The sequence below is a fragment of the Henckelia pumila genome, chromosome 3 (assembly GCF_033568475.1).
Source record: "Henckelia pumila isolate YLH828 chromosome 3, ASM3356847v2, whole genome shotgun sequence".
Lineage (NCBI taxonomy): Eukaryota > Viridiplantae > Streptophyta > Magnoliopsida > Lamiales > Gesneriaceae > Henckelia > Henckelia pumila.
The window spans coordinates 195,254,495-195,326,583 of NC_133122.1; the positions used below are offsets into that span (position 1 = coordinate 195,254,495).

The 72,089-nt window shown below is 37.5% G+C and overlaps 2 protein-coding genes, 2 long non-coding RNA genes, 2 other non-coding genes and 1 pseudogene across 7 annotated transcripts; 3 read left to right on the plus strand and 4 right to left on the minus strand.

Moving 5' to 3' along the window:
* Positions 1–3,817: 3,817 nt before the first annotated feature.
* Positions 3,818–3,924, minus strand: LOC140894036 (small nucleolar RNA R71). Its single transcript, XR_012153590.1, has one exon. It is a non-coding gene; the product is annotated as a small nucleolar RNA R71 (small nucleolar RNA).
* A 17,435-nt stretch (positions 3,925–21,359) lies between these two features.
* LOC140894037 (small nucleolar RNA R71) lies at positions 21,360–21,466 on the minus strand. The gene has a single exon (XR_012153591.1). It is a non-coding gene; the product is annotated as a small nucleolar RNA R71 (small nucleolar RNA).
* Positions 21,467–21,596: 130 nt separating this feature from the next.
* Positions 21,597–26,085, plus strand: LOC140890281 (uncharacterized; annotated as a pseudogene).
* Positions 26,086–30,899: 4,814 nt separating this feature from the next.
* LOC140886251 (uncharacterized) lies at positions 30,900–42,118 on the plus strand. The gene is made up of 4 exons (XR_012151490.1): positions 30,900–31,050; positions 31,419–31,481; positions 31,571–31,613; positions 41,837–42,118. It is a non-coding gene; the product is annotated as an uncharacterized lncRNA (long non-coding RNA).
* A 4,711-nt stretch (positions 42,119–46,829) lies between these two features.
* Positions 46,830–47,845, plus strand: LOC140886124 (uncharacterized). 2 transcript variants are annotated; one of them, XR_012151435.1, is made up of 3 exons: positions 46,830–46,901; positions 46,991–47,033; positions 47,576–47,845. It is a non-coding gene; the product is annotated as an uncharacterized lncRNA (long non-coding RNA). The 2 variants fall into 2 exon arrangements; XR_012151434.1 differs by lacking the exon at positions 46,830–46,901 and having other exon boundaries at positions 46,926–47,033.
* An 11,928-nt stretch (positions 47,846–59,773) lies between these two features.
* LOC140890907 (subtilisin-like protease SBT5.4) lies at positions 59,774–63,673 on the minus strand. Its single transcript, XM_073299062.1, has 11 exons — positions 63,431–63,673; positions 63,183–63,292; positions 63,006–63,103; positions 62,753–62,917; positions 62,503–62,614; positions 61,574–62,108; positions 61,411–61,505; positions 61,075–61,320; positions 60,876–60,990; positions 60,564–60,777; positions 59,774–60,457 (listed from the first exon to the last, which is right to left on the minus strand). The coding sequence occupies exons 1-11, from the start codon at positions 63,515–63,517 to the stop codon at positions 59,919–59,921; spliced, it is 2,316 nt and encodes a 771-aa protein (XP_073155163.1). The 5' UTR covers positions 63,518–63,673; the 3' UTR covers positions 59,774–59,918.
* A 5,105-nt stretch (positions 63,674–68,778) lies between these two features.
* Positions 68,779–69,232, minus strand: LOC140890282 (heavy metal-associated isoprenylated plant protein 47-like). The gene is made up of 2 exons (XM_073298043.1): positions 69,115–69,232; positions 68,779–68,997 (listed from the first exon to the last, which is right to left on the minus strand). The coding sequence occupies exons 1-2, from the start codon at positions 69,230–69,232 to the stop codon at positions 68,855–68,857; spliced, it is 261 nt and encodes an 86-aa protein (XP_073154144.1). The 3' UTR covers positions 68,779–68,854.
* Positions 69,233–72,089: the final 2,857 nt, after the last annotated feature.

Below are 72,089 nucleotides of genomic sequence, written 5' to 3' on the forward strand. Positions count from 1 at the left end.
TTGTGTAGGTGAAAAAAGTTGAAGCGGTGAGAGTTTAAGAGATACCCCTGAAGAAGAGCATTGAGTGATTAAGATGGTGTCGAGTACTGACGCACGGTGCCCAAGGTACGTGTCTTTTTTTTAATTTAATCTTGTACATTGAGGACAATGCACATTTTAAGTTTGGGGGTGTTTCAAAATTTTGAAAATTTTGAAAATTTTTAATGAGTTAGTTTGAGTTGAATACATGATGTGTAATTGTGTTGGCCTATGATGAAATTAATTTTGTGTTAAAAATTTCAGTGTTAGCTAAATTTAATCTTGAGTTCTCACAAAATTGCACGAATGCCTTGATTGTTGATACTCAAGAGATTAGAGAAGCTTTGTGATTTTGTGAGTGAATTGGATGATTTGATTCTTAACTTTGGTGATTTATACTTGAAACCGAGGTAGACTTCTATGAGATAGAAATGATTTAGGCAATAATTTAAGAACAACTCCATCCGGGTCATTGATGAGGAATTGAAATCCTAATTCCCTTGTCCTTGGCTAAGTATGTGGAATAAATGGGGTTGCAAATTTAGAAAAATTGAAAAAATTTATATTTTTGAAAAAAATTTACAATTCCATCCGGGCATGAAAAGGGATTAAAATCCTAATCACCAATCCATGGCTAAGTAGACGGAAAAAATGGGGTTGATGCTCTATCCGGGCTATAGACGAGAGGATTGAAATTCAAATCCTATCTTTAGTTATAGCTAAGTCTGCGGGTAAATTATTGGTGCTAAATAAAATAAAATTGGGTGCAAAATCCGGTGATTTTATGAACAAACGATGATATACATGAAAATTCCTTTTGATCTTAGCGAGTAGAAGTTGAACTTGGTGGAGAGTGTTTTGAAACCAGAGAGCGGAGTTGGTAATTCTATGAAACAAACTTGTTGCATTAGTGTATCGAAAGCGAGGAGGATAGACAAAATTGGTAAATCACACACACATGAGAAATCTTGAGAAAATTATACTACATGTTTATTGAATCTTGAAATGTAAGAATTCGGAGGCCAATTATATTGCTCGTTATTGTTTTGCTCGGGACTAGCAAAAGTCAAAGTTTGGGGTAATTTGATAAGTGCATTTTATGCACTTAATTTATATATGATTTGACTTGACTTTTGTGTTGTATCAAGTATATATTATGCGTGTTAGTTGTTGTTTTTGTGAGATGCAAGGATTGGAGAAAAAGTAGCGAGAAAAAGCGGATGAACGAATTTTGGAGCAAAAACTTCAGAAAATTACTGGATATTATTGAGACATCTAAATCCAATCCCCACCGTTCATAATATATTTTAAGATGTTTTGTAGCTGTCAAAATTTCCGCTTGATCCGACGGTTAGATTGCGAGATATGATTTTTTGAAAATTGTCGCGAGTTGAAGAATTGCACATGCGAGAGGCATGCACGCCCGTGCTGTCCTGGACGTGAAAAAAAGTTCAAATTCAAAGCTCATGCGCGCCCGCTCCTTTCTACTGCGTGCCCGCGCCGTCGCGGAAGTCAGAATTTTGTGTTTTTCGGGAAAGAAACTTGTGGACTTTCGTGAGCTTTTATTTATTGGATTTGAAGCACATATAAAAAGGATTCTTTTGCACACGAGAGAGGGAAGCAGCCGCACAACACAAGAGAAATCAAGAGAGCTTAAACGTGAGATTTGGAGGAGAAAATTTGATGAAAACGTGAAGAACATCAATCAACAAAGACGAAGATCGATCGACCGGATTTGGAAGACCGACTACGGATTTGTTTTCTTTCTTTTTTATAAGAGTCATTTTTCCATGTTTTATTGTTTGTTTTATTAGTGTTTTGCATTCGTTCTTTGTCGTCTTGTTAATGTTTTTCTAATTTTGTTTGCATTTAGTGTAGTTTTATGTGTTTTGTTTACTCCTATTGATTTATTGTTAAATTGGCAGGAAAGAGAAAAAAATCATAATTTCGGGCTTCACAAGGGGGTGCGCTCGGTTTGCTGAAAAGAGCAGACCGAGCGCTGGCATTACTTTTCCAAGCAGAGAGTTGGAGGATTTTGAGCGCTCGGTCTGCCGAAAAGAGCAGAACGAGCACTGGAATCATTTAGACGGGCAGAAGGTTAAAGAATTTAGGGCGCTCGATCGATAAAAATCAGCAGACCGAGCGCCCACGTGAGATTTTGGAAATTCTTATTTCGGGAGATTTTTATGGAAAGGACTCTGAGGGAAATATATATAGAAAATTTTCAGATGTTTTTAGGGTTGGAAAAACGCAGCAAATCAAGGGGAGACGGCTCGGAAGATCGAAAGTTTCTTCTTCTCGTTGGGAGTTCTTCTTATTCGCGATTTCTGAAATTTTATGTTAAAAACTTTATTATTTTGAATTTTATTATGAGTTGTAGTAGCTAAACTTTATTTTGTTGGAATTTAGGGAATCCTAACCCCGCAACATGTTTTTGTGATTGAATCTTTGGACGAATTGATTGAGTTTTTATGCGAGTATTTGATTTTATCATGGTTTATTATTCTATGTTGAGGAGTAGCTAACTTTAATATATATTCGTAGATTGTGAATTGCTGTCGAGAGATATATTCATGATTAGGACGAGTGATAAAATCCATGGACTTAAAATATGCATAGAGATATGATATTTAGTACATGTTGATAACCATAGACCACCAGGTTGAAAGTTGTAGAAATTCAATGAACGCAAAGCAATCAGTAATGATAAATAATCAAAGATATTTGATTGTTTCATTAACTTGAATTAGATTGACATCAAGTCGAGAGAGAGTGTCAATATTTAAGGAGTTCTTGTCAAATTTATGAGTGTAAAGTAATTTCAATCATCCAAATTCAATTTGGGGGAAGGTGAACCGAGATTCCAACAAAATTTCCTCATATTATATTTTTCTGCGCTAAGCATTGCTGTGGTTTATTTTATTTTCATTTAAGTATTTTTAAATTGAATTCTTTACTTTATAATTTTAGAATAATCAGAAAATCAAATTTTCGTTACTTTGGGGTATAGAAATTAAATAATTGAATTATTGTGACGTAGTCCCTGAGGACGATACTCGTAGTTAGTACATTTTTCTATAACTTGAGTCGTGCACTTGCGATAATATTGAGCATAAAAGAGAGATAATTATACTTAATATAAGTGTTAGTATTTGCCCGATCAAGTTTTTGGTGCCGTTGTCAGGGACTATTGATTACTTAGATTTTTCTTATTTAATTTTCTCAACTTCAATTTTAATCACTATTTTCATCTGTGAACTGCAGGATTCTCTTGCAGTGCATTCAACATTCACCCGAAGGAGAACTCGTGCCTTTTGATCCTGAAATTGAAAGAACCTTTCGTAGAAGAAGAAGGCAACAAAAAGAAGCAATGGCAGACCAAGAACGGCTATGTGGATTTGGAGAAGATGAGAATAATGCACCACCTATCTACATATCCATGATGGATAGCGCTTTGCCATCAATTGAAAATGCCAGACCAAGCATCATCAGGCTAACCATAGCAGCAAACCTGTTTGAAATTAAGCCTGCTATCATTCAAATGGTGCAAAACACAGTCCAATTTGGTGGGATGACAATCGATGACCCATATGCTCACCTGAAAAATTTTCTAGAAATCTGTGACACTTTTAAGATGCAGAGAGTTTTTGATGACGCTATTCGTTTGTGTTTATTCCCTTTTTTTTTAAGAGATAAAGTTAAAGCATGTCTAACAAATCTACCTGCAGATTCCATCACTACTTGGGATGATCTCACAAAGGCATTCTTGACCAAATATTTTCCACCGTCCAAATCAATGAAACTCAGAGCTGACATTACAACATTTGCTCAAGGCGAACAGGAAACACTCTATGAAGCATGGGAGCGTTATAAAGATCTACTGAGGAGATGCCCACATCACCAACTACCAGACGGTCTTGTGGTACAAAATTTTTATTATGGTCTTCCTCACTCGAATAGCACCATGTTAGATGCATCTGCAGGTGGAAATTTGTTACGAAAATCACCAGAGGACGGATATGAGTGAATTGAGGAGATGGCATCCGGTAGCTATCATCCTCAATCTGAGAGGAACGCAGCCAGGAGACCTGCAGGAATGCATCAAGTTGATGTATTCACCTCAGTAGCAGCTCAGCTTGAAGTCATGAATAAGAGGATTGAAGAGCTAACTCTAGGGAAGTCTGTGATGCGTATTCAAGAAGTGTGGTGTGAGAAATGTGGTGCTGAACACTTCACAAAAGAATGTCAGACAGACAATCCTTCATATCAGCCAAAGGGAGGAATGGTGAACCATGTGGGAAATCAGAACCGCCCTAGGAATGATCCATTCTCGAACACATATAATCCAAGGTGGAAACAACATCCGAACGTTTCGTGGGGAAGACAGAATAATAGGTCATATGGGAATCAGAAGTATGGAAGACAGCCTCAAGAATAGAAATCAAGCATGGAACAGATGATGCAGAAGTTCATATCATCCACTGAGACCCGAATGCAGAATCAGGATGCATCGATTAAGAACTTGGAAAATTAAATAGGGCAGTTAGCTAAAGCATTGTCCAGCAGAAAGATGGGTACTTTGCCAAGTGACACGGAAAAAAAATCCAAAAGAGCAGGTCAAAGCAGTTGAATTGAGAAGTGGGAAGATAATTGAGGGTGAGAAACAAGGCGAGAAAGAATCAAAACCAGCTACACCAAGGAAAACTGCAGGTAAGTCTTCTGATTCTACACAACCACCCACATCACAGTCAAATATTGTTATTCCACCACCTTTTCCTGCAGCTCTCAAGAAGGCCAAGGTGTCATAACACCTGTGACAACACCTTCTGCAAAATCTCTAGAAACGAAAGTTGAACAGCTCACTGATGAGAATGAGGATGAGGACAGTGAAGTAATTGAAGTTGGTAATAATGTACCTAATAAAATTCAAAAGTATCATCCAACTTCACAGGTCATTGAAGATGTACATGGAGACATGCAAACCCGAAGGAAAGAGAAGGTAGATTACAGGAAAAATGGCTGGAATAATCTGCATGAGCTCTACGTATTCTCAGGTAAGATTTTCATGCTTTGTGTCAAACATTGAACCCAAAAAGGTTGAAGAAGCCTTGAAAGATGAATTTTGGGTCAATGCTATGCATGAGGAGTTAGAAAAGTTTGTTAAGAATGATGTTTAGAATCTGGTTTCGTGTCCTAATCATGGTAATGTACGACTATTTTAATTACAAGTACTGAATATTTTCATATTACTCCTCGTGGGATCGACATTTTACTCATTCTTTACTAAAACTTGACAACCGTGCACTTGCGAGTGTAAAATTCGCAACAAGTTTTTGGCGCCGTTGCTGGGGAGTAAATTTTTTATTTTTATTTTAGTCTTTTTACCAATTAGTCTAGATTTTAATTTAGAGTTTTTATTTATTTTAATTTTTAGTTACTGATTGATTTTATTCTTCTTGATTGAAGTTCTGCGACGATCTCAAAGCTCTAATTTTATACTCTTTGATCTGGAGATCAAACGTACTGCAAGAGAACTGAGACGACTGAGACGAGAATAAGAATTAAAAAGAATGGCTGAAGAGAACGTACAACAACCTCCCTTAGTGCCTATCAGAGATCACTTCCGTCCGACGATCCAGGCTCATTATTCTGGAATCGCTCGAGGGACGATAAATGCCAAAAACTTTGAATTGAAGCCGGTGTTGATTAACATGGTTCAGCAGAACCGATTCAATGGGAGCGCCACGGCTGATCCTCATATTCACCTGCGGACTTTTTTAAAAATTACTGACATGGTAAAAATAAATGGAGTTCCTGAGGATATAATACGCTTACGTTTGTTTCCATTTTCTCTCAGGTGCCAGGTGCGAAGTTGGTTACAATCATTACCGTTCGGCAACATAACTACATGGGAGGACATGGCAGTCAAATTTCTTGCGAAGTATTTTCCACCTGCCAAATACACCCAGCTGAAGATCGAGATCAGTACCTTCCGGCAGATGGACTCTGAACAACTATATGAAGCTTGGAAAAGGTACAAAGATTTATTGAGACGTTGTCCTAACCACAATTTTTCAGATTGGGAGCAAATTGAGTGGTTCTACAATGGACAGAATGCGCCTATGAGAATTTTTGTGGACTCTACTGCTGGAGGTACCATCTTTGCTAAGGACCCTATACAGGCCTATGACATGCTGGATCAGATGACTATCAATAGTTTTTAATGGTCGTCTGAACGTATGGGAGTCAAAAAAAATATATCGGAGCATATGCAGTTGATCCTCTCACCTCTATATCGGCTCAGTTATCTACTTTGACGACACAAGTGGCTGCATTAAACAAGGTGAATGTCGCAGATTCAGCAGGTGTGTCGGTCGCCATCGAGAAATCTCATCCTCCTGGACAAGCTCAGTACATCAACCAAAGACGTTATGGAGGTTATCGAGGTAACCCTGTTCCTAATTCTTCTCACCTTGAATTGTGTAACCATGAAAATTTTTCTTATGCAAATAAGGGAGAAGGGAAGCCTTCTTTGGAGGATGTGGTTAGTACTTTTGTGCAGGAATATGGTAAGAGGATGGCTAGAACTAAGTCTCGTCTCGATAGCTTGGAGACACATATGGTAAATATGGGTGCCATGATGAAATCGATGGAAAGGTAGATTGGGCAGCTGGAAAATGCACTGAAAGATAATAATCGAGGTTAGTTCCCAAGTAATACCGAAGTGAATCCCATTGAACATTGCAAGGCCTGTAAGAGTGGGTGCCCAGTGAGCCAACTGTGTGGCTATGGGCTTTGTTGACTCTTTGTATAAACAATCTTTTGTTTAATATTATTTACACTTTTATGGCAATGACTTTATATTACTTCATATTGTTATATTGTGATATACTATTGTTGTTTTGATAAAGACCTTGAATATACTATAGTGTATGTAAGATGTGGTAGAACATGGAGATGTCTATCATGAAATACATCTTATAGTCACTGTATATTCTAAAACCGTTCCTAGTCGATTGAGCCGTCCGATAATAAGGATAAGGATCGCTCGAGTTTGAGACTAGCATTTGCGATGCGGAGTACCACGTTTCATTGGTAGGGAACATGGAGATGTTCGAAGCATGCAAATGGATATTCATAGGATGAATAGTCGAACTACCCTATCCGGACTTTCCAAGTGGTTATCACTTATCGAGTGGATAAAGTCCGCGGTTTTGGTTGTACACCATTAGTCCTTACGACTTGAAACATCATGGAGACTCTATATGCTAGTACTGTGCTTTGACTCGTTTACCGACTCTGAGGGGGTCATCAGGTGTCGAGATTGGGTACAGTTACGACACATATAGGAGTCAATGCATTGTTGTCAAGGATTCACCACATACTTGCGAGTGTGGATATCCTATGCGATCTGAGGAGATATTAGTGTGACAAATCTCTGGCCAGAGTACTTGATGTGATTTAAGAAATGGTTTCTTAGTAGCACATGCGATGTCACTAATTTGATCTTCAAGATGCATTGCATAGTTATCGAATCTTGAGCGACTCTCGATATACCAATGGTTGTTGATTCGATCGGGATATTTGGATGAAGGGACCGTACTGTACGTTAACCAAAATCTACTGGTTCTTGTAGGCACTATCAGTGATACCTAGGGAATCATGGGGCGATGTTGCTAGGCGCTTTACCATGATTCGTTGGGCAAGTCGGAAAGTGTTGTTCCGAGTCACAAGGAGTTGTGAGCCCACGGCTAGCTGTATCCCTGAACCATTGAGGGTCACACAGTGTAATGGAGTTTTAATCCCCGTTGAGATAGTTAAATTTAAAGAGTTAAATTTAATGAACTAAGGAGTTGGACTTCTTAAATAAGAGTAAGGGAGTAGGATTTCCTAAAATGACATAGGGATGGACATTTTTGGAAACCACTGAATTCGGATTCAGGAAAATTTATTTTGACTTTAAAACGTGCAGAAATGGTTTCTGTGCACATTGGTGAAATCGTTTCATCAATCGGAGTCACGATGAATTTTATATTAATTTCTGAACGAGCGGGCTTTGCTTGTCGGGCCCCAGCTTATGACTAATGGGCCCTAAGGTGTTAGTGGCCTGCATTATAAATAAGTTATTTCAGTACAGAAATTACACACAACAGGTCATAAATTTTGAGAGCAAATTTCGAAAACCCTAGACCCTCTCAAAGTCGATCGGCCGTCCCCTCCCTTTGCTCTGCCCGAGAAAATTCCGGTCTGTGATTTTGAATCGCAGTAAGGAATAACGAATCAAATTCGTGTATTCTCTTCGCAGAAAACTTCTGATAGATTTTCTAGTGCAATCTATCAGAGGGATTAAACCTCTGTTCGTGGACCTGATTGAAGGCGTTCATCGGTTCCAGGGAGAGACAACAAGAGCAGAATTGTTCTGTTGGTGTCCATTAATCTCGTTGCGAGATTTGAGGTAAAATTTATTTAATTGTTATTTAAATTTTACACACACACGTAATTCAATCGTTGTATGGTTGATACCCACACCATGGAATCGTTCCATGAGAAAAATTTTAAACTTCCGCTGCACCGGGTATCAATCGTAATTGGTCTGGGAACTCGCCAGTTTTCCAACAGTGGTATCAGAGCCAGGTTGCTCAGATCAATCGATTGAATTAATCAATTGTACAAAATTTTTGAGTCTCGGTTTTTGAAACAAAATAAATATTTTTAATAAAAAAAAAATTTTTTTTTCCGGGGGCGAAACCCGGGCAGCGATTGGATCGCTGCCCGGAAGGGGCAGCGATGGTCGCTGCCCCCAGGGGCGGCGCACGGCGCCGCTCAAAGGGGGCGCACGGCGCCGCCCAGGGCGGCGCACGGCGCTGCCCAGGGCAGCGCTGTGCACTGCCCAGCGCAGCGCTGGGCGCTGCGCAGGGCAGCGCTCGGCGCCGCCCAGGGCAGCAAGCGTTGCTGCCCTAAGGGGGCAGCCGGGCTGCCCCGGCCCGCGCCCCGGGTGCGGGCCAACCCGGGAGTGTCCCGGGTGGCCCGCGGGAAAAATTAATATTTTATTAAAAATTAATTTTAATATGTTAAAATTTTATTTTTGGTCCGGTCAAAAATTGTTTTTGATTGGTTCACGAGATTTCGGATCGAATTGTTCGAGTCCGTAAATTTTAAAATTGATTTTGGATAAATTTGAATTTTTGGAAAATTTTAATATTTTATCCGTAAATTGAATTTTGAAATCAATTATTTTGGTACAATTGATGATAAGATATGATCTTATGATATATTGAGTAAAATATGATTTTATTTGTAAAATTGGATTTTATAGATAAAATATGATTTTATTTGATATGGAGATAAAATATGATTTTATATGTGAAATGTGATTTTATATATAAAATATGATTTTATCTTGTTTAAATTTGAATTGCCACAGCATGTTATCCAATAAATTAATTTTGAATTAAATGTTATTGGATAAGGATGATCGATTGCCATGACCAATTTTGTAGGTGTATGTTAGGAATTTACATTTTGTCTTTATTGTTGTTGGTTTTATTAATGGGCCTGGTTTATGGCCCGATATGAATGTCATATGTAATAAAAGTGGGCTTGGTTTATAGCCCGTTCCCACCCCTAAAAATGTATCCCCTACTTGTCATTGTTATTTATTGTAAATACATTAGATTTAGTGGGAGATCAAGATTTGAAGATGGTGGGCCCAGCAGACAATGAAGACTGAAGAAATGTAAATTGGAAGCATATGTAATAGGATTGCATTTGCATACAGCATATTACCTAGGATTGGACTAAGACCCGTGATTGGCAACCACGGGTCAATTAGAAATGGAATCGATCATCCTATATAATATGTGATATTATGATTGTATGCATGTTTAGACATAAATTGCGTGAATCCGGCAATGCATGCAATAAATTAAATATGATGAGACAAATATTTTTATAAATAAAATCCCTCATTTTAAATATGATTTAAAATTTATATCAAGATAAATAAAGGAAATTTAAATATTGTTTAAATGTTCCTACCTTCCATCAACGGTCAATGTATGTGATGCTACCCGCGGATACGGTCCGGCTCATATTATTGGGGGGGCCGTCCGTCGGAAAGCTGTACATTGGATCGACAAATGTTGTAAGTTGGGTGGAACTCCCATGGGATCGGCTCATATTATTGGGGGATCCACATGGCGACCGTCCATCACAACTTAATATTGATGGGTCATCTTGACATGTCACTTTAAACGGCGTCATATTATTGGGCCCTTATTGGACATGAGGTAAACACATGGGGGTTGCTTTGGAAGCAATTGGGCTCTACCTTTTGAGAATTATGGTTGGCTGATATTATTCGGGACCATAAGTTTGTCAATTGGACTCCATGTTCTCACTAAGGAAAAAGTTTCCCGTTTTCACTAGAGGGTGGTGAAATCGTTAAAATAGTGGGAGTGAGATTCATAAAATTAAATTCGCCTATTTTATGTCTTAGTAAATTGTTAAACAATCATTGATATATGTCTGTTTTCCTTTTCAGTATTTCATACAATGAATTCGCGAAATCCTTTATTCTCGATCCTCGAACAAAACAAGCTGACTGGCGCCAACTATACGGAATGGTTCCGGAAGTTGAAGATTGTCTTAACTTCGGAGAAAATGCTCTACGTGTTAGAGAAAGCACCTCCGAAGGAAGCACCAGCTGACATAAGTCCGGAGGAATTGGCCAAACTTGATGCATGGTGTGACCATGACATCAAGACCAAATGCTATATGCAAGCCTCGATGTCTGATGAACTCCAGAGGCGATTTGAGGACACGGTGAATGCTGCTGACATTCACACGCAACTCAAGGAACTTTTTGGGGCTCAGTCGAGGGCTGAAAGGTTCTCTACTGTTAAGGAGTTGATGACGTGCCGCATGCGTGAAGGGACTTCGGTCCGTGATCATGGGGTACGAGTGATTTGGCTCATACAGAAGTTAGCGACCCTTGATTTGGTGTTGGAGCATGAACTCAATGTGGACTTGCTGCTTCTATCTCTTCCTTCTTCATTTGATGGATTCGTGATAAATTTTAATATGAACAAGATAGAGGCCACCCTTGAAGAGATGGTCAATATGCTCGTTACATATGAATCCACACTTAAGAAGGATAAGCCAGCTTTCTTGGTGGGCTCCTCATCTTCTGCAAAGAAGGGGCCAAGTATGAAGGGCAAGAAACGTTCTGCCCCACCCAAGAAAGTGGAACCCGAGAAGAAGCAAAAGACAAAGGCTTCAAACGATGGAAAATCCAAGGATGTTTGCCATTACTGCAAGAAGCCGGGTCATTGGAAGCGCAACTGCAAGGAGTATCTTGAGCAGTTGGGAACTGCAAAGGGTATGTTCTATATCGAAATAAACATGTCACTTAATACAACTTCTTGGGTATTGGATACCGGATGTGGATCTCACATTTGCAATGATTTGCAGGTGATGACAAGAAGTCGCAGGCTTAGAATGGGTGAGACCCAGCTGAGGCTCGGGAATGGTTCCAGAGTTGAAGCTACGGCCATTGGAGATGTTTGTTTGATATTGCAGAACGGTTTTAAATTATTGTTGAGAGATGTTTTATTTGTGCCAGATTTAATTAAAAACATTATTTCTATTTCTATGCTTGATAGAGATGGTTATTCTTGTAATTTTGTGAATGGGATTTGCAGTATTTACAAGAATGAATGTTTAATTGGAAATGGACAACTTGAAAACGATCTATATAATTTAAAACTAAAAGACGTTCCAGTGAATTGTATTGACAAACCGGCAACAACAAACAAAAGGAAAATCGATAGTCAAAACCCGGCAAACCTATGGCACGCTAGACTAGGTCATATTTCCTCAAGGAGGATGAACAAGCTAGTGGGAGAGGGCATGTTTGATATGTCTGATATTAACTCTCTACCTACTTGTGAATCCTGCCTAAAAGGGAAAATGACTAAATCTCCTTTTAAGGGGAAGCCTGAGCGTAGTCAAAATCTGTTGGATTTGATCCATACAGATGTTTGTGGCCCATTTAGAGTAGGGACTCAACATGGCCACACCTACTTCATTACCTTTACTGATGATTATTCTAGGTATGGGTATTTATATTTAATGAAATATAAGTCTGAAGCATTTGAAAAGTTCAAAGAATTCAAGGCTGAAGTAGAAAACAAGCTAGGTAAAAGTATTAAAGCACTTCGATCGGATCGAGGTGGAGAATACTTGAGTACCGAGTTTTTGGACTATCTAAAAGAGAATGGGATTCTCTCTCAGTGGACTCCTCCTATGACACCACAGCTTAATGGTGTATCGGAGCGTCGTAATCGAACTTTGTTGGACATGGTTCGATCCATGATGAGCTTCACTGAGCTTCCACCTTCGTTTTGGGGCTATGCGCTTGAAACGGCGGTATTGTTGTTGAATAACGTCCACACTAAAGCAGTGGACAAAACACCATACGAGTTATGGAATGGCAAAGCTCCTAAGTATTCGTACTTGAGGATTTGGGGATGTCCTGCTTACGTGAAGCGGACAGTGGGAGATAAGTTGGATAGTCGATCCAGCTTGTGTTATTTTGTGGGGTATCCGAAGAATTCAATCGGATATTATTTCTATTATCCTGCTGAAACAAAGGTGTTTGTTTCACGGAATGCCACCTTCTTGGAGAAGGAGTTCTTATTGGATAAGAAAGGCGAGATGATGGAACTCGAAGAAGTTCGAGAGGAACCCGAAATACAAAATAACGATCCCACACCTCAGGAACCATTGCTGGACACGCCTGCACCTAGAAGATCCGAGAGGACTTCTAGACCTCCAGTTCGATATGGTCTTCTTCTTGAAGAAGGTCAAGATGAACCCGACATTGGATGTGATCCAAAAAGCTTCAAGGAAGCAATTTCTGATGCGGATTCGAATTTATGGCTTGAAGCTATGCAGTCTGAATTGGATTCGATGCATACTAACCAAGTCTGGTCTTTAATGGATCCTCCCGATGGAATTGTTCCAATAGGGTGTAAATGGATCTACAAAAGAAAGCTTGGGCCTGATGGTAAGATATTGACTTACAAGGCGCGATTGGTGGCGAAAGGTTATACTCAAATGCAAGGAGTTGACTATGATGAAACCTTTTCACCAGTCGCAATGTTCAAGTCCATAAGAATCCTAATTGCCATAGCTGCATGGTATGACTATGAGATATGGCAGATGGATGTGAAGACTGCTTTTCTTAATGGAGACATTAAGGAAGAAATCTATATGAAGCAGCCTGAGGGGTTCACATCCATGGGAAGCGAGCATAAGGTATGCAAGCTTCAGAGATCAATTTATGGTCTAAAACAAGCATCAAGAAGTTGGAACCAGAAATTTGATGAAACAATAAAAGATTTTGGTTTCATCAAGAACCCGGAGGAACCGTGCGTGTACAAGAAAGTAGTTAAGGATGCTGTGACATTCTTAGTACTTTATGTTGATGACATCCTACTCATTGGGAATGATGTAGGGATGTTGCAGTCAACGAAGATATGGTTATCAGGTAGATTTTCGATGAAGGATTTGGGTGAGGCATCCTACATTCTAGGGATTCAGATCTATAGAGATAGATCTAAGAGAATGATAGGACTCACTCAATCAACCTACATCGATACCATATTGAAACGGTTTTCAATGGATGGGTCCAAGAGAGGACATCTACCCATGTGTCATGGAGTTTCTCTATCCAAGTCTATGTGTCCCAAGACTGATGCAGAGATAGAGAATATGACACATGTACCATATGCGTCAGCTATAGGTAGTATCATGTATGGGATGATATCTACCAGACCGGATGTAGCATTTGCTCTGAGTGTCACGAGCAGATATCAGTCTAATCCTGGTCAGATGCATTGGAAAGCCGTGAAGGACATTCTTAAGTACTTGCGAAGGACTAAGAATATGTTCATGGTTTATGGAGGACGAGAACTCAAACTGGAAGGCTATACCGACTCTAGCTTCCAAAGTGATGTGGATGACTCGAAGTCAACCTCTGGATTTGTGTTCATGCTCAATGGCGGTGCTGTCTCTTGGAAGAGTTCCAAGCAGGACACCACAGCGGATTCCACCACTGAGGCTGAATACATTGCAGCATCAGCTGCTGCTAAAGAGGCCGTTTGGATGAGGAATTTCGTCCAAGAGTTGGGCGTCATTCCTGAATTTGTTGGTCCAGTCCCGGTGTACTGCGACAACACGGGTGCCGTTGCTCAAGCAAAGGAACCAAGGTCTCATCAAAGATCCAAACACGTACTGAGGAAATACCACATAATCCGGGAGATTGTGGAAAGAGGAGACATCAGTGTCGAACGAGTGGCCTCTGCAGACAATATCGCTGATCCACTTACTAAGCCTTTGCCAGGACCATTGTTTGACAAACATCGCGAAGCAATGGGTCTACGTAGTATGACTAGTTGGCTATAGGGCAAGTGGGAGATTGTAAGAGTGGGTGCCCAGTGAGCCAACTGTGTGGCTATGGGCTTTGTTGACTCTTTGTATAAACAATCTTTTGTTTAATATTATTTACACTTTTATGGCAATGACTTTATATTACTTCATATTGTTATATTGTGATATACTATTGTTGTTTTGATAAAGACCTTGAATATACTATAGTGTATGTAAGATGTGGTAGAACATGGAGATGTCTATCATGAAATACATCTTATAGTCACTGTATATTCTAAAACCGTTCCTAGTCGATTGAGCCGTCCGATAATAAGGATAAGGATCGCTCGAGTTTGAGACTAGCATTTGCGATGCGGAGTACCACGTTTCATTGGTAGGGAACATGGAGATGTTCGAAGCATGCAAATGGATATTCATAGGATGAATAGTCGAACTACCCTATCCGGACTTTCCAAGTGGTTATCACTTATCGAGTGGATAAAGTCCGCGGTTTTGGTTGTACACCATTAGTCCTTACGACTTGAAACATCATGGAGACTCTATATGCTAGTACTGTGCTTTGACTCGTTTACCGACTCTGAGGGGGTCATCAGGTGTCGAGATTGGGTACAGTTACGACACATATAGGAGTCAATGCATTGTTGTCAAGGATTCACCACATACTTGCGAGTGTGGATATCCTATGCGATCTGAGGAGATATTAGTGTGACAAATCTCTGGCCAGAGTACTTGATGTGATTTAAGAAATGGTTTCTTAGTAGCACATGCGATGTCACTAATTTGATCTTCAAGATGCATTGCATAGTTATCGAATCTTGAGCGACTCTCGATATACCAATGGTTGTTGATTCGATCGGGATATTTGGATGAAGGGACCGTACTGTACGTTAACCAAAATCTACTGGTTCTTGTAGGCACTATCAGTGATACCTAGGGAATCATGGGGCGATGTTGCTAGGCGCTTTACCATGATTCGTTGGGCAAGTCGGAAAGTGTTGTTCCGAGTCACAAGGAGTTGTGAGCCCACGGCTAGCTGTATCCCTGAACCATTGAGGGTCACACAGTGTAATGGAGTTTTAATCCCCGTTGAGATAGTTAAATTTAAAGAGTTAAATTTAATGAACTAAGGAGTTGGACTTCTTAAATAAGAGTAAGGGAGTAGGATTTCCTAAAATGACATAGGGATGGACATTTTTGGAAACCACTGAATTCGGATTCAGGAAAATTTATTTTGACTTTAAAACGTGCAGAAATGGTTTCTGTGCACATTGGTGAAATCGTTTCATCAATCGGAGTCACGATGAATTTTATATTAATTTCTGAACGAGCGGGCTTTGCTTGTCGGGCCCCAGCTTATGACTAATGGGCCCTAAGGTGTTAGTGGCCTGCATTATAAATAAGTTATTTCAGTACAGAAATTACACACAACAGGTCATAAATTTTGAGAGCAAATTTCGAAAACCCTAGACCCTCTCAAAGTCGATCGGCCGTCCCCTCCCTTTGCTCTGCCCGAGAAAATTCCGGTCTGTGATTTTGAATCGCAGTAAGGAATAACGAATCAAATTCGTGTATTCTCTTCGCAGAAAACTTCTGATAGATTTTCTAGTGCAATCTATCAGAGGGATTAAACCTCTGTTCGTGGACCTGATTGAAGGCGTTCATCGGTTCCAGGGAGAGACAACAAGAGCAGAATTGTTCTGTTGGTGTCCATTAATCTCGTTGCGAGATTTGAGGTAAAATTTATTTAATTGTTATTTAAATTTTACACACACACGTAATTCAATCGTTGTATGGTTGATACCCACACCATGGAATCGTTCCATGAGAAAAATTTTAAACTTCCGCTGCACCGGGTATCAATCGTAATTGGTCTGGGAACTCGCCAGTTTTCCAACAAGGCCATCGAGTTGAGAAGTGGAAAAGAAGTTGGAGTCAATGAGTCGAAAGCTGAAGTTGAAGAGGAGAAGAATTTCGACGAAGCTGAAGTTGGTGATAGCAAGAGTGGTGAGAGTAAGCATATGGAATCAATAGGTGAATCTTAAGAGAAACCAATGTTTAAGCCAAAACTTCCATATCCACAGAGATTCAAGAAAAAAGCGTTAGATGAACAGTTTTCCAAGTTTCTTGATATTTTTAAGAGACTTCACATAAATTTTCCATTCGCTGATGCTTTGCTGCAAATGCCGAATTATACTAAATTCTTGAAGGAAGTAATGTCTAAGAAGCGGAAGTTGGAAGAATTTGAGACAGTGAATCTGAATGAGGAGTGCAGTGTTATCCTGCAAAAGAAGCTACCACAAAAATTAAAAGATCCAGGGAGTTTTACAATTCCTTGCATTATTGGTTCTTCTAATTTTAATAAAGCACTTTGTGATTTAGGAGCTAGCATTAACTTAATGTCTTTGCCTGTTTTCAGGAGCTTAGGACTTGGTGAGGTGAAGCCCGCAACAATCATGTTGCAACTAGCTGACAGATCTATCACATATCCGCTTGGAATCAATGAGTATGTTCTGGTAAAAATAGATAAATTTATTTTTCCTGCGAATTTTGTTGTGCTAGATATGGAGGAAGATGGAAATATGCCGTTGATTTTGGGGAGACCGTTCTTGGCTACTGCTGCGCCAAGATTGATGTAAATAAAGTAGAGCTGTCGATGGGAGTTGAAGGGGAGAAGGTAATTTTTAATGTATTTTAAGGACGCAAGAAATCCATCCATGGAGAGGGTGTGTATGATTTAGCAAGAAAAAATGATGGAAAGTTGTCGTAAAGTTGAGAGTGATGTAGAAGTACGAAGGGAGAATGATCCGCCGGTGGCCAAGAAGAAGAATAAAAAGAAAGCAAAGTTTAAGAAGATCGTTGAGTATGTTTGGAGGGTGAAGGAAAAAGGAAAATCCTCCAACAAAGAGTAACCGGGTTAGAACCGATGACAGTCGGGCTATGGACTATAAATTAAGTGCTTCTTGGGAGGCAACCCAAGTTATTATTTTTTTATTTATTTATTTCTTTAGTTGTTTCGTTTTTATTTTATCTTTTGTGCATGTAGAAACTAAACATCAATAATAATTTTGAGTTGTGTAGGTGAAAAAAGTTGAAGCGGTGAGAGTTTAAGAGATACCCCTGAAGAAGAGCATTGAGTGATTAAGATGGTGTCGAGTACTGACGCACGGTGCCCAAGGTACGTGTCTTTTTTTTAATTTAATCTTGTACATTGAGGACAATGCACATTTTAAGTTTGGGGGTGTTTCAAAATTTTGAAAATTTTGAAAATTTTTAATGAGTTAGTTTGAGTTGAATACATGATGTGTAATTGTGTTGGCCTATGATGAAATTAATTTTGTGTTAAAAATTTCAGTGTTAGCTAAATTTAATCTTGAGTTCTCACAAAATTGCACGAATGCCTTGATTGTTGATACTCAAGAGATTAGAGAAGCTTTGTGATTTTGTGAGTGAATTGGATGATTTGATTCTTAACTTTGGTGATTTATACTTGAAACCGAGGTAGACTTCTATGAGATAGAAATGATTTAGGCAATAATTTAAGAACAACTCCATCCGGGTCATTGATGAGGAATTGAAATCCTAATTCCCTTGTCCTTGGCTAAGTATGTGGAATAAATGGGGTTGCAAATTTAGAAAAATTGAAAAAATTTATATTTTTGAAAAAAATTTACAATTCCATCCGGGCATGAAAAGGGATTAAAATCCTAATCACCAATCCATGGCTAAGTAGACGGAAAAAATGGGGTTGATGCTCTATCCGGGCTATAGACGAGAGGATTGAAATTCAAATCCTATCTTTAGTTATAGCTAAGTCTGCGGGTAAATTATTGGTGCTAAATAAAATAAAATTGGGTGCAAAATCCGGTGATTTTATGAACAAACGATGATATACATGAAAATTCCTTTTGATCTTAGCGAGTAGAAGTTGAACTTGGTGGAGAGTGTTTTGAAACCAGAGAGCGGAGTTGGTAATTCTATGAAACAAACTTGTTGCATTAGTGTATCGAAAGCGAGGAGGATAGACAAAATTGGTAAATCACACACACATGAGAAATCTTGAGAAAATTATACTACATGTTTATTGAATCTTGAAATGTAAGAATTCGGAGGCCAATTATATTGCTCGTTATTGTTTTGCTCGGGACTAGCAAAAGTCAAAGTTTGGGGTAATTTGATAAGTGCATTTTATGCACTTAATTTATATATGATTTGACTTGACTTTTGTGTTGTATCAAGTATATATTATGCGTGTTAGTTGTTGTTTTTGTGAGATGCAAGGATTGGAGAAAAAGTAGCGAGAAAAAGCGGATGAACGAATTTTGGAGCAAAAACTTCAGAAAATTACTGGATATTATTGAGACATCTAAATCCAATCCCCACCGTTCATAATATATTTTAAGATGTTTTGTAGCTGTCAAAATTTCCGCTTGATCCGACGGTTAGATTGCGAGATATGATTTTTTGAAAATTGTCGCGAGTTGAAGAATTGCACATGCGAGAGGCATGCACGCCCGTGCTGTCCTGGACGTGAAAAAAAGTTCAAATTCAAAGCTCATGCGCGCCCGCTCCTTTCTACTGCGTGCCCGCGCCGTCGCGGAAGTCAGAATTTTGTGTTTTTCGGGAAAGAAACTTGTGGACTTTCGTGAGCTTTTATTTATTGGATTTGAAGCACATATAAAAAGGATTCTTTTGCACACGAGAGAGGGAAGCAGCCGCACAACACAAGAGAAATCAAGAGAGCTTAAACGTGAGATTTGGAGGAGAAAATTTGATGAAAACGTGAAGAACATCAATCAACAAAGACGAAGATCGATCGACCGGATTTGGAAGACCGACTACGGATTTGTTTTCTTTCTTTTTTATAAGAGTCATTTTTCCATGTTTTATTGTTTGTTTTATTAGTGTTTTGCATTCGTTCTTTGTCGTCTTGTTAATGTTTTTCTAATTTTGTTTGCATTTAGTGTAGTTTTATGTGTTTTGTTTACTCCTATTGATTTATGGTTAAATTGGCAGGAAAGAGAAAAAAATCATAATTTCGGGCTTCACAAGGGGGTGCGCTCGGTTTGCTGAAAAGAGCAGACCGAGCGCTGGCATTACTTTTCCAAGCAGAGAGTTGGAGGATTTTGAGCGCTCGGTCTGCCGAAAAGAGCAGAACGAGCACTGGAATCATTTAGACGGGCAGAAGGTTAAAGAATTTAGGGCGCTCGATCGATAAAAATCAGCAGACCGAGCGCCCGCGTGAGATTTTGGAAATTCTTATTTCGGGAGATTTTTATGGAAAGGACTCTGAGGGAAATATATATAGAAAATTTTCAGATGTTTTTAGGGTTGGAAAAACGCAGCAAATCAAGGGGAGACGGCTCGGAAGATCGAAAGTTTCTTCTTCTCGTTGGGAGTTCTTCTTATTCGCGATTTCTGAAATTTTATGTTAAAAACTTTATTATTTTGAATTTTATTATGAGTTGTAGTAGCTAAACTTTATTTTGTTGGAATTTAGGGAATCCTAACCCCGCAACATGTTTTTGTGATTGAATCTTTGGACGAATTGATTGAGTTTTTATGCGAGTATTTGATTTTATCATGGTTTATTATTCTATGTTGAGGAGTAGCTAACTTTAATATATATTCGTAGATTGTGAATTGCTGTCGAGAGATATATTCATGATTAGGACGAGTGATAAAATCCATGGACTTAAAATATGCATAGAGATATGATATTTAGTACATGTTGATAACCATAGACCACCAGGTTGAAAGTTGTAGAAATTCAATGAACGCAAAGCAATCAGTAATGATAAATAATCAAAGATATTTGATTGTTTCATTAACTTGAATTAGATTGACATCAAGTCGAGAGAGAGTGTCAATATTTAAGGAGTTCTTGTCAAATTTATGAGTGTAAAGTAATTTCAATCATCCAAATTCAATTTGGGGGAAGGTGAACCGAGATTCCAACAAAATTTCCTCATATTATATTTTTCTGCGCTAAGCATTGCTGTGGTTTATTTTATTTTCATTTAAGTATTTTTAAATTGAATTCTTTACTTTATAATTTTAGAATAATCAGAAAATCAAATTTTCGTTACTTTGGGGTATAGAAATTAAATAATTGAATTATTGTGACGTAGTCCCTGAGGACGATACTCGTAGTTAGTACATTTTTCTATAACTTGAGTCGTGCACTTGCGATAATATTGAGCATAAAAGAGAGATAATTATACTTAATATAAGTGTTAGTATTTGCCCGATCAAGTTTTTGGTGCCATTGTCAGGGACTATTGATTACTTAGATTTTTCTTATTTAATTTTCTCAACTTCAATTTTAATCACTATTTTCATCTGTGAACTGCAGGATTCTCTTGCAGTGCATTCAACATTCACCCGAAGGAGAACTCGTGCCTTTTGATCCTGAAATTGAAAGAACCTTTCGTAGAAGAAGAAGGCAACAAAAAGAAGCAATGGCAGACCAAGAACGGCTATGTGGATTTGGAGAAGATGAGAATAATGCACCACCTATCTACATATCCATGATGGATAGCGCTTTGCCATCAATCGAAAATGCCAGACCAAGCATCATCAGGCTAACCATAGCAGCAAACCTGTTTGAAATTAAGCCTGCTATCATTCAAATGGTGCAAAACACAGTCCAGTTTGGTGGGATGACAATCGATGACCCATATGCTCACCTGAAAAATTTTCTAGAAATCTGTGACACTTTTAAGATGCAGAGAGTTTTTGATGACGCTATTCGTTTGTGTTTATTCCCTTTTTTTTTAAGAGATAAAGTTAAAGCATGTCTAACAAATCTACCTGCAGATTCCATCACTACTTGGGATGATCTCACAAAGGCATTCTTGACAAAATATTTTCCACCGTCCAAATCAATGAAACTCAGAGCTGACATTACAACATTTGCTCAAGGCGAACAGGAAACACTCTATGAAGCATGGGAGCGTTATAAAGATCTACTGAGGAGATGCCCACATCACCAACTACCAGACGGTCTTGTGGTACAAAATTTTTATTATGGTCTTCCTCACTCGAATAGCACCATGTTAGATGCATCTGCAGGTGGAAATTTGTTACGAAAATCACCAGAGGACGGATATGAGTGAATTGAGGAGATGGCATCCGGTAGCTATCATCCTCAATCTGAGAGGAACGCAGCCAGGAGACCTGCAGGAATGCATCAAGTTGATGTATTCACCTCAGTAGCAGCTCAGCTTGAAGTCATGAATAAGAGGATTGAAGAGCTAACTCTAGGGAAGTCTGTGATGCGTATTCAAGAAGTGTGGTGTGAGAAATGTGGTGCTGAACACTTCACAAAAGAATGTCAGACAGACAATCCTTCATATCAGCCAAAGGGAGGAATGGTGAACCATGTGGGAAATCAGAACCGCCCTAGGAATGATCCATTCTCGAACACATATAATCCAAGGTGGAAACAACATCCGAACGTTTCGTGGGGAGGACAGAATAATAGGTCATATGGGAATCAGAAGTATGGAAGACAGCCTCAAGAATAGAAATCAAGCATGGAACAGATGATGCAGAAGTTCATATCATCCACTGAGACCCGAATGCAGAATCAGGATGCATCGATTAAGAACTTGGAAAATTAAATAGGGCAGTTAGCTAAAGCATTGTCCAGCAGAAAGATGGGTACTTTGCCAAGTGACACGGAAAAAAAATCCAAAAGAGCAGGTCAAAGCAGTTGAATTGAGAAGTGGGAAGATAATTGAGGGTGAGAAACAAGGCGAGAAAGAATCAAAACCAGCTACACCAAGGAAAACTGCAGGTAAGTCTTCTGATTCTACACAACCACCCACATCACAGTCAAATATTGTTATTCCACCACCTTTTCCTGCAGCTCTCAAGAAGGCCAAGCTAGATTCTCAATTTGCAAAATTCCTAGAAGTATTCAAGAAATTGAATATCAACATCCCCTTTCGCGGATGCATTGATGCAAATGCCCAGTTACGCGAAATTCTTGAAGGAAATTCTTTCCAACAAGAGAAAATTGGAGGATCATGTAATGATCAGTCTAACAGAAAATTGTTCTGCGCTAGTCCAGAATAAAATTCCACCGAAGCAAAAAGATCCAGGGAGTTTCTCTATCCCTTGTGTTATTAAGGATGTGCAATTTCATAAGGCTTTGTGTGATTTGGGTGCGAGTATAAACTTAATGTCATATTCTATCTTCAGGAAACTGAGCTTGGGAGAGCCGAAATCCACCAAGATGTCATTGCAATTGGCGGACAGGTCTATCAAATATCCAAGGGGGATAATAGAAGATGTGTTGGTGAAAGTCGACAAATTCATCTTCCCGGTGGATTTTGTGGTGCTTGATATGGAGGAAGATTTGGACATGCCACTTATTCTGGGAAGACCTTTCCTGGCAACAGGGAAAGCACTAATCGATGTCCAAAAGGGAGAGCTACATCTGAGAGTGGGAGAGGATAAAATCTCCTTTGATGTGTTTAATGCACTTAAATTTTCACAAAATAATGAATAGTGTTTTCAGATTGATGTTGTGGACTCACTTTTATATGATTATGTGCAGGATACATTTCAGGAACCATTAGAAGCTACACTTTTATCGACTCCCCGTGATGACTTAATCAATGTAGAGATAGAAAAGATGACGGCGTACTTGAATGATAACCAGTCATGGCGAAAATGTGGAAAGCTCAGACTCAAAGATCTTGGTGACCGAAAGGATTTAGTCCTCCAGAAACCGAGCCTTGAAGAACCACCAACTGTGGAATTGAAACCATTACCTACCCATCTCAAATATGTATTTTTAGGTGAGAATGAAAATTTACCTGTCATAATTTCTTCTTCTTTGACAGGTGAGATGGAGACCAGACTGTTGGATGTTCTCAAAAGTCATAAGAGTGTGTTTGCTTGGAAGGTCGCAGATATAAAAGGCATTAATCCATCTATCTGCATGCACAAGATATTAATGGAAGAGAATATCAACCCCATGGTCCAACCACAGAGGAGATTTAATCACAAGATTCAAGAAGTAGTAAAGGCTGAAACGATAAAACTTCTGGATGCAGGTATCATTTATCCCATTTCTGATAGTGCATGGGTGAGTCCGGTTCAATGTGTACCGAAAAAAGGGGGAATAACTGTCATTAATAATGAACAAAATGAGTTGATACCTACTAGGACATTTACAGGGTGGCATGTGTGTATAGACTATAGAAAATTGAATGACGCAACTCGTAAAGACCATTTTCCCGTTCGCTTCATTGACCAAATGCTAGAAAGGCTTGCCCCGTATGAGTTTTATTGCTTTTTAGATGGGTATTCAGGATACAATCAAATTGCGATTGCACCTGAAGATCAAGATAAAACAACTTTCACTTGCCCATATGGTACGTTTGCCTATAGACGCATGCCTTTTGGTCTTTGCAATGCTCCTGCGACTTTTCAGAGATGCATGACTACTATATTTCATGATATGATCGAAAATTTTCTAGAAATATTCATGGATGATTTTTCCATTTTTGGTCAATCTTTTGATGCATGTCTGAATAATCTTAACATCGTTTTGATGAGATGTGAGGTAACAAACTTGGTACTCAACTGGAAAAAGTGTCACTTCATGGTGATCGAAGGTATTGTATTAGGACACCGCATATCGGAGCAGGCAATCGAGGTGGACAGGGCCAAGGTGCAAGTCATTCAGAATCTACCTCCACCGACGACGATCAAGGGAGTCAAAAGTTTTCTAGGCCAAGCCGGTTTTTATCGGCGGTTTATTAAAGATTTTTCGAAAATTGCAAAACCTCTGTCTTCGTTATTGATGAAAGATACACCTTTTAATTTTGATTCCACTTGTTTGCAGGCGTTTGAATTTTTGAGAGAAATATTGGTGACTGCACCAGTGCTGACTTTACCGGATTGGGATCTTCCATTTGAGGTAATGTGTGACGCCAGTGACTCGGCTGTCGGAGCTGTACTTTGCCAGAGGATAGACAAGGTATTTTGTACTATTTACTATGCTAGAAAAACCTTGAATAAGGCTCAATTGAATTATGATACCACTGAAAAGGAGTTGCTAGCTGTAGTTTTTGCACTGGACAAGTTTCATTCATACCTTGTACTTTCGAAAATCACAATATACACTGATCACTCTGCAATTAAACACCTTTTGGCTAAGAAAGATGCAAAACCTAGGTTGATTAGGTAGATTCTACTCTTACAAGAATTTGACTTAGAGATAAAAGATAAAAAAAAAAAAAAAAGAGTAGAAAATGTTGTTGCTGATCACCTATCTAGACTAGAATGTATTCCTGATTGTGCACAGAATGATACTGAGGACATAGATGATTGGTTTCCTGATGAAAAGTTGTTTGTCATAGAACACTCGTCGTGGTATGCTAATTTTGCAAATTACTTGGTCACGAGCACACTCCCACATAACTTGTCTTTTCATCAAAAGAAAAAGTTTTTGTCCGATGTGAAGCATTATTTTTGGGAAGTACCTTTCTTGTTTAAAATATTTGTTGACTTTATGATCGAGAGATGTGTTGCGGAAGGAGAGATTAAAAGCATCCTCAGTCATTGTCATGACCGTGAGGTAGGTGGCCATGCTGGGCCCATAAAGATGGCAGCTAAGGTACTTGAATATGGGTTTTATTGGCCAAATCTTTTTAAAGATGCACGTGCTTATGTCATTGAATGTGATAGATGTCAGTCATGAATTGCCTTTGAATAATATTATTGAGTGTGAGATATTTGATGTGTGGAGAATCGACTTTATGGGACCATTTCCAAACTCTTTTACAAAAAAATACATTTTGATCGTCGTCGATTATGTTTCTAAATGGGTAGAGGCTGAAGCTTTGGCAACTAATGATGCACAGGTGCTCCTAAAATTTTTGAAGAAAAATATTTTTAACCGGTTTGGTACACCCCATGAAATTATTAGTGATGGTGGCACCCACTTTTGTAATAATCTCTTTGAAAAACTTTTGAAGAAATATGGTGTCAAGCACAAAGTTTCTACAGCTTATCATCCCCAAACGAGTGGCCAAGTAGAAGTGTCCAATCTAGAAATTAAGCAAATTTTAGAAAAAAGTGTGAGTACTAATAGGAAGGATTGGGCACTTCGACTTGATGATGCATTATGGGCCTATAGGACTGCTTTTAAAACGCCTATAGGCACCTCCCCTTATAGACTGTTGTTTGGAAAAGCATGTCATTTTCCAGTTGAATTAGAGCATAGAGCATATTGGACTATCAAAGCATTTAAATTTTGAATTTGCTGCTGCAGGTGAGAAGAGATTGCTTGAGCTAAACCAATTGGAGGAATTCCGAGATCAAGCATATGATATGGCGGTATCGTACAAAGAGAGGACCAATAGAATACATGAAAAACGCATTCGTCATAGAGAATTTAAGGAAGGGGAAGCGGTTCTTCTGTTTAACTCCAGGTTGCGACTCTTTCCTAAAAATTTGAAGTCTCAGTGGTCCGGCCCTTACAAAATCACAAAGGTGTATCCATCGGGGGCTATTGAAATAAAGGATGCAAGAAACGAGTCTTTCACGGTCAATGCTCAGAGGCTGAAACACTATGTAGGGGTGATGTCGACTTAATGTCAATCATCACCACACTGACTGACCAAGACTAGTTTGGGGAGGAGAACAGTCGAGCTCTAGATTCTAAATTGAGAACTACTCTTTTCACTCTCTTTTGCTTTAATTTAATCTTTTTTGCTTTAAACACTTTAATTTCCTGTTCGTTTGAGTTTTTAGAATTTTCTATGTTCGTTTGATTTTCGTTTACTTTTTTTAAAAAAAAAGCTTAATATTTGAAAATTATGATTTTGGGTCTATATTTTCATATGAAATAATTACATACATACCCCTGTCAAATCTCAAAATTCCTAAAAACTCATTATAAAAAATGAACTATTCATTAACTCCTTGTGTTTTCAAATCTTGAGCACATATATCCTCATGTTTTCAAGTTTGAGCGTATCCCCTTATCCATACGTATTTTGCAGGCGTTTATGTCCAAAATTTGAAACACAAGGACTTAACAGATGTAGAGGGCTTTTAGCGCTATCAAAATTTTAGTTTCAATTTCGTCTTGCGTGTTTCGATTTTTGGCAATTTTAATTATTTTTCATCGAAAATTTTAATGCAATACAATAAACGTAAACACTACAAAAGTATCACATCGAAAAAAAGACTCTAAAATAGTAAAAAAAAAATACAACAAACTTTGAAATTTGATAACACAGAGTATCGAAATTAAAAATAAAGAAACTTATAGAATCAAAAAGGCAATTTTTCCCAAAATAAATGTCAAAATGTAATCCATGCACATTTATCTAAATAAATTTAAGATTCAAACATAAAACCTCGTCAAATATTAGAAATTTACAATATTTAACAAAATAAAACAAATGAATATTATTTGAAATTTTAATTTTTACTTATTTTACTTTTATTTTAAAGGTGAATAAATTTAAATTTATTATTTGTCTAATGTTATATCTAATACATTTTCACGTGTCTAATGTGCGAGACACGTGTTAATTGATATTCTAAATATCATTCTACATTTATAAATTTAATCATATACTATTAGAATATAAATGCAATCAATGAATAAAGTATTTTTATATAACTTTTTTGTTATTAAAAATACATTGTGTTAATTCGCATCTTATTTAATTATAAAACTTCACCTTCAGTGAATTGGTTTGAATTATTTCTATAAATTTAAGAAAACAAAATTTAAAACACGTGAGCATCAAAGTGGTTTTTCCTATAAAAAAAAATGTATAATAGAAAAATAAAATTTGGTTACAACATACTTATAAGAAAATTTGAAAACAACGATATGTCAAAATTGAATAAAAATTTGATAATAAAAATAAATTATAGAAATAACATTTTATCGTACATAATTCTTAGTAAAATCTAAAACAATTAAAATAAAAATGATTAGATGTTGAAAAAATATATATATTCATTAAAATTATTAAAGATAATAAATATTTATTTTATTAATTTAGTATTATTTCGATTAACATAAAAATGATTAGATGTTGGAAAATATAATAAAAAATTTCTATTTATTAAAATTATTAAAGATAATAAATATTTATTTTATTAGATTGTGTATTATTTCAATATCTAAAACAATTAATATAATAAATGTTTTCGCTCTAAATTTTCTATTTTGTCCTTATATTGTGTATTATTTCGATTCATTGTATATATGAAGATTTTCTACAAAATGCTTTAAAAATATAGAAATATATATATATATATATATATATATATATATATATGTGTGTGTGTGTGTGTGTGTGTGTGTGTGTGTGTGTTTGACAAATAAACAATATTTTCACTGAAATTATTAAAATAAAATCATGTATATTAAATAATATATTACCTTACCTATCTAAAAGTATGAATAAAATGATAAAGTTTTATCATTGTGAAATAACTTTGCCATTTTATTTACACTATAAGTAAGGTCATATAAAAATATATAGAGATATAAAAGTTTAAAAAAACAACATTTTAGCTAAGGCATAAAAGTAAATAAATATTTATATTATATTATATGTAAATATTAATATCCATAAATACATTATACACCTTCATTAAATTGCAACTAATACGTCCATTAATACCATTACATTCATTTTTTAATTATTATTTTCTGAAAAGAGCCATTTTTTTCATTTTTCACAATTTGTTTTTATTTATTTTATACCTTATGTAATGTTAGTCAATATAAAAATATATAAGAATAAACTAAATTTTAGTTTATGGCTTAATTAAGTTGCAGTTAATCAAATAGATAAATAAATTTTGAAAAGAACAAAGAAAAAAACTAAAATTTACGGTATTAATATAAAAAGTTCGAATTAAAAAAAAATATAAGAATATAAATCTTGAAAAGAAAAAAACTAAAATTTACGGTAATAATATTAAAATTTAGAGTTAAAAACATATATTTACGAAACTAGTGTAGGAGTATAAATTAAATCTATTTTTTTTATTAAAAAAAAACCCAAAGGGCTGAGGCTTGAAGCCCCAACCAATTTTATAAAAAACGGAAAAGATAGAGGAGAGGGGGACCAAGCCAAGACCTCTCAAATTTATTTACATAACTCAAACTTGCAATTTAGAACTGACTCGCATATAAAAAAATCCAGCTTTATCTAGTCTACAAATTCCTTTCAATCGGCACTGAATATCCTGTGGCAGGAGCGTCCTCGAGCCCATAGAGATTCCCATATACACTAGTTCATCAGCAGCTGCATTAGCCTCTCGAAACGCATGACATTTCCGAATATCGAAAGTTTTCAAACATTTCTGGATTGATGTCAAAGAATTCCGAAGCTCCCACTGTACAATGTCTGAATTGATCATTGAAATCGCCACCTTGGAGTCAACTTCTAGCCATAATGGAAAAAGGTTATAAAGTTTACAAATATCCAGCCCTCTATGGATCGCAATCAATTCTGCATTTGTATTAGAGCCAAAACCAATGTGATCATGAAAAGCCACAATAGGTTCCCCACAGTGATTTCGAACTAATATCCCAATGCAGGAGAGATCTCCAAACATCAAGATCATTAAAGGCGACCAAAGATTGCCATCATCGTCAAAATATGGACCAATAACTGGTGTAACATGAATTTCGCTCGCGAGAACGATCAAGATTCGTCGCAAACATGTCGGATATATATATTTCATATTAGATAGACCAGAGTATGATGCAAATGTATCTTTTGGCTCGTCCCCTTTATAGATCACGCGGCTCACGCCTTCTTTGAGCGCGAAAATCAAATACTCCCAACCCCCAAGAAATGGATTTGGAGTTGGGTCAAACCAGATCGAGAAAATAATATTATTTTAGACAGATTATTACTTCGTCGAATATTAACTAGTTAATATTAGATCGGGTATGTGATAGGCTATGTAGCACGGGTACTCCTATATTTTTTTTTGAAGTATCGGGTATGAGTACGGGTATGATACGCAGATACACGTGTCGAATATGGCAAAATTCGTGTCGTTGACTTTTTAAAGTTTGACCGGTTGAATACATTTTGGGTACGACGAGGACGCGTTTTCCGGATACGTGGGTTAAATTGCAAATAATTTAAAATTTCAAGGGTTAATTAAAAAATAATAAATTGCAGAGGACTCTGTAATAAATAGATTAAAAATGAATTGGGCCTAAAAAATCTCTCAAATCCATTTTTTCTTTCTTCTGTCTTCTCGATCCCCATTCTCTTATGTTTATCTGATCTCATGTGCAATCATCACCAACGTCAACACCACTCTTTGAAGATTGCTGCCGGCCGCGGCCGTCGGCAGCCCTCCTTTAAATCTATATATTATCTATTATCTATTATCTATTACTCTTATAAATATATGAGTTCCAATTGTGAATTCTCTAATTTGCCCTTCTTTATCTTACATACTATTAATTAAATATTTTTGTCATTTCCAATATTTTTTTAGGTTTTTCATTTCATTTTCTAAATTAGTCAAGAGTAATTAATTTTTGTCCATTTATTTATTCAAGATATATTAATTGTTAATATTTAATTCATGTCTTAAATTAAAAAAGTTATTAATTGAAACAACAATCCCATATGTTTGGGTGAACCCTTTAGCTACTAATCGCGCTTTGTACCTTTCTAGGGATCCATCTGAACCATATTTTATGGTAAATACCCATTTACAACCAACAACAGTCTTCCCTTTTGGTAGATCCACTGATTCCCACGTGTCGTTCTTTTTCAAAGCTTTCATCTCCTCAAGAATAGCTTCCTTCCACTCAGGAACCTCTAGAGCTTCTTGAACACTGTTAGGAATGATCACACTAGACATTTGTGAAATAAAAGCACAATATGGGTGAGATAATTTTTTGTACGACACAAAGTTTGATAGAGGATGTTTTGTACAAGATCTAACTTCTTTCCTGAGGGCAATGGGGATATCAAGATCATCTAATGTTTTTAACTCAAAAATGTCACAATTACCTGGTGAGGTGATCTGAGGAACAGAGGGCGTTTCATCATGATTCAACCTCGAAGTAGATGCTTGGTTGTGCCTCGGAATAATGTTTTCTCGTTTTTTTGCTAGATGTTTCTTTGAGTAGACAAGACCCTTGAATCTTTTTTCAGTCATACATGTAACGCCCGGAATTATTTAATTTTAATCTGAGAATAGTTAATTTGGGAATATTTGGAGTTTTGATTTAAATTCTAATATTCTTAAATTGATTAGGATTGAAATTGAATGAATTGAGTAATTGAGGACTGAATTGCAATTATTGGACTCTTGAGAGACTAAAGTGCAATAATGACTAAACTTATCAGAATTGGAGTAAGGTATCAGCATGTGCACGTGTCAATCAACACATTTCATCAGATTTCCAAGCCAAGAAACCGAGAGCAAGTTTCTGGAGAATTTCCAAGCTTTCACTCATCTTCAAATCTTCATATCTTGAGCTACGGGTATCCGAATTCAATTCCGAAAGATGTTTTGGAATCCTCTCGACAAGACCTTCGATTTGATGTAAGTTTTTCTGTCTTTCATGTTGGTTTGGGAATTCGAAATGGACAGGGATCAGAAGTTGGAATGAATTTGATGGTTTTGATCTTCTAGCTTTGATGTTCTTGAAGTTTGGTTAAAGAGTGATGTGTATATCATGTCCTTATGATTTCCAGATATGTTTCGATTGATATATACTTGCTGATATGTTGAGTTGAGTTGTTGAACATCTGATATGAATGTTAGAAATGATTTAGAGTTGTTCGGAATCGCCGAAGTAATACCGAAATGCCGTCGAGCTCTTGAATCGAAATGATTTGCTATTGTTATTGGAATCTGAAGTTGTTGAACTATTAGCCGATGATTCCTTGTTTGTTATGCTATGATTTCAGTGTGAAAACAGGACAAGTGAACTCGAGAACGTTGAATTCGAAACCGATAGAAGAACATACAAGGTTGGTTGAGTTTCCTTTGAAGTTCTTGTGGAAGGTTGAGTTGATATTGAACAGAATTTGAGTTGTGTTTGGTAATTGATCTTGGACAGAATTGGACAAGCTCAAAGACATCCTAGACATCACATTTGAAAGGTAAAAGTGGACTACTATTTGATTGGGATTACAACTCGAGATGGTTTGTATCGAGTTCCCACAATGTAAGAGTGGGTGCCCAGTGAGCCAACTGTGTGGCTATGGGCTTTGTTGACTCTTTGTATAAACAATCTTTTGTTTAATATTATTTACACTTTTATGGCAATGACTTTATATTACTTCATATTGTTATATTGTGATATACTATTGTTGTTTTGATAAAGACCTTGAATATACTATAGTGTATGTAAGATGTGGTAGAACATGGAGATGTCTATCATGAAATACATCTTATAGTCACTGTATATTCTAAAACCGTTCCTAGTCGATTGAGCCGTCCGATAATAAGGATAAGGATCGCTCGAGTTTGAGACTAGCATTTGCGATGCGGAGTACCACGTTTCATTGGTAGGGAACATGGAGATGTTCGAAGCATGCAAATGGATATTCATAGGATGAATAGTCGAACTACCCTATCCGGACTTTCCAAGTGGTTATCACTTATCGAGTGGATAAAGTCCGCGGTTTTGGTTGTACACCATTAGTCCTTACGACTTGAAACATCATGGAGACTCTATATGCTAGTACTGTGCTTTGACTCGTTTACCGACTCTGAGGGGGTCATCAGGTGTCGAGATTGGGTACAGTTACGACACATATAGGAGTCAATGCATTGTTGTCAAGGATTCACCACATACTTGCGAGTGTGGATATCCTATGCGATCTGAGGAGATATTAGTGTAATAAATCTCTGGCCAGAGTAATTGATGTGATTTAAGAAATGGTTTCTTAGTATCACATGCGATGTCACTAATTTGATCTTCAAGATGTATTGCATAGTTATCGAATCTTGAGCGACTCTCGATATACCAATGGTTGTTGATTCGATCGGGATATTTGGATGAAGGGACCGTACTGTACGCTAACCAAAATCTACTGGTTCTTGTAGGCACTATCAGTGATACCTAGGGAATCATGGGGCGATGTTGCTAGGCGCTTTACCATGATTCGTTGGGCAAGTCGGAAAGTGTTGTTCCGAGTCACAAGGAGTTGTGAGCCCACGGCTAGCTGTATCCCTGAACCATTGAGGGTCACACAGTGTGATGGAGTTTTAATCCCCGTTGAGATAGTTAAATTTAAAGAGTTAAATTTAATGAACTAAGGAGTTGGACTTCTTAATTAAGAGTAAGGGAGTAGGGTTTCCTAGAATGACATAGGGATGGACATTTTTGGAAACCACTGAATTCGGATTCAGGAAAATTTATTTTGACTTTAAAACGTGCAGAAATGGTTTCTGTGCACATTGGTGAAATCGTTTCATCAATCGGAGTCACGATGAATTTTATATTAATTTCTGAACGAGCGGGCTTTGCTTGTCGGGCCCCAGCTTATGATTAATGGGCCCTAAGGAGTTAGTGGCCTGCATTATAAATAAGTTATTTCAGTACAGAAATTACACACAATAGGTCATAATTTTGAGACAGAAATTTCGAACCCTCCTCTCTCTCAAAAAGCAATCGGCCGAACCCCTCTCTTCCTCTGCCCGAGAAATTCCGGTCTGTGATTTTGAATCGCAGTAAGGAATAACGAATCAAATTCGTGTATTCTCTTCGCAGAAAACTTCTGATAGATTTTCTAGTGCAATCTATCAGAGGGATTAAACCTCTGTTCGTGGACCTGATTGAAGGCGTTCATCGGTTCCAGGGAGAGACAACAAGAGCAGAATTGTTCTGTTGGTGTCCATTAATCTCGTTGCGAGATTTGAGGTAAAATTTATTTATTTGTTATTTAAATTTTACACACACATAATTCAATCGATGAATGGTTGATACCCACACCATGGAATCGTTCCATGAGAAAATTTTTAAACTTCCGCTGCACCGGGTATCAATCGCGTTTGATCTGGGAACTCGCCAGTTTTCCAACAGTGGTATCAAAGCCAGGTTGCTCAGATCAATCGATTGAACTAATCAATTGTACAAAATTTTTGAGTCTCGGTTTTTGAAACAAAATAAATATTTTTAATAAAAAAAAATTTTTTCGGGGGCGAAACCCGGGCAGCGATTGGATCGCTGCCCGGAGGGGGCAGCGATGGTCGCTGCCCCCAGGGGCGGCGCACGGCGCCGCCCAAAGGGGGCGCACGGCGCCGCCCAGGGCGGCGACCGTCGCCGCCCAGGGCGGCGCACGGCGCTGCCCAGGGCAGCGCTGTGCGCTGCCCAGCGCAGCGCTGGGCGCTGCGCAGGGCAGCGCTCGGCGCTGCCCAGGGCGGCGCACAGCGCCGCCCAGGGCGACGCACGGCTCCGCCCAGCGGCGGCGCCAGGCGCCGCCAGGGCAGCAAACGTTGCTGCCCTAAGGGGGCAGCCGGGCTGCCCCGGCCCGCGCCCCGGGTGCGGGCCAACCCGGGAGTGTCCCGGGTGGCCCGCGGGAAAAATTATATTTTTATTAAAATTAATTTTAATATGTTAAAATTTTATTTTTGGTCCGGTCAAAAATTGTTTTTGATTGGTTCACGAGATTTCGGATCGAATTGTTCGAGTCCGTAAATTTTAAAATTGATTTTGGATAAATTTGAATTTTTGGAAAATTTTAATATTTTATCCGTAAATTGAATTTTGAAATCAATTATTTTGGTACAATTGATGATAAGATATGATCTTATGATATATTGAGTAAAATATGATTTTATTTGTAAAATTGGATTTTATAGATAAAATATGATTTTATTTGATATGGAGATAAAATATGATTTTATATGTGAAATGTGATTTTATATATAAAATATGATTTTATCTTGTTTAAATTTGAATTGCCACAGCATGTTATCCAATAAATTAATTTTGAATTAAAGGTTATTGGATAAGGATGATCGATTGCCATGACCAATTTTGTAGGTGTATGTTAGGAATTTACATTTTGTCTTTATTGTTGTTGGTTTTATTAATGGGCCTGGTTTATGGCCCGATATGAATGTCATATGTAATAAAAGTGGGCTTGGTTTATAGCCCGTTCCCACCCCCTAAAAATGTATCCCCTACTTGTCATTGTTATTTATTGTAAATACATTAGATTTAGTGGGAGATCAAGATTTGAAGATGGTGGGCCCAGCAGACAATGAAGACTGAAGAAATGTAAATTGGAAGCATATGTAATAGGATTGCATTTGCATACTGCATATTACCTAGGATTGGACTAAGACCCGTGATTGGCAACCACGGGTCAATTAGAAATGGAATCGATCATCCTATATAATATGTGATATTATGATTGTATGCATGTTTTGACATAAATTGCGTGAATCCGGCAATGCATGCAATAAAATTAAATATGATGAGACAAATATTTTTATAATTAAAATCCCTCATTTTAAATATGATTTAAAATTTATATCAAGATAAATAAAGGAAATTTAAATATTGTTTAAATCTTCCTACCTTCCATCAACGGTCAATGTATGTGATGCTACCCGCGGATACGGTCCGGCTCATATTATTGGGGGGGCCCGTCCGTCGGAAAGCTGTACATTGGATCGACAAATGTTGTAAGTTGGGTGGAACTCCCATGGGATCGGCTCATATTATTGGGGGATCCACATGGCGACCGTCCATCACAACTTAATATTGATGGGTCATCTTGACATGTCACTTTAAACGGCGTCATATTATTGGGCCCTTATTGGACATGAGGTAAACACATGGGGGTTGCTTTGGAAGCAATTGGGCTCTACCTTTTGAGAATTATGGTTGGCTGATATTATTCGGGACCATAAGTTTGTCAATTGGACTCCATGTTCTCACTAAGGAAAAAGTTTCCCGTTTTCACTAGAGGGTGGTGAAATCGTCAAAATAGTGGGAGTGAGATTCATAAAATTAAATTCGCCTATTTTATGTCTTAGTAAATTGTTAAACAATCATTGATATATGTCTGTTTTCCTTTTCAGTATTTCATACAATGAATTCGCGAAATCCTTTATTCTCGATCCTCGAACAAAACAAGCTGACTGGCGCCAACTATACGGAATGGTTCCGGAAGTTGAAGATTGTCTTAACTTCGGAGAAAATGCTCTATGTGTTAGAGAAAGCACCTCCGAAGGAAGCACCAGCTGATGTTAGTCCGGAGGAATTGGCCAAGCTTGATGCATGGTGGGACCATGACATCAAGACCAAATGCTATATGCAAGCCTCGATGTCTGATGAACTCCAGAGGCGATTTGAGGACACGGTGAATGCTGCTGACATTCACGCGCAACTCAAGGAACTTTTTGGGGCTCAGTCGAGGGCTGAAAGGTTCTCTACTGTTAAGGAGTTGATGACGTGCCGCATGCGTGAAGGGACTTCGGTCCGTGATCATGGGGTACGAGTGATTTGGCTCATACAGAAGTTAGCGACCCTTGATTTGGTGTTGGAGCATGAACTCAATGTGGACTTGTTGCTTCTATCTCTTCCTTCTTCATTTGATGGATTCGTGATAAATTTTAATATGAACAAGATAGAGGCCACCCTTGAAGAGATGGTCAATATGCTCGTTACATATGAATCCACACTTAAGAAGGATAAGCCAGCTTTCTTGGTGGGCTCCTCATCTTCTGCTAAGAAGGGGCCAAGTATGAAGGGCAAGAAACGTTCTGCCCCACCCAAGAAAGTGGAACCCGAGAAGAAGCAAAAGACAAAGGCTTCAAACAATGGAAAATCCAAGGATGTTTGCCATTACTGCAAGAAGCCGGGTCATTGGAAGCGCAACTGCAAGGAGTATCTTGAGCAGTTAGGAACTGCAAAGGGTATGTTCTATATCGAAATAAACATGTCACTTAATACAACTTCTTGGGTATTGGATACCGGATGTGGATCTCACATTTGCAATGATTTGCAGGTGATGACAAGAAGTCGCAGGCTTAGAATGGGTGAGACCCAGCTGAGGCTCGGGAATGGTTCCAGAGTTGAAGCTACGGCCATTGGAGATGTTTGTTTGATTTTGCAGAATGGTTTTAAATTATTGTTGAGAGATGTTTTATTTGTGCCAGATTTAATTAAAAACATTATTTCTATTTCTATGCTTGATAGAGATGGTTATTCTTGTAATTTTGTGGATGGGATTTGCAGTATTTACAAGAATGAATGTTTAATTGGAAATGGACAACTTGAAAACGATCTATATAATTTAAAACTAAAAGACGTTCCAGTGAATTGTATTGACAAACCGGCAACAACAAACAAAAGGAAAATCGATAGTCAAAACCCGGCAAACCTATGGCACGCTAGACTAGGTCATATTTCCTCAAGGAGGATGAACAAGCTAGTAGGAGAGGGCATGTTTGATATGTCTGATATTAACTCTCTACCTACTTGTGAATCCTGCCTAAAAGGGAAAATGACTAAATCTCCTTTTAAGGGGAAGCCTGAGCGTAGTCAAAATCTGTTGGATTTGATCCATACAGATGTTTGTGGTCCATTTAGAGTAGGGACTCAACATGGCCACACCTACTTCATTACCTTTACTGATGATTATTCTAGGTATGGGTATTTATATTTAATGAAATATAAATCTGAAGCATTTGAAAAGTTCAAAGAATTCAAGGCTGAAGTAGAAAACAAGCTAGGTAAAAGTATTAAAGCACTTCGATCGGATCGAGGTGGAGAATACTTGAGTACCGAGTTTTTGGACTATCTAAAAGAGAATGGGATTCTCTCTCAGTGGACTCCTCCTATGACACCACAGCTTAATGGTGTATCGGAGCGTCGTAATCGAACTTTGTTGGACATGGTTCGATCCATGATGAGCTTCACTGAGCTTCCACCTTCGTTTTGGGGCTATGCGCTTGAAACGGCGGTACTGTTGTTGAACAACGTCCACACTAAAGCAGTGGACAAGACACCATACGAGTTATGGAATGGCAAAGCACCTAAGTATTCGTACTTGAGGATTTGGGGATGTCCTGCTTACGTGAAGCGGACAGTGGGAGATAAGTTGGATAGTCGATCCAGCTTGTGTTATTTTGTGGGGTATCCGAAGAATTCAATCGGATATTATTTCTATTATCCTGCTGAAACAAAGGTGTTTGTTTCACAGAATGCCACCTTCTTGGAGAAGGAGTTCTTATTGGATAAGAAAGGCGAGATGATGGAACTCGAAGAAGTTCGAGAAGAACCCGAAATACAAAATAACGATCCCACACCTCAGGAACCATTGCTGGACACGCCTGCACCTAGAAGATCCGAGAGGACTTCTAGACCTCCAGTTCGATATGGTCTTCTTCTTGAAGAGGGTCAAGATGAACCCGACATTGGATGTGATCCAAGAAGCTTCAAGGAAGCAATTTCTGATGCGGATTCGAATTTATGGCTTGAAGCTATGCAGTCTGAATTGGATTCGATGCATACTAACCAAGTCTGGTCTTTAGTGGATCCTCCCGATGGAATTGTTCCAATAGGGTGTAAATGGATCTACAAAAGAAAGCTTGGGCCTGATGGTAAGGTATTGACCTACAAGGCGCGATTGGTGGCGAAAGGTTATACTCAAAGGCAAGGAGTTGACTATGATGAAACTTTTTCACCAGTCGCAATGTTCAAGTCCATAAGAATCCTTATTGCCATAGCTGCATGGTATGACTATGAGATATGGCAGATGGATGTGAAGACTGCTTTTCTTAATGGAGACATTAAGGAAGAAATCTATATGAAGCAGCCTGAGGGGTTCACATCCATGGGAAGCGAGCATAAGGTATGCAAGCTTCAGAGATCAATTTATGGTCTAAAACAAGCATCAAGAAGTTGGAACCAGAAATTTGATGAAACAATTAAAGATTTTGGTTTCATCAAGAACCCGGAGGAACCTTGCGTGTACAAGAAAGTAGTTAAGGATGCGGTGACATTCTTAGTACTTTATGTTGATGACATCCTACTCATTGGGAATGATGTAGGGATGTTGCAGTCAACGAAGATATGGTTATCAGGTAGATTTTCGATGAAGGATTTGGGTGAGGCATCCTACATTCTAGGGATTCAGATCTATAGAGATAGATCTAAGAGAATGATAGGACTCACTCAATCAACCTACATCGATACCATATTGAAACGGTTTTCAATGGATGGGTCCAAGAGAGGACATCTACCCATGTGTCATGGAGTTTCTCTATCCAAGTCTATGTGTCCCAAGACTGATGCAGAGATAGAGAATATGACACATGTACCATATGCGTCAGCTATAGGTAGTATCATGTATGGGATGATATCTACCAGACCGGATGTAGCATTTGCTCTGAGTGTCACGAGCAGATATCAGTCTAATCCTGGTCAGATGCATTGGAAAGCCGTGAAGGACATTCTTAAGTACTTGCGAAGGACTAAGAATATGTTCATGGTTTATGGAGGACGAGAACTCAAACTGGAAGGCTATACCGACTCTAGCTTCCAAAGTGATGTGGATGACTCGAAGTCAACCTCTGGATTTGTGTTCATGCTCAATGGCGGTGCTGTCTCTTGGAAGAGTTCCAAGCAGGACACCACAGCGGATTCCACCACTGAGGCTGAATACATTGCAGCATCAGCTGCTGCTAAAGAGGCCGTTTGGATGAGGAATTTCGTCCAAGAGTTGGGCGTCATTCCTGAATTTGTTGGTCCAGTCCCGGTGTACTGCGACAACACGGGTGCCGTTGCTCAAGCAAAGGAACCAAGGTCTCATCAAAGATCCAAACACGTACTGAGGAAATACCACATAATCCGGGAGATTGTGGAAAGAGGAGACATCAGTGTCGAACGAGTGGCCTCTGCAGACAATATCGCTGATCCACTTACTAAGCCTTTGCCAGGACCATTGTTTGACAAACATCGCGAAGCAATGGGTCTACGTAGTATGACTAGTTGGCTATAGGGCAAGTGGGAGATTGTAAGAGTGGGTGCCCAGTGAGCCAACTGTGTGGCTATGGGCTTTGTTGACTCTTTGTATAAACAATCTTTTGTTTAATATTATTTACACTTTTATGGCAATGACTTTATATTACTTCATATTGTTATATTGTGATATACTATTGTTGTTTTGATAAAGACCTTGAATATACTATAGTGTATGTAAGATGTGGTAGAACATGGAGATGTCTATCATGAAATACATCTTATAGTCACTGTATATTCTAAAACCGTTCCTAGTCGATTGAGCCGTCCGATAATAAGGATAAGGATCGCTCGAGTTTGAGACTAGCATTTGCGATGCGGAGTACCACGTTTCATTGGTAGGGAACATGGAGATGTTCGAAGCATGCAAATGGATATTCATAGGATGAATAGTCGAACTACCCTATCCGGACTTTCCAAGTGGTTATCACTTATCGAGTGGATAAAGTCCGCGGTTTTGGTTGTACACCATTAGTCCTTACGACTTGAAACATCATGGAGACTCTATATGCTAGTACTGTGCTTTGACTCGTTTACCGACTCTGAGGGGGTCATCAGGTGTCGAGATTGGGTACAGTTACGACACATATAGGAGTCAATGCATTGTTGTCAAGGATTCACCACATACTTGCGAGTGTGGATATCCTATGCGATCTGAGGAGATATTAGTGTAATAAATCTCTGGCCAGAGTAATTGATGTGATTTAAGAAATGGTTTCTTAGTATCACATGCGATGTCACTAATTTGATCTTCAAGATGTATTGCATAGTTATCGAATCTTGAGCGACTCTCGATATACCAATGGTTGTTGATTCGATCGGGATATTTGGATGAAGGGACCGTACTGTACGCTAACCAAAATCTACTGGTTCTTGTAGGCACTATCAGTGATACCTAGGGAATCATGGGGCGATGTTGCTAGGCGCTTTACCATGATTCGTTGGGCAAGTCGGAAAGTGTTGTTCCGAGTCACAAGGAGTTGTGAGCCCACGGCTAGCTGTATCCCTGAACCATTGAGGGTCACACAGTGTGATGGAGTTTTAATCCCCGTTGAGATAGTTAAATTTAAAGAGTTAAATTTAATGAACTAAGGAGTTGGACTTCTTAATTAAGAGTAAGGGAGTAGGGTTTCCTAGAATGACATAGGGATGGACATTTTTGGAAACCACTGAATTCGGATTCAGGAAAATTTATTTTGACTTTAAAACGTGCAGAAATGGTTTCTGTGCACATTGGTGAAATCGTTTCATCAATCGGAGTCACGATGAATTTTATATTAATTTCTGAACGAGCGGGCTTTGCTTGTCGGGCCCCAGCTTATGATTAATGGGCCCTAAGGAGTTAGTGGCCTGCATTATAAATAAGTTATTTCAGTACAGAAATTACACACAATAGGTCATAATTTTGAGACAGAAATTTCGAACCCTCCTCTCTCTCAAAAAGCAATCGGCCGAACCCCTCTCTTCCTCTGCCCGAGAAATTCCGGTCTGTGATTTTGAATCGCAGTAAGGAATAACGAATCAAATTCGTGTATTCTCTTCGCAGAAAACTTCTGATAGATTTTCTAGTGCAATCTATCAGAGGGATTAAACCTCTGTTCGTGGACCTGATTGAAGGCGTTCATCGGTTCCAGGGAGAGACAACAAGAGCAGAATTGTTCTGTTGGTGTCCATTAATCTCGTTGCGAGATTTGAGGTAAAATTTATTTATTTGTTATTTAAATTTTACACACACATAATTCAATCGATGAATGGTTGATACCCACACCATGGAATCGTTCCATGAGAAAATTTTTAAACTTCCGCTGCACCGGGTATCAATCGCGTTTGATCTGGGAACTCGCCAGTTTTCCAACACACAATTCACATACTTGTTTGCTTAAGTGTTCTTATGTGTTTTACCTTGATTACTTGGATAAGTCTTTGATATAATGAATGCTTTGCTTATGATATATGTTGCATCCATCTTGATGACTTATTCCTTGAATTTGAAATGAACGGACACGTTCGAATAGACGATTTGAGGGATTGTATATGTATGGCCTGGGTGGTCGTTTTAGCCTAGTGTCTGAACTACATATATAATGGCTTCAGAGTCTAGAGGAGCAAGATAGTAGCCCCACCTCGATAGGGTGTGTCGGTGGATTAGCTATGATATCTTCTTCTCGGGATCCCAGTCGATGAATGACGAAATGAACCTTGTTTTGAAAGCATGCATTGTATTTACTTCTATATCATGATTGTGATATTGATTATGCATGTTTAGTTGCTTTTACTGGGAAATCTATTTCTCACCGGAGTTATCCGGCTATTGTTTTGTTGTATGTGTCATTGCAATAGGAGGAAGTGGAACCGGGCAAAGGCGGACTTAAAGAACAAGGGATGAAATCGATATAGTGTGAGGATCCGAGTTAGGAGTTATGTGTGCTGTCATGAAGTTTATTGAGTCTTAAACATGATCATGTTAGAAGATACTTGTACCAAGACTTGTAGATGATTGAGTTGTGGTTTTGTTGATGTTTATAGGATTGGAAATATGTTGTAAATCCTTGAATCAACATAAGGTGTCTTGAACTTGATATATGACAATGTTATTGCATGTTATGAGAATTATGATTATGTTGTAAAGCCTTGGAATGGTTTATTCCTAACAATTATAGCATGTTAGAATGCATGTTAGATGTTATGATTGATTAAACCATGTCTAGACTTTGGTAGGACATGATCTTGAATCAATCATAGGCATGATCTCGTTTTTGACAGCAGCTGAGCCATATTTTTTTTCTGTTGGTTTGGCTGGCGCACGGGCGAGCTCCTGCTCGCGCGCGCGCGAGCCAAGCCAGGGGGCCTCGGTCCCATTGGCCGGCGCGCGCGCGAGGGGTGATGCCCGCGCGTGCGCAGAGCAATTTATTTTAAAAAAAAAATATTTTTTTATTCTTTTGTTTAGACTTTGATTATTGTCTAACATGGTTTAATAATGATTAATGAGATTAATGAGAGATTAGAACTCGGGTCATCACAACAGGTGGTATCAGAGCAAGACAATTCTGGACTTAGATAGACAATGAGTGGGGTAGATCGAGTCATCTGCTTTACTTATTTATGATCTATGCTATGATTTAATTACGTGATTGAATTACATGGTTTAAATGATAGCATGATTTACTTTCAAGTAATTTATTACAGTATTGTATTTATTTTATTTGAAAGTATGAGTACTATAATTAACGACACATGTTTACTGGAATATCTGGAATGATTAGAGGCATGTGATCTGTTAATTATGATATGCTACCTGATTATCGGATTTGATTGGAAGCATGTCTTGTTGAGTACTTGTTCTTCGATTCTTTATTTACACCTGAATCAGAACCGAGTCTTGATCAGAGGTAAGATGATCAGAGGAGGACTGAGATCATTTGATGATTTGGTATCCTAACCATTTTGATAATCAGATATGTCTCGACGACCAGGAAGACCTCCTCTTCGACCACAGGTTCCTACTCTACCACAGGTTCCTATTCCTCTGCCAGAACAGACAGTTCATACTCCACTGACAGTTGTTACACCGATAGTGCCTCGAGCTACTGCAGTGCCAAGTAATGAACAGGGAAGTACGTCAAGAGATATGACTGATATGACAGCAACTCCTATGGAAACACTTCTGAAACGTTTCCAATCCTACAAGCCGCCTACTTTGAAAGGTACAGAAAATGCTGTTGAATGCGAGGGATGGATTGATGATATGGAGATGCTATTTGATTCACTTGACTACGGGGATGAACGGAGAGTTAGATTGATTGGGCACCAGTTGCATGAAGTTGCGAAGAGCTGGTGGTTCACTACAAAAAGAGCTGTGGAGCGTAGAGGAACTGTACTGACTTGGAATGTCTTCAAAACTGAGTTCTACCAACGCTTCTTTCCTGTGTCTTACCGCAAGGATAAAGGGGCTGAGTTTGCAAATCTGAAATAGGGGAATTTGAATATCGAAGACTACGTTGCAAAATTCTCTACATTGCTACGTTTTGCTCCACATGTTGCTGACAGTGACGAGGCTATGGCTGATCAGTTTATCAATGGCCTGAGTCCGGATGTTTTTACACTGGGGAATACAAGGCGACCGAATACCTTTGCTGATGCCTTGAACAGTGCCAAGGGAGCGGAAGCTGGTTTGATACAGCAGCGAGGAGCTTTGTATACCGCACAACCTCTGAGAACAGTTTTGAAAACCTTACGAGCCGAGAAATTGTATGCTAAAATTTCGAAATGTGAGTTTTGGCTGAAACAGGTTGTCTTTCTTGGACATATTATATCTGGAAATGGTATTTCTGTGGATCCAAGTAAAGTAAAAGCAGTGATCAGTTGGTCAAGACCGACATCTGTTCCTGAGATCCGGAGTTTTATGGGATTGGCTGGGTATTATCGTCGATTTATCAAAGATTTTTCCAGTATTGCGAAGCCAATTACTCAGTTAACTCAGAAAAATGCTCCTTTTGTCTGGTCTGAAGCTTGTGAATCTAGCTTTCTTGAGTTGAAGACACGACTAACCAGTGCACCAGTCTTGACGATTCCTTCAGGTACTGGTGGTTTCACTGTTTACTGTGATGCATCTCATCGAGGATTAGGGTGTGTCTTGATGCAGCGAGGACATGTGATTGCTTATGCCTCAAGACAGTTGAAGTCTCACGAAACCAGATATCCGATTCATGATCTTGAATTGGCCGCCATTGTATTTGCTTTGAAGATTTGGCGACATTATCTGTACGGGGAGCAGTTTGAGATTTATTCTGATCACAAGAGTCTGAAGTATCTATTTTCACAGTCAGAATTGAATATGAGACAGCGGAGGTGGCTTGATTTGCTTAAAGACTTTGATTGTGAGATTAAGTACTATCCAGGGAAATCGAATGCGGCCGCAGATGCACTTAGTCGAAAGGTATGTTCTTTGTCCTTATCGACGATTGGTGTATCAAATTTGATTGAAGACTGTTGTCTGTCTGGGTTAGTATTTGATACGAATTATCAACCTCTTCGACTCTATCAAATAAAAGCTGAACCAGCTTTATTGGTAAGAATTTGAGATGCTCAGAAACTTGATCAGAATATACAGAATTCAATTGAGAAAGTCAGATCAGGGCATGTATCTGAATACCGGGTTCGAGATGATCTTCTTTATGTTCACAATCGCCTTGTAGTGCCTGATATTTCTGATGTGCGACAACAACTACTGACAGAGGCGCATTGTAGTCGTTATAGTATCCATCCTGGAGGTAGGAAGATGTATAATGATCTGAAGACTCGATACTGGTGGAAACCAATGAAGTTTGATATCACTGATTTTGTATCTCGGTGTCTGAACTGCCAACAGGTGAAGGCTGAAAGGAAGAAACCGCCTGGCTTGTTACAGAGTTTATCCGTGCCTGAATGGAAATGGGATCATATTTCCATGGATTTCGTGACGAGATTACCTCGATCTTCTAGAGGTTATGATGCTATCTGGGTGATTATCGATAGATTGACGAAGTCTGCGTGTTTTATACCTTATCGTATGACGTACAGACATGATCAGATGGCAGAGATTTATGTCCGTGAAGTTGTCAGATTACATGGTGTGCCGAAGTCTATTGTATCAGATCGTGATCCTCGATTTACATCTCACTTCTGGCATAGCTTACAGAGTGCTTTGGGTACTCAGCTTCGTTTGAGCACATCTTATCATCCACAAACAGACGGGCAGTCTGAGCGTACCATTCATACATTGGAGGACATGTTGAGAGCTGTAGTGCTTGATTTTGGCACGAGTTGGCAAGATTCATTACCTCTTTGTGAATTCTCGTACAACAACAGCTATCAATCGAGTATTGGAATGGCTCCATTTGAAGCTTTATACGGAAGAAAATGTCGATCTCCTTTGTACTGGGATGATATTTCAGAAGTACCTGACACTGGCCCTGATATGATACGTGATCTGACTGATCAAGTGAAGCTTATTCAGACAAGAATGAAGACAGCTCAAGATAGACAAGCGAAATATGCTAACATTCGACGTCGACCTTTTTCTTTTGAACAGGGGGATCGAGTATTCCTGAAGATTTCTCCTTTCAGAGGTACAGTCAGATTTGGCAAGCGAGGGAAGTTGTCTCCACGCTACATTGGTCCGTATGAAATTCTGGAGAAAATAGGCAATCTTGCCTATCGATTAGCTCTTCCTCCGGCGTTATCTGGAATACATGATGTCTTTCATGTATCAATGCTTCGAAAGTATCTTTCTGATGAATCTCATGTACTTCAATTTGATGAAGCTGAACTCGACGAGACTTTGAGTTATTTTGAAAAGCCGATTCAGATTCTTGATCGTAAAGAGAAGCAACTTCGTACGAAGACTATTCCGCTTGTGAAGGTTCAGTGGAGTCGTCATGGTATTACAGAAGCGACTTGGGAGACTGAATCAAATATGAGACAACGATTTCCAGAGTTATTTTCTTGATGTGAGTCTCCTTTAGTTTTCTGTTATCTGATATCTGTGATATGATTTGTTGATATTACTAAGATTTCGAGGACGAAATCGAGTCTTAGTGGGGGAGAATTGTAACGCCCGGAATTATTTAATTTTAATCTGAGAATAGTTAATTTGGGAATATTTGGAGTTTTGATTTAAATTCTAATATTCTTAAATTGATTAGGATTGAAATTGAATGAATTGAGTAATTGAGGACTGAATTGCAATTATTGGACTCTTGAGAGACTAAAGTGCAATAATGACTAAACTTATCAGAATTGGAGTAAGGTATCAGCATGTGCACGTGTCAATCAACACATTTCATCAGATTTCCAAGCCAAGAAACCGAGAGCAAGTTTCTGGAGAATTTCCAAGCTTTCACTCATCTTCAAATCTTCATATCTTGAGCTACGGGTATCCGAATTCAATTCCGAAAGATGTTTTGGAATCCTCTCGACAAGACCTTCGATTTGATGTAAGTTTTTCTGTCTTTCATGTTGGTTTGGGAATTCGAAATGGACAGGGATCAGAAGTTGGAATGAATTTGATGGTTTTGATCTTCTAGCTTTGATGTTCTTGAAGTTTGGTTAAAGAGTGATGTGTATATCATGTCCTTATGATTTCCAGATATGTTTCGATTGATATATACTTGCTGATATGTTGAGTTGAGTTGTTGAACATCTGATATGAATGTTAGAAATGATTTAGAGTTGTTCGGAATCGCCGAAGTAATACCGAAATGCCGTCGAGCTCTTGAATCGAAATGATTTGCTATTGTTATTGGAATCTGAAGTTGTTGAACTATTAGCTGATGATTCCTTGTTTGTTATGCTATGATTTCAGTGTGAAAACAAGACAAGTGAACTCGAGAACGTTGAATTCGAAACCGATAGAAGAACATACAAGGTTGGTTGAGTTTCCTTTGAAGTTCTTGTGGAAGGTTGAGTTGATATTGAACAGAATTTGAGTTGTGTTTGGTAATTGATCTTGGACAGAATTGGACAAGCTCAAAGACATCCTAGACATCACATTTGAAAGGTAAAAGTGGACTACTATTTGATTGGGATTACAACTCGAGATGGTTTGTATCGAGTTCCCACAATTCACATACTTGTTTGCTTAAGTGTTCTTATGTGTTTTACCTTGATTACTTGGATAAGTCTTTGATATAATGAATGCTTTGCTTATGATATATGTTGCATCCATCTTGATGACTTATTCCTTGAATTTGAAATGAACGGACACGTTCGAATAGACGATTTGAGGGATTGTATATGTATGGCCTGGGTGGTCGTTTTAGCCTAGTGTCTGAACTACATATATAATGGCTTCAAAGTCTAGAGGAGCAAGATAGTAGCCCCACCTCGATAGGGTGTGTCGGTGGATTAGCTATGATATCTTTTTCTCGGGATCCCAGTCGATGAATGACGAAATGAACCTTGTTTTGAAAGCATGCATTGTATTTACTTCTATATCATGATTGTGATATTGATTATGCATGTTTAGTTGCTTTTACTGGGAAATCTATTTCTCACCGGAGTTATCCGGCTATTGTTTTGTTGTATGTGTCATTGCAATAGGAGGAAGTGGAACCGGGCAAAGGCGGACTTAAAGAACAAGGGATGAAATCGATATAGCGTGAGGATCCGAGTTAGGAGTTATGTGTGCTGTCATGAAGTTTATTGAGTCTTAAACATGATCATGTTAGAAGATACTTGTACCAAGACTTGTAGATGATTGAGTTGTGGTTTTGTTGATGTTTATAGGATTGGAAATATGTTGTAAATCCTTGAATCAACATAAGGTGTCTTGAACTTGATATATGACAATGTTATTGCATGTTATGAGAATTATGATTATGTTGTAAAGCCTTGGAATGGTTTATTCCTAACAATTATAGCATGTTAGAATGCATGTTAGATGTTATGATTGATTAAACCATGTCTAGACTTTGGTAGGACATGATCTTGAATCAATCATAGGCATGATCTCGTTTTTGACAGCAGCTGAGCCATATTTTTTTTCTATTGGTTTGGCTGGCGCACGGGCGAGCTCCTGCTCGCGCGCGCGCGAGCCAAGCCAGGGGGCCTCGGTCCCATTGGCCGGCGCGCGCGCGAGGGGTGATGCCCGCGCGTGCGCAGAGCAATTTATTTTTAAAAAAAAATATTTTTTTATTCTTTTGTTTAGACTTTGATTATTGTCTAACATGGTTTAATAATGATTAATGAGATTAATGAGAGATTAGAACTCGGGTCATCACAATGCATGTTTCATTTCGACCAAGATTTTCCCCAGTTTGTGTGGACAAATCAGGAGTGTGTGGGATATCAAGTTCAAATATTACCTCAGAGCTACACACATGATTTCCATCTTGAAGACAGTGCTCCCCCTGAAGATGAGAATCAGTGTGATATGGCGTTCCTTCAAAGAAGGTGGCATCCATAGACACAAAATATTTTTTCAAGATTGGGTCGAAGCACTTATATCCTTTTTGACCAAACGGGTATCCTACAAATATACATTTATGTGCACGAGGATCCAGTTTCGAACGAGAGAGATTATGATCATGAACAAAAACCACACTCCCAAAAATCTTTAAAGAGATATTTAGTGTGAGCTTTGAATTGGGAAAATAGGAATTAAAATAATGAAGGGGAGTTTTAAATTTTAAAATTCTTGTGGGAGTTCGATTCAGTAAATAAGTGGCAGTGAGAAGGGCGTCGCCCCACAGATAGTTAGGAACCTCAGTCGTAAAGAGCAAGGCCCGAACAGTCTCAAGAAGGTGTATGTTCTTGGGTTCCGCCACTCCATTCTGTTGTGGGGTGTACGTGCAAGAACTTTGGTGAATAATTCCATTATCAGCAAAGAAATTCCCCAACATATTGTTAAAATATTCTTTCCCATTATCACTTCGAAAAATTTTATATTCATGTGAAACTGATTTTGAATCATTTGATGAAATTTTTGAAAACAGTGGGCACATCAGATTTATCCTTCAATAAAAACACCCAGGGAAGACGAGCATGATCATCAATGAACGTGATGAACCAACGTTTTGTTGGAGAACGGTGATCAGATCAATCAGAATTGATACCCGGTACAGCGGAAGTTTAAAAATTTTATATGGAACAATTCCATATCATGGGTATCAAAACTTTACGATTAAATTGTGCGTGTAAAAATTAAATAACAATTAAATTTTTACCTTGAAATCTCAAAACGAGATTATGGACACCAACAGATTACTCTGCTCTTGTTGTATATCCCAGGAACTGATGGACGAACAATTCTTCAATCAGGTCCACGAACAGAAGTTTAATCCCTCTGATAGATTGCACTAGAAAATCTATCAGAAGTTTCTACGAAGAGAATTAACGAATTTGATCCGTTAAACCAAACTGCAAATTCAAAATTCACAGGCTGGGATTTTTCGAGCAGAGAGGGGAGAGGGGGGCGGCGGCCACTAGGTCTCAAAAACCCTAGTAGATTTCGAAAATTATGCCTCTGTTGTGTAATTTCTGTACTGCAATAACTTATTTATAATGTGGGCTGCTAACAGCTTAGGGCCCATTAGTCATAAGTTCAAGCCTGACAAGCAAAGCCCGCATGTTCAGAAATTAATATAAAATTCATCGTGACTCAGATTGATAAACCAATTTCACCAATGTGTACAGAAACCATTTCTGCATCTTTTAGAGTCAAGATAAATTTTCTGAATCCGAATTCAGTGGTTTCCAAAAATGTCCATCCCTATGTCATTTTAGGAAATCTTACTCCTCTACTCTTAAATAAGAAGTCCCACTTCTTTATTCACTAAATTTAACTCTTTAAATTTAATTATCTCAACGGGGATTAAAAATCCATTACTTGTGTGACCCTCAATGGTTCAGGAATACAGCTAGCCGTGGGCTCACAACTCCTTGTGACTCGGAACAACAATTTCCGACTTGCCCATCGAATCATGGTAAGAGCGCCTAGCAACATCGCCCCATGATTCCCTAGGTATCACTGATAGTGCCTGCAAGAACCAATAGATTTTGGTTAGCGTACAGTACGGTCCCTTCATCCATATATCCCGATCGAATCAACAACCATTGGTAAATCGAGAGTCGTTCGAGATTCGATAACTATGCAATACATCTTGAAGATCAAATAGTGACATCGTATGTGCTACTAAGAAACCATTTCTTAAAACACATCATGTACTTTGGCCAGAGATTCGTCACACTAATATCTCCTCAGATTGCATAGGATATCCACACTAGCAAGTATGTGGTGAATCCTTGAAAACAAAGCATCGACTCCTATATGTGTCGTAACTGTACCCAATCCCGACACCTGATAACCCAAATAGAGTCGGTAAACGAGTCAAAGTACAGTACTAGCATATAGAGTCTCAATGATATTTCAAGTAGTAAGGACTAATGGTGTACAACCAAAACCGCGGACTTTATCCACTCGATAAGTGATAACCACTTGGAAAGTCCGGATAGGGTAGTTCGATCATTTATCGTATGAATATCCATTTGCATGCTTTGAACATCTCTATATTCCATACCAATGAAACGTGGTACTCGGCATCGCAAATGCTAGTCTCAATCTCGAGCGATCCTTATCCTTATTAACGGACGGCTCAATCGACTAGAAACTATTTAGAATATACAGTGACTATAAGATGTGTTTCATGATAGCCATCCCCATGTGCCACCACATCTTACATACACTATAGTATATTCAAGGTCTTCATCTAAACATCTTATAGTATGTCACAACATAATAATATGATAAAAGATAAAGTAAATGCCATTATAAAAGTGTAAATTATATTAAACAAAAGATTGTTTATACATAGAGTCATAAAAGCCCTTAGCCACAAGTTGGCTCACCGGGCACCCACTCTTTCAATCTCCCACTTGCCCTAAAGCCAACTAGTCATACTACGCAGTCCCATTGCTCCGCGATGTTTGTCAAATAATGGTCCTGGCAAGGGCTTAGTAAGTGGATCAGCGATATTGTCTGCAGAGGCCACTCTCTCGACAGTGATGTCTCCTCTTTCCACGATCTCCCGGATGATGTGGTATTTCCTCAGTACGTGTTTGGATCTTTGATGAGACCTTGATTCCTTTGCGTGAGCAACAGCACCCGTGTTGTCACAGTACACCGGGACTGGACCAACAACTTCAGGAATAACGCCCAACTCTTGGACGAAATTCCTCATCCAAACGGCCTCTTTAGCAGCAGCTGATGCCACAATGTATTCTGCCTCAGTGGTGGAATCCGCTGTGGTGTCCTGCTTGGAACTCTTCCAAGAGACAGCACCGCCATTGAGCATGAACACAAATCCAGAGGTTGACTTCGAGTCATCCACGTCACTTTGGAAGCTAGAGTCGGTATAGCCTTCCAATTTCAGTTCTCTTCCTCCATATACCATGAACATATTCTTAGTCCTTCGTAAGTACTTAAGAATGTCCTTCACGGCTTTCCAATGTATTTGACCGGGATTGGCTTGATATCTGCTCGTGACACTCAGAGCAAATGCTACATCCGGTCTGGTAGATATCATCCCATACATGATACTACCAATGGCTGACGCATATGGTACATGTGTCATTTTCTCTATCTCTTCATCAGTCTTGGGACACATAGACTTGGATAGATAAACTCCATGACACATAGATAGATGTCATCTCTTGGACCCATCCATTGAAAACCGTTTCAATATGGTGTCGATGTAGGTTGCTTGAGTGAGTCCTATCATTCTCTTAGATCTATATTTATAGATCTGTATCCCTAGAATATAGGATGCCTCACCCAAATTCTTCATCGAGAATCTACCTGATAACCATATCTTTGTTGACTACAACATCCCTACATCATTCTCAATGAGTAGGATGTCATCAACATAAAGTACTAAGAATGTCACAGCATCCTTAACTACTTTCTTGTACATGCACGGTTCCTCCGGGTTCTTGATGAAACCAAAATCCTTTATTGTTTCATCAAATTTCTGGTTCCAACTTCTTGATGCTTGTTTGAGACCATAGATTGATCTCTGAAGCTTGCATACATTATGCTCACTTCCCATGGATGTGTATCCCTCAGGCTGCGTCATATAGATCTCTTCCTTAATGTTTCCATTAAGAAATGCAGTCTTCACATCCATTTGTCATATCTCATAGTCATACCAAGCAGCTATGGCAATAAGGATTATTATGGACTTGAACATTGCAACTGGTGAAAAGGTTTCATCATAGTCAACTCCTTGTCTTTGAGTATAACCTTTCGCCACCAATCGTGCCTTGTAGGTCAATACCTTACCATCAGGCCCAAGCTTTCTCTTGTAGATCCATTTACACCCTATTGGAACAATTCCATCGGGAGGATCTACTAAAGACCAAACTTGGTTTGTATGCATTGAATCTATTTCCGACTGCATAGCTTCAAGCCATAAATTTGAATCCGCATCAGAAATTGCTTCCTTGAAGTTTCTTGGATCACATCCAACGTCGGGTTCATCTTGATCCCCTTCAAGAAGAAGACCATATCGAATAGGAGGTCTAGAAATCCTCTCGGATCTTCTAGGTATAGGCGTGTGCATCAATGGTTCCTGAGGTGTAGGATCATTATTTTGTATTTCGGGTTCTTCTCGAATTTCTTCGAGTTCCATCATCTCGCCTTTCTTATCCAATAAGAACTCCTTCTCCAAGAAGGTGGCATTCCTTGAAACAAACACTTTTGTTTCAGTGGGATGATAGAAATAATATCCGATTGAATTCTTCGGATACCCTACAAAATAACATAAGGTGGATCGACTATTATCTCCCACTGTCTGCTTCACGTAAGTAGGACATCCCCAAATCCTCAAGTACAAATACTTAGGAGCTTTGCCATTCCATAACTCGTATGGTGTTTTATCCACTGCTTTGGTGTGAACGTTGTTCAACAACAACACCGCCGTTTCAAGCGCATAGCCCCAAAACAAAGGTGGAAGCTCAGTGAAGTTCATCATGGATCGAACCATGTCCAACAAAGTTCGATTACGACGCTTCGATACACCATTCAGCTGAGGTGTCATAGGAGGAGTCCACTGAGAGAGAATCTCATTCTCTTTCAGATAGTCCAAAAACTCGGTACTTAAGTATTCTCCACCTCGATCCGATCGAAGTGCTTTAATACTTTTACCTAGCTTGTTTTCTACTTCAGCCTTGAATTCTTTGAACTTTTCAAATGCTTCAGACTTATATTTCATTAAATATAAATACTCATACCTTGAATAATCATCAGTAAAGGTAATGAAGTAGGTGTGGCCAAATTGAGTACCAATTCTAAATGGACCACAAACATCTGTATGGATCAAATCCAACAGATTTTGACTACGCTCGGGTTTCCCCTTGAATGGAGATTTAGTCATTTTTCCTTTCAGGCAGGATTCACAAGTAGATAGAGAGTTAATATCAGACATATCAAACATGCCCTCTCCCACTAGCTTGTTCATCCTCCTTGAGGAAATATGACCTAGCCTAGCATGCCAAAGGTTTGCCGGGTTTTGACTATCGATTTTCCTTTTGTTCGTTGTTACCGGTTTATCAACATAATTTATTGGAACGTCTTTTAATTAAGTTATATAGATCGTTTTCAAGTTGTTCATTTCCAATCAAACATTCATTCTTGTAAATATTGCAAATCTCATTCACAAAATTGCAAGAAAACTCATCTCTATCAAGCATAGAAACAGAAATAATGTTTTTAATCAAATCTGGAACAAATAAAACATCTCTCAAAAGTAACTTAAAATCATTCTGCAAAATTAAATAAACGTCTCCCACAGCTTTGGCTTCAACTCTAGAACCATTTTCGAGCCTCAGCTGGGTATCACCCATTCTAAGCTTGCGACTTCTTGTCATCACCTGCAAATCATTGCAAATGTGAGATCCACATCCGGTATCCAATACCCAAGAAGTAGTATTAAGTGAAACATTTATTTCAATATAGAACATACCCTTCACAGTTCGCAACTGCTCTAGATATTCCTTGCAGTTATGTTTCCAATGACCGGGTTTCTTGCAGTGATGGCAAACATCCTTGGACTTTTCCATGTTTGAAGCCTTTGTCTTGTTCTTCTTCTCGGGTCTGGTTTTCTTGGGTGGGGCAGAACATTTCTTACCCTTTGTACTTGGCCCCTTCTTAGCAGAAGAAGAGGAGCCCACCAAGAGAGCCGGTTTATCCTTCTTTAAAGTGGCTTCATATGTTACAAGCATATTGACCATCTCTTCAAGGGAGGCCTCTATCTTGTTCATATTGAAATTCACCACAAAACCGTCAAACAATGAAGGAAGAGAGAGAAGTAATAAGTCCACGTTGAGTTCATGCTCCAATACCAAATCAAGCGTTACCAACTTCTGAATGAGCCAAATCACTCGTACCCCATGATCACGGACCGAAGTCCCTTCACGCATGCAACACGTCATTAGCTCTTTTACAGTAGCGAACCTTTCAGCTCTCGATTGAGCCCCAAAAAGTTCCTTGAGTTGTACGTGAATGTCAGCAGCATTCACGGTATCCTCAAATCGCCTCTGGAGTTCATCAGACATCGAGGCTTGCATATAGCATTTGGCCTTGATATCATGGTCCCACCATGTATCAAGTTTGGCCAACTCTTCCGGACTTATGTCAGCTGGTGCTTCCTTCGGAGGAGATTTTTCTAACACGTAGAGCATCTTCTCCGAGGTCAAGACAATCTTCAACTTACGGAACCATTCCGTATAGTTTGCGCCAGTCAGTTTATTTTGTTCGAGAATAGAGAATAGTGGATTGCGCGAATTCATCTTAATGAAATACTGAAAAGAAACAGACAATAATCAGTGATTGTTTAATTAATTTACTAAGACATAAAATAGGCGAAATTTATTTTATGAATCTCACTCCCACTATTTTAACGATTTCACTACCCTCTAGTGAAAACGGGAAACTGTTTTCCTTAGTGGGAACATGGAGTCCAATTGACAAACTATGGTCCCGAATAATATCAGTCAACCATAATTTTCAAAAGGTAGAGCCCAATTGCTTTCAAAGCAACCTTCACGTTTTTACCTCATGTCCAATAAGGGCCCAATAATATGACGTCGTTTATTGTGACACGTCAAGATGACCCATTAATATTAAGTTGTGATGGACGGTCGCCATGTGGATCCCCCAATAATATGAGCCGATCTCATGAGAGTTCCACCCAACTTACAACATGTGTCGATCCAATGTACAGCTTTCCGACGAACGGGCCCCCCCAATAATATGAGCCGGACCATATCCGCGGATAGCTTCTCATACATTGATCGTTGATGGAAGGTAGAAACATTTAAATAATATTTAAATTTCCTTTTAATCTTGATATTAATTTTAAATCATATTTAAAATGAGGGATTTTAATTTTGAAAATTTGTCTCATCATTTAAAATTTGTATGCTTGCGGGATTCATACAATTTAGTCTAAAACATGCATACAACGATAATATCATATATTATATAGGATGATCGATTCCATTTCTAATCGACCCGTGGTTGCCAATCACGAGTCAAAGTCCAATCCTAGGTAATATGCAGGTATGCAATGCAATCCTATTACATTGAGCTTCCAATTTACATTTCTTCAGTCTTTATTGTCTACTGGGCCCACCTCCGTCTTCAAATCTTCATCTCCCACTAGGTAATATGCAGGTATCTAATGTATTTACAATAAATAACTATGACAAGTAGGGGATACATTTCAAGGGGTGGGAACGGACCATAAACCAGGCCCACTTTTATTACATATGACAATTCATATTGGGCCATAAACCAGGCCCATTAATAAATCCAACAACAATAAAAACAAATGTAAATTCCCTAACATACACCTACAAAATTGGTCATGGCAATCGATCATCCTTATTCAATAATATTTAATTCAAAATTAATTTATTGGATAACATGCAATGGCAATTAAATTTAAAAAGGATAAAATCATATTCCATATATAAAATCTTATTTTACATACAAAATCATATTTTATCTTTTATCAAATAAAATCATATTTTACATATAAAATCCAATTTTATACATAAAATCATATTTTACTCAATATATCCATAAGATCATATCTCATCATCAATTGTACCAAAAATAATTAATTTCATAAAATCTGATATAACGGATAAAATCTATAAATTTTCCAAAAATTCAAACTTATCCAAAAATCAATTTTAAAATTTTCGGACTCGAACAATTCGATCCGACGCCTCGTGGACCAATCAAAAATAATTTTCGATCGGACCAAAAATAGAATTTTAAAATATTAAAATTTTAATTAAAAATTAAAAATAAATTTTTCCGGGCCGCCCGGGACGATCTCGGGCAGCCCGCGCCCCAAAAGGGGCTCGGGCCGGGCAGCGACCATCGCTGCCCCGGGCAGCGATCCAATCGCTGCCCGTGTTTTTGCCCGTCAAAAATTTTAATTTTTATTTTGTTTCAAAAACCGAGGCTTAAAAAATTTTTGTACAATCGATTAATTTAATCGCTTGATCTGAGCAACCTGTCTCTGATACCACTGTTGGAGAACGGTGATCAGATCAATCAGAATTGATACCTGGTGCAGCGGAAGTTTAAAAATTTTATATGGAACAATTCCATATCATGGGTATCAAAACTTTACGATTAAATTGTGCGTGTAAAAATTAAATAACAATTAAATTTTTACCTTGAAATCTCGAAACGAGATTATGGACACCAACAGATTACTCTGCTCTTGTTGTATATCCCAGGAACTGATGGACGAACAATTCTTCAATCAGGTCCACGAACAGAAGTTTAATCCCTCTGATAGATTGCACTAGAAAATCTATCAGAAGTTTCTACGAAGAGAATTAACGAGTTTGATCCGTTAAACCAAACTGCAAATTCAAAATTCACAGGCTGGGATTTTTCGAGCAGAGAGGGGAGAGGGGGGCGGCGGCCACTAGGTCTCAAAAACCCTAGTAGATTTCGAAAATTATGCCTCTGTTGTGTAATTTCTGTACTGCAATAACTTATTTATAATGTGGGCTGCTAACAGCTTAGGGCCCATTAGTCATAAGTTCAAGCCTGACAAGCAAAGCCCGCATGTTCAGAAATTAATATAAAATTCATCGTGACTCAGATTGATAAACCAATTTCACCAATGTGTACAGAAACCATTTCTGCATCTTTTAGATTCAAGATAAATTTTCTGAATCCGAATTCAGTGGTTTCCAAAAATGCCCATCCCTATGTCATTTTAGGAAATCTTACTCCTCTACTCTTAAATAAGAAGTCCCACTTCTTTATTCACTAAATTTAACTCTTTAAATTTAATTATCTCAACGGGGATTAAAAATCCATTATTTGTGTGACCCTCAATGGTTCAGGGATACAGCTAGCCGTGGGCTCACAACTCCTTGTGACTCGGAACAACAATTTCCGACTTGCCCATCGAATCATGGTAAGAGCGCCTAGCAACATCGCCCCATGATTCCCTAGGTATCACTGATAGTGCCTGCAAGAACCAATAGATTTTGGTTAGCGTACAGTACGGTCCCTTCATCCATATATCCCGATCGAATCAACAACCATTGGTAAATCGAGAGTCGTTCGAGATTCGATAACTATGCAATACATCTTAAAGATCAAATAGTGACATCGCATGTGCTACTAAGAAACCATTTCTTAAAACACATCATGTACTCTGGTCAGAGATTCGTCAAACTAATATCTCCTCAGATTGCATAGGATATCCACACTAGCAAGTATGTGGTGAATCCTTGACAACAAAGCATCGACTCCTATATGTGTCGTAACTGTACCCAATCCCGACACCTGATGACCGCAATAGAGTCGGTAAACGAGTCAAAGTACAGTACTAGCATATAGAGTCTCAATGATGTTTCAAGTAGTAAGGACTAATGGTGTACAACCAAAACCGCGAACTTTATCCACTCGATAAGTGATAACCACTTGGAAAGTCCGGATAGGGTAGTTCGATCATTCATCGTATGAATATCCATTTGCATGCTTTGAACATCTCTATGTTTCATACCAATGAAACGTGGTACTCGGCATCGCAAATGCTAGTCTCAATCTCGAGCGATCCTTATCCTTATTAACGGACGGCTCAATCGACTAGGAACTATTTAGAATATACAGTGACTATAAGATGTGTTTCATGATAGTCATCCCCATGTGCCACCACATCTTACATACACTATAGTATATTCAAGGTCTTCATCTAAACATCTTATAGTATGTCACAACATAATAATATGATAAAAGATAAAGTAAATGCCATTATAAAAGTGTAAATTATATTAAACAAAAGATTGTTTATACATAGAGTAATAAAAGCCCTTAGCCACAAGTTGGCTCACCGGGCACCCACTCTTTCACGTTTCCCAGACAATGTAGCAATTTTTGCAGGACCCCAAACATCACTGTGAATTAAAGTGAATGGGTGTGAGGGTGTATATGGATTGGAAGAAAAAACAGAACGTCGATGTTTAGCCAACTGACAAAACTCACACAAAAAAGAAGAATTTTTATTCAGAAAGTATTTTGGAAACATGGTCTTTAAATACTGAAAATTTGGATGTCCTAATCAATAATGCAACAAGAAAATATCATGATCGCTAGGAACAGAAATAGAACTGAAACAAGTCTTCAGGGCATGCCTATCAAGGACCAATCCATGTTGCAAAATATTAGCATCCCATACATCTTTGGCCGTAGGAAGAAAGAGGAAGGGTTTGCCTATAGCTGGGTCCATGGAGTTGATCAACCAGGCGGTGACCATGGAGTTCTCGGAGCGCCATTGCGAGTAGCAAGCATCATCAAAAGAGGGCTGTTTATTTTCACCCGTCAGATATCCAAGTTTACCTTTGCCGTCAATAACCAACCGGACGGATTGAGACCATTCAAGGTAATTGGTACCATTCAACTTGTGAATTGTAATCTGAAGGTTTTGTTCTATGAAGGGAGTACTGGGAGTAGAGGTCCCTTTCACAGAAGGACCGCTGCCGGTGGTAGAGGAAGAGCCACCACTGCCGGTGGTTGAGGAACCCACCATTGCGGCTTTATAGTCCATTCTCGAACCCTACTGATACCATGTAAGTTTACAAAGGAGAGAAAGGGGAATAATCTTTCTTTTTTATTCTCTACTTTTACATCATACAATACATCATTACTTAAAGAGACGAGGAGGGAACTAAGAAGGAAAGTGAATATAATCCCATATATGATGGGATTTATATCAACTGCACAATTAATCCCTTATATCACGAGATTCTTACAAGATTATTATTTTAATTTACCAACAATAACATATGTTATTGTTTTAAAATTGTTAGCTGAAAAATAAATTAAACTCAATGCATAAACATATAATATCACTACAAAAAACCGTCGATCAGAAATCGATAAATATAACAAAAAAAGAAAGTTAAATAGGTCATATGACCACTTCAGTAGCTAATTAGATATTGAATCATGATGACTGAAGTTTGAACTTGCCCATAAAAAGTATAACACTTGTTGATTTTAATAAAGCTAAACATTCGAAATTTGATAACTTCGGTCTCAATCAAATAAAAATGTTGTTACGTTTATATATATATATATATATATATATATATATATATATATATATATATATATATAATATCCAAGTTTGTATCGTATCCGATACGATACCCGTATCCATGCAACATAGGTGATAGGTGATTCGGGAAGACAATGAGATGAATAGGAACAATTTTTTTCATTAGAAACTAAAATTAGTCCCATATAATCAACCTACCAATGAAGAAAAATAACCAAAACAACCTATGTTTGGATAGTACTAAACATTTATTTATGTCCAGGCAGTTAAAAGTTGCTCTGTATTCACTAATCACCGGTGCTGATAACCACAATTGGACTCCTCACATAATGCTTACCATCTGACCATAACAACTCTCCAAACTCGTAAACATCTGTGGGGTTTCTTGCAACTATGTGCACCATAAAACTCTTCTCCTCTCCAAAGGACTCATATTTCAGAATCTTGGGTTCAACTGTGACCGAATATCCACGCGGCTGACGCACCCTGGCGGCGTAAATCCCCGGCAGGCCAACGTTTTTCAGTTTTCGCGTCACCGTTATCGATCCCGACAAGAGATTTGTTACTGAAATGGAGGGATAGTTGAAGTTTGCGAGGCTGTATTTGTGTGGACACTTGTGTTTTCCCCCGGAGAAAAATCGCAGCATGGTTTGGTTATAGCCGCTACCGCAAAGGAAGTCCAGATAGTCGTTAACGGTTAAGTCGTAGACGAGTCCAGGGTCCATGGCACGGTTGGGGCGGATGTGACCAGACCCGTATGCGAAAGGAGTTGCTTTGCTGTAATCCGCATCCATCATTGGATTGATGGTGTTGTCTCTGGTTCTTGCTGTTTCAGTATTTTTTTTTTTTTGTTCATTGAAAATGGAGTTAAATTTGAGGGCATTGTTGCAAGAAATGTGAGTAGTTTGGATAACAAAATTTTGAGTCAGTACCTGTTGTCATGATTGCTGATCGAATGGCAGCGGGGCTCCACGCGGGATGGAGGGTCTTGAGCAGGCCAACGACACCAGCAACATGAGGACAGGACATGGATGTGCCGGATTCTGTATTATACGGTGTCGTGCGTTTATCGAACAAGAGGTCTGTGGGGCTTACTCCTTCGCTGTAAGCTGCTATGATGTTTACTCCTGGAGCTGTAATATCGGGCTGGAAACCAAATATTTCATGATCAAGTAAAAAATTGAACAAGGGAAAAGAAACTACTACAACAGGGGAAAGGAAACTTGGCAAGTTTTTGAGAAAACCTTGAGAATTTCTGGGGTGACAGTATTAGGCCCCCTGGAGGAGAAAGCAGCCATAAATGGAGCCGGTTTTTTGTTTAGTTCGGCCTTCGGAGGAGTAATGAGTCCCAACGGATTGCTGTTGAGTTCAAAAAATATGAAAAGAAACGCGAAAAACATGGAACAAAGCAGCTACTTTTTGCTAGTGAGAACATAGGCTTACTGGCTAGTGTTGACATAGGAAAATACAGCTACGCCATCGGTGTAATTTATATGAGTTGCTGGAAGAACGTGCGGATCTGATATCAACTCGTTGCCACTCAACTTGTCGTTACAGAGAATCATTCCAGCCGCGCCAGCAAGAAGGGCCTGCTCGCCCTTGTCCACCCTCGCGTTTTCGCCCCTTAGGCACACGAGTATTTTGTCCTTCACCTTCTTAGAGTCCAAAGTTCCTGGCTTGCATAGGATCCTGGGGTGAAAAAACAACCAAACAATGTTTGTTTTTGAGATGCTAACTTTACTTGACTTCGCGAAAGATTCATCAGAAAGAGATTCTTACGCATCTTCAGCAGAAGCATTTGCTGCTTTAGCCTTTGCAGCGCTAATCAGTGGATAAAACTTGTCATCTGGTAATGGTCTCGAGAGGCTCATTCCCTGATTTCACATACATGTAAGTGAGAAAAAATATTGAGAATCGTTTAAATTTTGCAAGACAAACTAACCTCAAGAATCAAGCCATTTTGCAGTTTAACATTAGCCTGGAACTGTCTATCAAGAGTGCTGGCTCCTACAGTTATCATCCATGGTGCGACATTCGACACAGATCCGGGGTCGGGTCCCGAGTTTCCAGCTGAGGCTATGACTACAACTCCATTCTTCACAGCATGGAAAGCCGCGATGGCGAGGCCATCATCGAAATAGTTAATAGGCTCTCCACCTAGAGACACCGAAAGTACATTTACACCGTCGTGTATCGCCATGTCAAATGCTTTCATAATATCAGAATCGAAGCATTCGCTGCCGTTGACTGGAGGCCAGCACACTTTATAAGCCGCCACCCGAGCTCTCGGGGAACCCCCTTTCGCTGTTCCGTTTCCTACACCGAATACACTAGCCCCTGGGACAAAGTTTCCTGCAGCAGTGGACAGTGTATGGCTGCCATGGCCATCATTATCACGCGCCGAATCGTAACTAGAGTTGAGGTGTCCAACGTAGGCACCATACCCTTTGTTGAAGAATCTTGATCCAATTAGTTTCCTGTGTGGCACCGAGGATTTATTTGCTAATGAAATTAGTTTCATGCCACGTTATTCAAGAATATACGGGTATGCCATTGATATTCATTAAAATTAACTTGTCAAAGTGGATCACATACAAATAGTATCAAGCTTGGAGTGAGTTATGTACCTCAAATTCAACAATGTGACACAAACAAGACATAGAACATAGATGGAACAAAAGTCATTTGCTGACACATCTGGTGCAATTGGAAATTAAAAGAAAGAGCACTTTTGCAAAATAAAATGCATTCATATGTTGAGAAATTTGATATAAAGCAGCACTTTGAAATGGTGCAGTTGTAGTACTAGCTATTATCCTCATGTTCATCTATCAAAATAGAGAAATCAAATAAATAAAAGAGAGAGAGTACCTATTGCAAAGGGATTTATCATTGCCATCAAACTGACAGATTCCTTTCCACTTTGATGGAATGGGGCCATCAATCCCTTTGTCGCTAAAGCTCATTGATTCGGGCCAAACACCTAACAAAGCCACGAAATACCATTCATTTGTTGCTCAACTTTAAACCAAAAGCACAATGCAGGATTTGAAAAAAGAGGTTTTCAATTCAAAAAAGATAAAAATGTTATCACAAAAAAAATATTAAACCTGTGCTTTACCAGTATCAAGATTTGCGATGATGGTATCTTCGCCGAATCTAGCTTTCCTCCACAATGAAGATGGATGAATCACACCATTTCTTTCAAGCATAAGAAACTCCCATGAATGTGTTGTGTGCAGTTTTCTACCATGATTTGGGAAAACAGAGGCCACGTCCGGATGCTCTATATCGAATGCAAAAACGAGCCTTTTAGCATACAAAAGCAAGAGAATCAGATAATGCATGAAGCAGTATATATATATGCTCCTTACTTGCAATCTCTGCAGCCTCTTCCTCTTCAAGAACCGCGGCAAATCCATTTATGTGTCGCTTGTACGAGTAAAATATCGCATCCTTTGCCTTCTCCTTACTGCAGGAAATGACACGAAATTTTAACTAGACCATATAATGATCAAAGCAGATTTTACCATGGCTAGCTAAATCAATACCTTCCCAAGAAGGAGGCAAGCAACTCATGGTGGGAATCGACTACCCGATGAAGATCAGCTGCCGTTGCATCCGAACCATGGGAGTGTTCACCCAAATACACTATATAAGACTGCTTCAAACATCAAGAATGTTATATATACACACACATCCCATAAAAAAACACATGCAAGTTTTTTATTATTGAAAAAAAAAAACAAAACAAAACAAAACTGAATATCATCAATTACAAAAGCAGGACAATGCACACCTTTTTGATGGCTAAAGCTGGTTCTTGAAACACAGCAAAAAGAATTAACAGTGCAAGAAAATTATACGAAAACTTGACCAATAACATTGTGCTTTTGTCACTAAAGCCTGTGGTAGTGATACCACTTTATACTATTGTGTTTGTTTCAACACTCAAGCACAAGTGTAGTATATTTTTTGGAAAGAAAAGCCGCAGCACACAACATGCATTATAATCGAATGAAATCCATCCCAAATAATGCTTCCAAAACCTTTTGTTTTTAAATTGACAAATCAAAGAAAATCTTTTATCCCAAGAATATCTAAACAAATTTGTAGATAGATATATGTATATCATAAACCAAGAATATCTAAACAGAAGAGATTTGGCGAGTGACTCCCGATTTTCTTGAAATGGGTCATCTTTAAATGCATTCAGAATTTGTAGGGATTAAGGTTCTTGGTAATTATGTAATGCATGAACCTTTAATTTTCTTGAATGGGTTGCTTCTGATCTTAGTTAAACATTGATTCATGAACGTACAATTCCCCTCCGGAGTTACAAGCTAAACTAAATTCATGTACTTGTGCATTAAAGATACCCACAAAAATAGAAGAGAAAATGAATCTTGAATTATTATTACTCTGAACTGATTCACTTTTCTCTTGAATTATTATTATCATTTATCACTAACAACTGATTCATTTGAAAATACATGAACATTATTTATTATTCACATTCCTTAATTCTCTTTTTGGCAATTAATTAAAGTCCTTAGCTTTTAATCATCGGGGGAGAAAGTCAAATTAAAGGGGAACACGGTATATATTAACATTCTTGCATGTTATTCATTCATTGTCTCTCAGACTTAAGTATAAAGGGTAAAATTCAGAGTTCGTTTAAATTGTGTATTTATCTTTTTTGATTGATTTGGTTTCAAAAAGGCAAAGTTAACCGATTTGGTTAAATTGATTTCTAAAATATTAAAAAGATTTATTTCTCTTTTTCTTCAAAAATGTGAATCTACAACTTGTTTTTATCATTAATCTAAAGTTTTATTACTAAAAAAGTCAAATATAAAATTGGTAATTATTTTCCGAATTACCCTTTATTTTATTTTATTTCTAAAAAAACGCAAAATAACACTACAATCGCGTTTTCACATCATTTTCCAAATTAAATTGTTTTTACATTTCTCGATATTATCATCATTATTTTAAATTTTAATTTATCACTCCTAAAAAACAAAATTTTACTATATTAAATTAATTATTATGTAATACAAGATCTTTTACAAATTTAACTATATAGATAATGTTGAGAATTAAATTATAAGGGGAAACGATCACGTGATTTGATCACTATGATAGAATTTTATTATCATTTCATTTTGAAATACACTTACATATAGGCCCCGTTTGGTATGAAAAGTCAGGCAAAAAAAATATTTTTTAAAAAAAAGTGTTTTTTTAGCTGATAAGGTGTTTAGATGATCAAATAAGTGCTTAAAAAGCACTTTTTTAAGTCAAAAAAGAGCTTTTTCAGAAGCCAAAATTTATAGTTTAAAAAAGCACTTATTTTAAAAAATCGCTACAGAATCCAAACGGGCTCATAATCTGAATTACAAACTTTCAAAGCACCGAAAATAAATCCAAACCTACACATATCTTTCTCTTCTTATGTTTAGAAGTAATTTTCTGCAATGACTTACCGTCAAAAACATTTTCAGCAAGGACTTGATAAATACATAGCATATGAATATACAGAGATAGGGATGTAATCGAGCCGGACTCTTGAATGTTTGAGCTTGACTCGTTTATAATCGAGTCAAAATCGAGCTTTATTTAACAAATATATTCATGGTTCGCGAGTTTATTCGATATCAAGCCTAAACAAACTTAATAAATATATTATATATTTAATTATTCATTAAAAAATAAATTTATATTTAAATAAAAATATAATAGTGTAAAATTTATAAATCAAATATCAAAATTATTATTATTTGTCTAAGAGCTGACTCATGAGGCTACTGACGAACCTCGTTGAACGAGCTCAAACGAACTTTTATCGAATTAAATTTCTAATTGTTCATGAGCGACTTGTTCATTTACATCCCTAGCTCGAGAGCCTTCAATTTATTTATTTCTCTAATTACATATTTATTATTTTGAAATCTTTTTTATTTTGGATTTATGTAGAATTATTTGATTTAATTATTTTCTTAAATATATTTATGCGGAAACAATTAAACATCAATCATACAAACAAACAAACAAACTAACAAACTAAAAAACACTACCGTCGACTATAATATTATACTGACTATCTTATTAAAGTTTGAGGTTCCTGTACTAACTAACTTTTAATTGGTGTGGTGAAACTTTATTTGAAATTACAACATAATTTTTTTTGGATAATTCTTCACTCCTTAAAAAATTTTAAAAAATCGTTAATTTGAAAATAACAGGAATTATAATGTTTAGATGAATATTTGAAATGTTGCATGCGAAGGGTCAGTATACATTAACTTTAAATACTTTGTTATAACTATAGTTTCCTTTGGCACGAGATGTGTGCAAATATTTTAACCTTTTGATTTTTTTTAAAAAAAAATTGTATTTATGTGAAATATTCAGAAATTATTGTAAAAATTTTTAAAATGAATTTTACTATAATATTTTTTTAGTGGTGATATGATTTCAAAAGTACATATATATAAAGTTAAATTAAAGTAACTATTATTGACACATGTTAGTTATATATAAATTATAAATTTATTAAAATATATTCTTATCGCATTCTTTTATTAAATGAAGATTAAATATTTTTATAATATTATAGGAGTTTTTTGTATTTATCAAAAAATTATTGCTCCGAAATAGTTGTTATATAAGTGTCTCGCGTGAATTATAAGATTGTATAAAAATATAGATGTACGTAAGAGTTAAAATTTATTTGAAATTTAATAATTTGTGCAAAATAATAGTCTTGAAACATTAAATTAAGATGTTAAAAAAAGACATTACTAGTAAAACACAAATTTTAATATCAAAAAGCTAAATAAAATTTTTAATCAAAGTTCTTACTCAAACTCTCAGATGCAATTTATAAACATTAATAAATCCTAATAATATTAATTTTACACCTTTTATTTTTTAAAATAAATCAAATCCTTGTATTGACGAAAATTGAAGCCTTATATAAATTTAAAATTATGCCCTTATCGTATCATTTTATTTGTGATTTTCTTTTTCTTAAAATAACCTTTGTTTTAAGAGTAGGTATTTCGTGACATGATCTTATTTAAGGTGAAAAATAATATTTTTAACATAAATAACAGATAAAAGCTCATCTCATGAGACGATCTTACGAGTCAATTTTGTAAAACAATCTTCGATTTGACCCATGAAATAAATATTATTCAATATTTTTAATGTAGATATGAGTCGAGTCAAGTCGACTGATCTTATTCACGGGAGACCTACCTACTATAATAATATATATCAACCCACTTGGTATCAGCCGTCGATCGAATCGGCTCTCAAGTGTTTTTGTTATCATCGATCCGCGGTATATATTTTGGTCATATCGAAGCGCTGTCCTATGTTTCAAACGCTACTATATTTATATCACTATGGAATTTAATTGATTGCTCTCAGGGCCCCGCTTATAATATATGTAATTGAAATTATAAATTAATTAATTAATTTGATCACTACTGCAATTTCACACAAATTATATATATACGTAAAAATAGAAAATCAAATCATACTTTTCATGTATACCGAAGTCGTCGTGAAGGGGCGGGTACCGTCGTAACTGATGTCGTTTTCTTATATTGGTCGTTGTTAATTTATTAACGAGTTCATTTTTGAACATATGTATATATAAAACTAAACAAAATTATATTAAATTAGTTATGGAAGTTTTTAGAATATTATTGTATATTCTGATTGAGTAATTGGCTGATTGGATATAATAATAATAATAATAATTGGGAGTTAAATATATAGTTTATACAAAAATGTGAAGTGAACTAGGCAGCTTTGGCTTGAGGCTTTGGAACTATTCCAAGGATCCATGCATGCCGCCTTCTTCACTTGTCTTAGCTACCTTTTACTTCTTCCACACCGTAAATTTAAGCTATAAATATACGTACGCACTTGATCAATAACATATATTCTTCCATTAACTCTATGTATCTATATGAATTCTGCACTACATCGATCTTGCAATCTCCGACGTTATTCATTTTGCTTTATTTCACGCTCAAAATATGATTCTTTAAACATTAATATACATGCATATATATATCGCAGGCGATTTTTCCGCCGAGGAAGATGATCAAATTAATTAATGGTAAGCTACTGATGTATATATATATATGTTGTTGGTGATATAGAGATGAATTTATAGGAAGACGGATGAAGAAATATATTATATGATCTGCCTGGCTCCCTGAATGCCAACTGAGAAAGTTGTCAACATTCATCACTTGATGGTTTCTTACTTGGCATCAAGGGAGTCAAGCAGGACATTCTAATTCGTCAAAATTCTATTTACTCAAATTATATATATAATAATTTGTTTTTTTCCCCTCCTTTTTATTGCATTATTTTTCTAAATTCACCAAATATTACTATTTTGACACTCGTATAGGTCATATATGTACTGTCCTACTCCTACTTTCTAGGGATGGATTTTCGGTATACCGTATCAAAAATATTGGTATGAAAAAAATTCATACCGATACCGTTATCGAAATTCCGAAATTTTGGTATGAAAAAAATCCATACTAATACCGTATAGATACCAAAAAATATTCGATGTACCAAAAAAATATCTATATATCGAAAAAATTTTGGTACAATATCCCGAAAAATCAGTATTTTGGTTCGATATTTCATCTCTTCCTACATAGCTCAATTAGTTTTTAGCTTCTTTTATGGAAATTAAAGTAGGACTCCTAGCTAGAAACTTAAACAAATCCCATTAACATGCACCTAGTGGCCTACACAAAATAAAATAAAATAAAATGGAAACAAGAAGTTTTCCCCTTCCCATTTTACAATATTGGTTGGTCCTCTCAATTTTTTTAATCTTGTTTTGATGGATTTTAATGTGAATATTCATTTAAATATATTCAATAAATATAGTATCGCAAGCAAGTGGATCTCTCGTGCATATCGATTGATTGAAGAGTAGGTCTTTTGTGATATAGGTCAATAATACTTAAGAAAAATTAGTAATACGTATTTTTGATGTAAAAAATAACATTTTTTCATTGATCGAGTTAGATTTGAGATTCGTCTCACAAAATACACCGTGCAACAGTTATATACACAAGAATTTTTTATTTTTTTTTGTTTTATGTTAATGGAATGGGTAGAAATAAAATTAAGTTAATACTTACAATATTATTTAGTGAGCACAAATTACAAACTAATCCAACGGGGAAACTCGAACGATGCCCGCACGACCGAGTTTCTTCCTTAATCTATCGGCCAAGTCGACTATGTCGATGCCATCTCCGACCACGGCCACTAGATCTTTTTCCTGTCCCTCTAATTCCACTGATTCAACCCCTGCACACATTTTTGCAAACTATCGTTTTTTGTTTTTTTTGTTTTTTTCAAAGATATATAATATATGTTCTTCCTACATAAAAAATAAAAAAAACAGATAATTTAGAGAAGAAGTACCCTTTGCTTTAGAAGCAACGACTAATGCTTCTCTGGGGCACTTGCAACGACAAATCTGTACTCGAAACACAATTTTTTGCTGCAAAAAAGTTTTTTTTTTTTTTTTAAAAAAAACCATAAATAATATTCATAAGAATTCGATCAACTGATCAAATTATAATCCAATGAATATTATTAGAATTCGATCCATACCTTCATAATTGTTGAACATTGAAAAATGTGTAAAAAGTACTTCAGTATGTATATATATAATTAGCACACAGTTCACATGAGGCTAGCTACACATATATATTGTATGAAGGGTTTGCGTGTTCATTGCATGAAAATGACTTTAAGAATTAAATAAATTAATAAAAGAATTTGCCACAATTTATATTTGCTTACAGAAAACGTCTATCTATTTTTGTTTATAGAATTAGAAACATAAACATTTCGATATGGTTTGAGAACGACCAAAAGGTCAAAAGGGTAAAATTATATATTTCCAATTTTATGTATTGCCATCATCGTCATCTTCGTTCTCAAAATGATGACTGGGAACTCAATCACTACTTTTCGGATGTGTATAGTACTAGATCGATAAACTCTGAATATTTATCGTAATCTGAAAATCGCACACACCGGATAAATCTGTAGAAGACTATAGATATATAGGTTAATTCAAACAGAAAATTAAATACTTTTGTGGATTCAATCTTCTTGGTTAAATTTCATGCTTGAGTGTACATTAGTTACATTGGAAATTTATTTAAATATTTGCAACGAAAAAAACTTTAAATTAAAATGATCAGAAGAAATAGTTTCTCTCATTTCAGTTTCATTCCCATTAATGTATTTAGCAATTCCACCAACTCCATTATCTCAAGTGAGATTAATTGTATCGACGATATTATTATTATTATTATTATTATTATTATTATTATTATTATTATTATTATTATTATCATCATCTTAAAAATTGATATTAAAAAATGGTTAATGATTTAAAAATCCCTACCAGCCCTTCAATCTTTATCTTAAGTCTTAACTCCCTAACCACAATTTTCTTTATTTCAACTCCCTAGTGGTCCCCATTTTTGAATTAAATATTATTTAGTAACTAATCCTTTGTACGTGGCATTGTTAACCTATCGAACCAGTCCCAGCCATGCAAGACTATCAGTTACGCAAGGTTTCCAACATGCTTCCGTAAGATGAATTAAATTCAAATACCTCTTTGACCAAAATGTCGTCGGGTCATACCTGCCGAGTTTTACGAAGTGCTCCTCACACTCCAACCACGCAGTCACAACAGATGGTTTCTGCACAAGCTCCTTCAATGACACCTAGCACAGCCTTAATTCGTTTTCTACCTTAAGGCGTATGATATATAAATTTAATTATAAAATATGAGAATAAAAGAACAAGAGGCTTTAAAAAAATTATTCAGACATAATATTATTACATAAATCAACTCCTTTGAAGAGGAGAAGACAACTTGTTTAGCTACTTATAGTAGCTTTGTTCTTGAAATACATGAAAGAAAACTTAATATAATAGAAAGAGAAATATTACAACAATTTATTTGTAAGAAAACTGAAGGGAATGATCGATATCTTCAGCTTCCTTGAACGCTTGTATTTATAGCTGAGGTTCCACTCGTTTCACCGAGAAAATTCAGGAAATCTTACAGTTGTCTTGTATTTTTTTATGCCATTATTGATGACATCTTTTACTAGTGGAGGAGGCACCTGTCTTGTATTCTTTATGCCATTATTGATGGCATCTTTTACTAGTAGAGGAATCACATGTCTGCCACTTTCTTTTGACTTTATTCTCCTCACATGTTTGCTTTATTGTTGTCGGGGCATCTTTTGCTTTTGAAGTAGGCCCCTGTGAAAACGCATCTTCAGTGGTCCTTGTCCACCTTTGCTTGTCTCGGAAAAATCCTTTCGATCCGTTCGGGGTCTAAAGGTTTTTCCAAATTCTGGCTCCTTTTGATTTGGGCATTCTGAGCAGATATTCTCTGACCATTGTCCAATATGAGCCATGTTACAAAATTTTCGGCGAGTTTCTTTACTCCCCGGCAGCTTGTTGTTCCACAAAATATTTCTCTTCTTTTCAAAGAGTTCTTCCGCAAAGGCTGTAGTTTTCCCTGTCATTGTGTTTAACAGGAACGATTCATTCACAGAATTATGATAAAATTTAAATGGAAACTTGACTTTGTCCATCTCAGTAAGACAGACCCAAATACCCCATGCCCTTCTGGTTGAGATCTCATTTTTCCCGAAAGTGGACATTAAGGGTATTTCTTCAGTTTTAGGATCCTTGATAAATTTGTGACTATTTATATCAGGTCTTCTTAGTTTGATGAAATGAAAGGGTTCGTGTGATCCTTTCACTGTTGGTTCCGGAGCTGCACTGAAAAAGTATAACTCAAGAACATCTCCTCTGGACAAATGGTCGTTATTTGCCCATGTTTCTTGGACTGCTTCCTGAATCCATTTCGGTAACTGAGATATCTCCGGGAAGCTTGGTGATGTTGTATAAACTGAGGCCAAGACTCCAAATTCATACCAGAGCTTTACATCCTTAGGATTGACATTGTTTTTTAGCCAAACCCTTGGATATATCTCTGCCACATCAACCCTACAAGTGTTAGGGTTAATTTCACTTCTTGTACTTAATTTCTCCCACCTTTGTTGATAAACCTGAAATGGAGAAATAATAGTTGGGTTAGTATCGATCTTAGATTTGCCCTTGTCAGTGTTGGGCCTAAGATTGATCTCTTCATCTTTTACCCCAGAGGCGTAGGGTTGACTTGATGAGGAATCCTCATCAATTGTTGCTTCATCTAGATCATCAAAAGCTGATGATAGATTAGCACTTGTTTCTTGAGTTTTAGCTTCATCAACATCTTGTTTTCCAAACGGTGGTTGTATTTTTTTTTTTTTTGTAAAACCAATGGTTTTATCATATCTTGTTTATGAGAAACC

Excerpts from the sequence above, each read along its gene's own strand:
- LOC140890282 (XM_073298043.1), bottom strand. The coding sequence starts at position 69,232 with ATGGTTTTTTTTAAAAAAAAAAAAAAAACTTTTTTGCAGCAAAAAATT. Across the intron at positions 68,998-69,114 it reads CGTTGCTTCTAAAGCAAAGG|GGGTTGAATCAGTGGAATTA; the intron begins GTACTTCTTCTC and ends AAATGTGTGCAG.
- LOC140890907 (XM_073299062.1), bottom strand. The coding sequence starts at position 63,517 with ATGTTATTGGTCAAGTTTTCGTATAATTTTCTTGCACTGTTAATTCTT. Across the intron at positions 63,104-63,182 it reads CTTGCCTCCTTCTTGGGAAG|TAAGGAGAAGGCAAAGGATG; the intron begins GTATTGATTTAG and ends CATTTCCTGCAG. Across the intron at positions 60,991-61,074 it reads TCCTATGTCAACACTAGCCA|CAATCCGTTGGGACTCATTA; the intron begins GTAAGCCTATGT and ends TGAACTCAACAG.